Source organism: Gossypium raimondii, chromosome 7, assembly GCF_025698545.1.
Source record: "Gossypium raimondii isolate GPD5lz chromosome 7, ASM2569854v1, whole genome shotgun sequence".
Taxonomy (NCBI): Eukaryota; Viridiplantae; Streptophyta; class Magnoliopsida; order Malvales; family Malvaceae; genus Gossypium; species Gossypium raimondii.
The window spans coordinates 6,859,702-6,931,790 of record NC_068571.1 but is presented as its reverse complement, the minus strand read 5'-3'; the positions used below and the strand labels follow the sequence as shown (position 1 = coordinate 6,931,790).

The 72,089-nt window shown below is 31.9% G+C and overlaps 2 protein-coding genes and 1 pseudogene across 2 annotated transcripts; 2 read left to right on the top strand and 1 right to left on the bottom strand.

Moving 5' to 3' along the window:
• Positions 1-12,947: 12,947 nt before the first annotated feature.
• On the top strand, positions 12,948-14,572 carry LOC105803029 (fasciclin-like arabinogalactan protein 2). The gene is made up of 2 exons (XM_012634968.2): positions 12,948-13,493; positions 13,563-14,572. The coding sequence occupies exons 1-2, from the start codon at positions 12,993-12,995 to the stop codon at positions 14,256-14,258; spliced, it is 1,197 nt and encodes a 398-aa protein (XP_012490422.1). The 5' UTR covers positions 12,948-12,992; the 3' UTR covers positions 14,259-14,572.
• A 168-nt stretch (positions 14,573-14,740) lies between these two features.
• On the bottom strand, positions 14,741-17,491 carry LOC105803037 (nudix hydrolase 10). Its single transcript, XM_012634981.2, has 9 exons — positions 17,267-17,491; positions 16,600-16,829; positions 16,440-16,505; positions 16,209-16,346; positions 16,009-16,086; positions 15,885-15,935; positions 15,758-15,792; positions 15,526-15,634; positions 14,741-15,149 (listed from the first exon to the last, which is right to left on the bottom strand). The coding sequence occupies exons 1-9, from the start codon at positions 17,409-17,411 to the stop codon at positions 14,961-14,963; spliced, it is 1,041 nt and encodes a 346-aa protein (XP_012490435.1). The 5' UTR covers positions 17,412-17,491; the 3' UTR covers positions 14,741-14,960.
• Positions 17,492-37,976: 20,485 nt separating this feature from the next.
• Positions 37,977-39,764, top strand: LOC105803043 (phenylalanine N-monooxygenase CYP79D16-like; annotated as a pseudogene).
• The last annotated feature ends 32,325 nt before the right edge of the window (positions 39,765-72,089 follow it).

The following is a 72,089-nucleotide window of genomic DNA, read 5'->3' as shown; positions in this document are numbered from 1 at the left end:
TTAAAAAAATTCAATTTTTTTAAACCGAAAAAAATTTCTCTTAAATCCCTATTTTTTAAACCGAAAAAATTTGTACGATTTCAGTAATGGCCTGAGAATTGACTCGCCTTGATAATCACCACATATCCATGGAACAAATGAAGATGGTAAGTGTTAAATTTAATTTTTAAATATTATTTAAGATTTTTTTATTTATGCCTTTTTAGATAATTATTAATTTATTATTTGTTATAAAAGTCTGTAGATCGGGTATTGGAATGCAATATCCGGAATATGCATGCTCCTCTATCACCGTTGGTAGAGAACTACCTGCGGGAAGCGGGTTTTTGGCACTTGGCGACGGTAGGCCAGGGATGCAAGGTGGACCCGAAACTAATCAGTGCGTTGATCGAGAGGTGGAGACACACACATTCCATCTTCCATGTGGAGAGTGCACTGTCACTTTGGAAGACGTCAGCCTGCAATTGGGATTGCTGGTGGACAGGTACCCAGTGTAACACCCCTTACCTGTATTCAACTCCGGAATAGGGTTTGAGGCATTACTAGAACACTTACACATGTAAACGTATTAAACCGAGTTACAAAATTTCATTCAAATTTAAACTCTTCAAATTTTTAACATGCTTTTATAATTCTTTACAACATATCCCCAAAATATTATATTCATAACAAATTGGGCCTACGAGACCCGATACTTACTCATGTAATTCAATGCTTTATTTCCATTTTATTCAATTCACAATCTTTCATGTCCACAATTCAAATCAATTTCTCAATCCAATATATATATTTCAATGCCACAATAATTCTTTTAATTCAAATCATATCACTAGAAACTTCCATTTAATTCATGTACAATTCAATATTGTTAAGTTCAATACTAATACGTTTTCACCATTTAACTCAATGTTTATCGATTATACCATTCATTAACACATTTATAAATTTCTTAGTATTACAATGAAAACGTCACTTAAGCTTAAATAGCAACATCAAATCAACTCGTCATTCCCTTTTTCGTCATTTTATTCTTCAAGTGTAAACTTAGTATTTCATTTCCTTTCCACACCCATTTCCTACGAACATCCCACAAAAAAATAACATATCATTCAACCATAGTCACAAGCTAGTACATTTAAACATAATTCTTTTTTTGGAATTAACCACATGATAAATCATTCCAAGTAAGTTTACATAATTTAAACGTTACCACCCTTTCCATGATCATAAGCATATTCCCATCTAGGCACTTACCATTTAAATGCATAAATTATAAATTTAACGTGGCATAATTCAACCACCAATTGGCCAAAGCTTAAGCGTGTACACTACATGAATTAATCCATAAACCATATAGCATAAGCATTATAAGTATGGCTAAGTTCAACATTTATTCATGTATCAAGCTTACCAACATGAATTAATCCATAAACCATTCATGGCCTTACTTCATACCAACTCATATACCAAATAAACCACACTCACATACTATGAAACTTTATCTTCCCATATGAGCTTAAACCATGATCAATAATACGCAAATGTAAGTATCATTTCTATTTTAACGTTTATCGATTATAATCGAGCATATAAGCAATTATACACAAATCATTCATATATGTAATTAATTTTCCTCCTCCTCCTCTCTGTTCCACATCCTTTATGTATAAAACATGCTTAAATAGCATTATACATAATTTCACTATTCATTTATATTTAAATTCAAAGCTGTCTATTTGAGTCAGAGTCACTAAATCATTTTTATCCGAAGCTACAGAGCTCCAAATTAAGATCCGTAAAATTTCCCCGAAACTAGACTCACATGTATTCTTATCATAAAATTTTCAGAATTTTTGAATTGGCCAATTAGTACAGTTTATTCTTTAAATTCACCCTTGTTTCACTGCTCAACATCTCTGACTTCTCTTCACTAAAAATGAATTATCTCATTGTACAGAATTTGGATGATATTTACGTTTGTTTCCTTTGAAAATAGACTCATTAAGGATTCTAAGCATATAAATTATAACTCATAATTATTTTTTTACAATTTTTAATTATTTTCCAAAGTCAGAACAAGGGATTCCGAAATCAATCCCACCCTGCCTCACTAAAATTCAAATATCTCAAAATGTATAGCTTTTTTGCTTGATCTCTTTCTTTTATGTAAAAATAGACTCCTAAATCTTTCATTTCATATCTTATTCACTCTCTAATTCAATTTACACTATTTTTGGTGATTTTTCAAACTAACATCACTGTCACTGTCCAAATCTATTCTATTCCAACATCCCTCATTCACATAGCACTATAACCATTTATTTTATAACACAATACAAGACTTCATCACTTCGGTCACTCTTTCGCAACTTATCACGTTCCAATCACATACTCATATCTCATTGAACATGTCGGTATAACAACAAATATTTGAGAATTTTCACACAGTACTACCCATGTTACTTTAATCGTTCGATACACATAGTAGCCTTCACATAGTACTACACACGTGATCAAGTTTTACTGTTCACGTAGTAGCCTTCACATAGTACTACACACGTGATCAAAGCTTTTCGGTACACATAGTAGCCTTCACTTAGTACTACACATGTGGCCATCATTTATCGATACACGTAGTAGCCTTCACACAGTACTACACACATGACCAAAGCTTCTCGGTACACATAGTAGCCTTCACTTAGTACTACACATGTGACCATTATTTATCGATACACGTAGTAGCCTTCACACAGTACTACACACGTGACCATTATTTACCGATACACGTAGTAGCCTTCACACAGTACTACACACGTGTTCATCGATACCTTATTCAAATCTTTACTATTCCGACAGTTCCACAAATATTCTTACTTCCCAATAATTTACAACTTCTCCACGGCACATTATAATATCAATCTTTCCACTCAACTCCATAGCCAACTTAAAAATTCAATTTGAATCACTTCAACCATTACTTACAATTGGTATATCCATAAACCAAGCTGATTTTAAACGAATCAACTATCAATTTCAAATTTTCTAACTTTAATATAACTATTTCATATTCAACCCTTTCGTATATATTGTCATGAAATATAACAAAATAATTATAACAATGTATTAATTACATACAACTTACCATCATGCTTTCAAGGCCAATTCCTCATTTTCTTGGTTTATAATAATACATTTAACTTATTTAACACTCACATTATTCAATTTAGTCCTAAAATCACACTTTGGAAAAACTACATTTTTGCCCCTAAACTTTTGCATATTTACACTTTTTCCCCAAAGCTCGTAAATTAAACTTCATCCCTTATTCTTATGTATTATGACATGCTGAACATTTTTCCCTTCTATGGCAACATCAAATTCCCACTCTAACACTTACTTATGAACATTAGGTATTTTTATCGATTATGTCGTTTTACTCGTTTTCACTTAAAATCGCTTAGCAAAAGTTGTTTAGCATAATTTCAAGCTTCATATTCTACCATAAAACATCAAAATAAACACATTTCACATATGGATATTTTTCCAAATATAAACCCTAGATTAAATTATTGCTAGAATAAGCAAAATCAAGTTACCAGGACTCCAAAAACGTAAAAAAATTAAAAACGGGGTTAGAATGGACTTACAATCGAGCTTGGAAGCTTGAAAACCCTAACCATGGCTTCCCCCTTGCTAATTTCGGCCATGAGGTTGAAGATGAGCACAGTTTGCCATCTTTTTCCCTTTTAATTCATTTTAATTACTAGATTATCAAATTGCCCCTAACTTAAAAATTTCCTATTTCACTTATCTCATGCCCATTTTTGTCTACCAACTTAACCAATGGTCTAATTACCATATAAGGACCTCCAATTTAAAGTTTCATAACAATTGAACACCTCTAACATGTAGAACTCAACTTTTGCACTTTTTACAATTTACTCCTTTTGACTAAATTGAGTGCCCAAACGTCGAAATTTTCGAACGAAATTTTCACAAAATCATTCCGTGAAATCGTAGACCATAAAAATATAAGACAAATAAATTTTTCGTTGTCAGGTTTGTGGTCCCGAAACCACTGTTCTGACTAGGCCTAAAATCGAGCTGTTACACCCAGTCACCGGGTCTACCCAATCTAGTGATTGGCCAGCGGTGTGCTACGAGCTTCTGGGAGCTATTCCGGATAAAATAGACGGAGGTAATATCGAGGTGGGCTGGTTGCGAGACACATTCCCGGATCCGGATGAAGATTCAACCGAAATAGAAAGAATCCGATATGCTCGGACATACATTCTTCAGTTAATTGGAGGTAATCTGATGCCGGACTTCTCACGGAGCTGCGTACATCTAAGATGGCTGCTGAAACTCGTTGATTTTAAAGCAGCCGGTGAATTGAGTTGGGGTTCTGCCGTCTTGGCCACATTATATCGGGAGATGTGCGGGGCGACGCGACCGAGGAGAGAAAAAATCGGAGGTTGCCTGTCACTACTGCAGTCATGGGCACGGTTTCGCTTTCCATTTCTACGTCCTCGAGTGGACCACCCATATACAGTCCCACTCATAACGAGGTAAATTTTATATTATATTTTACAATTATTATGTGGATATTTAAAAATAAAAGTATGCTAAAAGTTTATTTAATTAGGTGGAACCATCCGGCAAGTCATGCTCGATTACCTACCGAACTTGAAGATATACGGCTTCTATTAGACCAACAATCGGAAGCACATGTAAGTATTAAATAAAATTGATATTTCCATCATTCGCTAGTCGATTGGTAAATAGTATTTAGTATTTAGTATTATGTATATAACTAATATTTCTATAATGTTCATATAGATTCAATGGACACCATACGAGGATCCGGAAATTCGGGCAGTAATTCCGAATGAGTTCTTACAAAATCGAAACGCTTGGCACGTGAAAGTCGTGTTGATCAACTACGCGACCGTGGAGCCGTACCAGTCAGACAAAGTGCTACGACAGTTTGGATGTAGACAACCGATTCCCGTGGAATCTGAGGTGTTTGACGATCAACACAAAGTCGACCTTCGGCAATTGAATACAAATTGGCTGAGATACTGGTCCGAGTACATGGAAATGTGAGAAGATCGGTATGAATATATACCTACTCTGGAACCAATCATCGTTCCAGAGTTAGCGTGCGTGCCGAAATACATGCCATGGTTTAGGATCCATGGCAAGCCGTATTTACTGACGCCAGAGGAGAGGCAGCGGCAAATACGTGTCCAAAGGGAAAGACGCAGGCCTATAAATCCAAGACGATAAGACGACGACGCTGGCCCTTCAACGAGGCCCAGACATTCACTCGGCCCATCATCAGTGACCATGCAATCACCAGGCCCAACGAGAGCACCGACACAGTCACCCAACCCAGCAGTTCAACTGATGATACCTACGCAACCGCCTTTTTAGATGATGCCAGGTGCGTTTCCTAGCCCTTTTATGTATCCTAACCCTTATATGTATCCTTTTCCGAGTCCTATGGCAGGTTGAAGCCAATGCCCCGGTTCAGCTCCATTTCCTGTTATGCCGAGTGGACCGCCGATGTATAGGCCAGCAGCGCACGAGGGATCGCAAGAGGGGCCGTCGGGGAGCTCTTCTTTTTACCAATCCCCACCACCGTATGGGTTTCAAACACCGTCGCCGTTGGTGATGCAAACACCTCCACATTCACTATTCTTTGAAGGTGGATCATCGTCCCAACTCCGACAACCAGATGCCCTACCGGAAGAACCAGAATCCCCACCGCAAGAACCACAACCCCCGCCGAAAGCTGGACAAAGGAGGAATTCAGCGCGTAACCGTCGACGGCCGCCATGTGGCACTTAATTCGGCGGGCACAAACATTGATTTTTGTATTTAAATTTATTTGTACAAATATTTTGAATATTTTAATATTATTTGATGTAATAAAATAGAACTTTTTTGAGTTATTACTTAAAAACCCTAAACTAATTTATTAAAAATTTATAAATATATAATTTATAATTAAATGCATAATTTAATTGACAAACCTTAAACTTCTAAACTAAAAACCCTGACCCTAATCTTAACCCTTAACTTAAAAACCCTAACCATTAAATTAAAAACCCTAAACCCTAAACCTAAAAACCATAAACCCTTAAGCTAAAAATCGCAACCCTAAACCCCAAACCTAAAAACCCTACACACTAAACTTAAAACCCTAAACCCTTAACCTAAAAACCCTAAACCATAAACCTAAAAATCCTAACCCTCAACCTAAAAATTGTACCCTAAACCTCAAACCTAAAAACCCTAACCCTTAACCTAAAAACCCTAAACCCCTAACCTAAAAACCCTAACCCTCAACCTAAAAACCCTAAACCCTTAACATAAAAACCCTAACCTAAAGGCTTAAAAACTATCATTGTCCCTTAACTTAAATATAATTTGATAATTTTACTAACCATTAATACAATTATCAGTTAATAATTTTACATTCACGTAATGTTAGATTTGGAAAAATGTTTTGACTGGTACTAACAATTAATAATTTGATATAACTTCATAATTTTACTAACAATTAATACAATTATAAATTAATAATTAAAAAAATATAATTAGCGACAATTACATTCAACTATTGCGATTAGGGCATGATCAACTTGTATGGCCTGCACTCCTACACCATCCGCACAATTTTTGTTGACTGGTTGTTTCTCGGATATCCATATTGTTGCGTATTCTAGTCGAGCAAGGTCGACCCTTAGGTTTGCGACGCAATTCTCTATCCAGTAACAGCTTAAAAGGAGTAAGAGATACGGGTGGCCACTTATGTTTATCTGAGACTGGTGGGAAAACGTGTCTCCAAACACTGTACATGTTTTCTAATTTGTACAGTTCGTCCACATAGCTCATCGGATCTAGACAGAGATTCTGACAAGCTACAATAACATGAGCGCATGGATAACGAAGTGCATCAAAACTCCCACAGTCGCAAGTCCTATTTCGCAAGTGTACACGATATTGTCCGCCAACAACACCTTGGTGCGGTCTGTCAAACTCTGTCACACGAAACCATAAGTTGTCTCGATCGTGACACACTGTGTGCATGATGTTCGCCCTCGCCTTGGCCTTGTTAATTTCTTGAACTACCTTATTGCACCATACATGGCCTCCCTGTATCTGGCCTGCATAACTTGCTATTTTCTTTGGAAATAGCGCCGCCAAACGAAAATATGTCTCTCGCACAACCGATGTTATTGGTAGATGGCGCGTTCTTTTAAGAATAGAATTTATGCACTCAGCCAGATTTGACGTCATATGGCCATATCGTAGGCCGTTGTCGTATGCTTGTGCCCACTGTTTGAAACGTATGTTACAAAGGTAGTCCGCCCTTCTCTGTTAATTGAACGTAAAATTGCCAACATTTGGTGAAAACGGTCTTTGTTTATTTCATTCCCTGCCAATATAAGTTCATAGCGAATATTATATACCACTTATACCAATAAAAGTAATTCAAATTGACAAACGAAATAACCATATAGCGAATATTACATGCCTCCTTAACCTAGAGAGAAAGAAATCCCAGTCATCAGATGACTCCTCCGGTGTTATTGCAAATGCAATTGGAAGAATTCTCCCACCGCCATCCTGTGCCACTGCAAGCAATAACCGATGAGTATACCTACCAAACATAAAGGTACTATCAATTTGTACCAATGGCTTGCAGTATGGAAATGCGTCTCGGTATTGCTTAAATGTCCAAAACAGGCGTTTGAACACTCAGCATCCACGTAGCAATCAACCGTTGTAGTACGCATGTTCCGTTTGAAGGTTTGTGATGGTACCTGGGACGTACCTCTCTAGCACTTGACACCACTGCCATATTTCATTATATGAGGCGTCCCACCCACTATACATCTTCTCCAACGCCTTTTGCTTAGCTATCCAAGCCTTGTAGTAAGAGGGCGTGTACCCTATTTGGCTATGGATATTGGCAATTAACACCGGCACTGAAGTCTTGAGATCTGCTTTTACCGTGGGCAGTATCAAGCTAGCTAACATAGCTGAATCCATCTTCGGATGATATTGTGAAACACCTATAAACGGAATACATTAAATAATGCAACATTACATAATAAAAGTATTATTCAGAAACCATCAATACTGTACCTGCAGCACATGTATATGGACATTTGTACTTTTTAATCTCCCACAACCCGGTCCTTTTCCTTAACGAAGCGTAGATTTTCTATTAACATGTGTCGTCTTGCACCGCACACTTTGCCTCAAACTTATCAGATTTCGATTTGATGACGTGGTAGTTTACGCCATTTTTGATGTTATGTTGTTTCAAAGCACCAATAAAACTATCCTTGTTGGTAAACTGATTGCCAACTTCAAATTCACCCGAATCTAGCCCTGAACTTGTACGATCACGCAACCGGTGTGGTAGATCTGGAAACTCTAACGCATCATCTGCAGACAGATCGACATTATACATGTGGGCTGGAGGTGAGTATACTCTGAATCGTGGATTTTCTTCTTTATCTGAACTCCTTTCAGCATTTTCAGGTTCTGTTGGAATAGGCTTCGGTTCAGAAAATAAGCCAGCTTTTGCACCATCGGGCCTGGGCTCTCGAGGTGGATCCTCATCAGAGTCATCTTCTAACCCATAATCATCTGCAGCGTACGAGGTCCCCTCATCGGTTGACGTCGTAGGGAGTACATCATCCCTTCTTTTGGGCATTTCATAACGTCCCCAATTGGATGTAGATTGCCACCCACTAGAACTTGATGCCGTTCCCCAGTACTTATTTCGAGCATCAAACATCGAGCCACCGACAGAGTGTCTTGCAGGGGATGTGCATTCGACACCGCTACCAAATATGGGCTGTTCCGTATTTTGTAACCCACTAACCGAGTGTCAGCCAAGGGTCGTGTATACATCTCGAACACCGGGCGCAAGTACATCATTTGGCGGTGTAAATTGTACATATAACTCAATATAAGGTGCTCCACTAGCAAAATGAGTCTGCACCATTGCCTCCAAGCTACGAGCACATTTTATGTTGAACGAGTCATATGTCACCGGATCAACAGAAGAACAAAACAGATACGTGATAGACAGAACTTTCATTGGCGTCGTTCCAAAAATTTTACTCCTAATTCTTTTACGAAGTTCTGTCAAATCTATGTTCTGGTTAAAAACCAATCGCACCGTATTCTCCAACAAAAAAACAACACCATTCTCGGTGTGACAAACCTCACCATCGTAGTAAATAACAGCACTAATACGTTCACTCATATTTGAAACTCTAACCTTCTTAGCCTCTTTAAATTATTTCTGCTGTGACTTATGCATTCTGAGAACATTTTTTGCCTCATTTATAGCCTCAGCCCAAACATGCTACTGTAGCAAAAGCGCGTCCACGTGGGCACGATTTCACAAATTCTTCTCATAAAGCATCCTGCTAGAAGCGATTTTATACTATTTGCTCAGAAACATCAACTCGAAATTATTTCTTTCAGGACCAACTGTAGCAGAAGCGCGTCCACGAGGGCGCGATTTCAGAAATTCTTCTCAGATCGCATCCTGCTTGAAGCGTTTTTTAAACTATTTACTCAGAAATGTCAACTCGAAATAATTTTTTCAGGACCTACTGTAGCAAAACCGCCTCCACGTGGGCGCGATTTCACAAATTCTTCTCATAAAGCATCCTAATAGAAGCAATTTTATACTATTTGCTCAGAAACATCAACTCGAAATAATTTTTTCAGGACCCGAAAAATCCAGAAAACCCTAAAAATCCTAACGTGGGAAAGACGGCGAAATGGCGTCCCTAGGGGCGCGCCACGTTGCAGCAAATCGTGTCCTCGTCAGCGCGCTATGCTGACGTGAACACAAATCGTGTTCTTAAGGCCGCACTTTGTTGCCACGTAAGCAAAGCGCGCTGACGTGGACGTGATTTGCTGACACATCCCCTAACTTCGTTCTGACGTGGACGCGATTTGGGGAAAAAGGGGCCCATTCTGGTAAATAATAAAATACCGGGCCCACTTCGGTAAGTTTAAAAAAATTAGGCTTGTTTTGGTAAATTGCCCGGGATTTTTAGTATTTAGGTCAAAATATTTTTAAAATGTTAAAAAATTTTGAAATAACTTTTAGGTTAATGAGATTTTAAAATGTTAGGATTTGCAATTGTTTTGTTTGGATAAACAACTGATTTAGAAAAAATAGGTTAATGAAATTTTACAAATTAAAAATAATTACAAAAGCAGAATAATTATATTAAAATAAATAATATAAAAATATTCTATCACTATATTTGTAAAAAATTATAAATAGTTTTAGGAAAATAAAATTTTAAAATATATATTATAATTAAATAAAAATAACTTTTGAAGCTTAAGTTTTTATCTTATAGTAGGATCGTGTGTATTAAATTAAATAAAAGTAAGAAAATTTTAAAAAGCCACCTATTTAGGTGGGATCTGAAAAATGAATTTAAGCTATTAAAATTTCTCTTGAAATTACCTAAAAATTTAAAATTCTCTAATATATATTTACCTAGACAAGTAAATTCAATTTTAAAATTTTAAAATTTTGATCTGAGTAAAATCCTTCTACAAATTCCTCACCGAAAACATCCTAAACAAATTATAAATTTCTAAAATAATTTTGAAAAATTCTAAAACTCTTTTAAAGTTTATAAAAATTATAAATGATATGAAAATAATAAAAATAAAAATTAATATTTTCAATAGTTTAATTTTTAAGCATGCTTGATAATCCATAATAAAAAGTAAACGATAGGATTTTTAAATGAAAAAGGAATGTGTAGAATGATAAGCGGATAAAGAGCTACTTAACATTGAAGGTAGAATTTTTCAATTATTTTTATTTTTTTCTTTTAGCATTATTTTTAAAAACTTTACCTTTAAATTTTCATAAATTACATTTATCAAAAATTTAATTATATTCTATACTTAATTCTTTTAAGAAATATACCAAATATATTTTATAACTTATATTCAATAATTAAATTTTAATACTTAATTTTCAGTAATTGAGTTTCTAGTTTATCAAACAATACCTATAAGGCTCCGTTTGTTTCATTGAAAATGGCTTCCAGAAAATGATTTCTGAAAAATGACTTACTTTTCTGGTAAAGCTAATATTTTCCGGTGTTTGGATGAATCTGTGTAAAATATTTTCTTTTATTTGGCAGGTTCTTTAAAAATATTTCATAAAAGTCGTTCTCAATTAAACAAATATTTCATAAAAGTCGTTGTCAATTAAACAAACATGCATTTGAGATTTTTTAATTTTTCATTGTTTAATTGAGTTTATTTTATATCTATAATTTTATATTTTACATTGCTTTTACATATATTAAAAATAATTTGTTAAATTTAGGTTCATTGCAATGATCATTTTTAGTTACATGACTACTAACTGAGTATTTTTATTTAAAATGTAACATTAACAAAATTGACAAAAATTCAACAATGTCGTGAGTTGGACTTGATTTTTGAATCTAGAAAATAGAGGACTAAATTCTTGAAAATAAAAGTACGAAACTAAATTGCAAATTTGTGAATACTATATAGACTTATGACATATTTTAACATTTATCTTGCAAAACATTTATTATTAATATATTTAGAATTGTAATAAATATTTAATATTAAAATATTAATATTGATATTTTCAATAATATGTGAATAATATTATTTAAAATTATTATTTTTAAAATTTACTATTAAAATAAAATTTAAATATTAAATAATTTATTAAAATAATAAATTATGTTAATTATATTAATACTTTATTATATGACTAAATATAAATAATTAAATACGTATGTTTAATAATATTAAAAATATAATATTTTATATTAATATTTTAAATATTTTAAAAATAAAATAAATTTTATTATCAATATAATAATAGTAAACTTGATTTAAGTTAATTTTTATATAAAATAAAATCATTTACAAGGAAAAAACTTATTTTCCGTTGACCAAGCTACTTTCTGTGAAACAAACACAGGAAAATACAGAAAATATTTTCCATAAAACCTTTTACATATAAACAAACGGACCCTAAATCTCATATAAAAATCTTAATCTATCGTAACAAAAGTCACGATCCTAATTTTCTAGAGATTAATTAATAAAACATGAAAAAAAGAGTTGTTATCAAATTATAGAGACCAATATGAAAGTATTGAAAGATTGAATAGGTATCTTATAAAAATTCCGAAAGAGTGAGACTAAGGGTGGGTGTGGATGGGCGATTGCGTGCGGTGTGGTGCGTTTAGCTTACTTTTTGTCTCACGCTACAGTATCGCTACAGTAGCTGTTTTTACACTAATCGCAGGTAAACACACCGCCCATCCAAACTCACCCTAAAAGAAATTTGATAGTAAAGTGACTAGTCTTGAAGGAAAATGAAAGGGTTAATGATTTATAGGTTTTAGTAGGTGCAGAGAGGTCCATTTATTTTTATATAAAATAATTCTTTTTCAAAAATTTTGACAGATTCTTCTAATTTTTTTATGGGTAAGTTTTAATATTTTTTTAATTAAAACTCAATTATATAAATTATTTAAAAAGTTATAAATAATCATTTTAAAATTTTCTCTGTGTCTATAATAACTTAAATTAATTATGTAAAATTTTAAAAATTTTAAAAAGTAATTCTATTTTAAAATATAAAAAATGAAAATGCATTTACGGATCTGACTTGTATCAACTTGCTTGTAGGTTCTTTGGTTGAAGTAAGGGGTTTCCTAATATTGACTTTTGGAGTGAAGCAAGAAAGGAATGGGTAGCCGTTAAAGGGAGGAGAAGGGACCCACTTTTATATGTGGGTCCAATCCCAGCCATTGATTAGCTGGCAGTCATGAGGCAACCCCCTCACTCTCTACTTATACACGAACACCATCATATCTTCCCTAGATCCAACCCTCTCCTATCTTCTCCATTCCCAACCCACCATGTCACCTGCAACCACCGCCCTCTTCCTCCTCCTCCTCCTCCTCTTCTCCACCTCAAATGCACACAACATCACACGCATACTCGCCAAACACCCTGAGTTCTCCACCTTCAACCACTACCTCACCCTCACTCATTTGGCTTCCGAGATCAACCGACGCGAAACCATTACTGTTCTGGCCCTCAACAATGCTGCCATGTCATCTCTCTTGTCTAAACAACTCTCCCTCTACACCCTCAAGAACGTCCTCTCTCTCCATGTCCTCGTCGACTACTTCGGTTCCAAGAAGCTTCACCAGATTACCAATGGAACTGCTTTGACGTCCACCATGTTCCAGGCTAGTGGCGCCGCTCCTGGTTCCTCTGGCTACATCAACATCACTGATCTCAAAGGCGGAAAAGTCGGCTTCGGGGCTGAAAACAACGATGGAAATCTCGATGCTGTTTACGTTAAGTCCGTTGCAGAGATTCCTTACAACATCTCTGTCTTACAAATCAGTCAGGTATATTATATTTATCAATTGCTCTTAGTTCTTACATTGGTGATTAGCTAATGTTCACTTTTGATTCAGGTTTTGAATTCAGCTGAAGCTGAAGCCCCAACCGCGGAGCCAAGCAAGCTTAATCTAACAGAGATAATGTCAAAGCAAGGATGCAAATCTTTTGCAGATTTGCTGATCTCTTCAGGAGCTGATGCAACATTTAACGAAAACATCGATGGGGGTTTAACAGTGTTTTGCCCCACCGACCCTGTTATTAAGGATTTCATGCCCAAATACAAGAACTTGACAGCATCCAAGAAAGCGTCCCTGCTGTTGTACCACGGCGTTCCCGTGTATCAGTCCATGCAAATGCTGAAATCCAACAACGGGATTATGAACACATTGGCCACTGATGGAGCAAACAAGTATGATTTCACCATTCAAAACGACGGCGAGGTGGTGACATTGGAGACTAAAGTTATGACTGCAAAGATTACAGGGACTTTGAAGGATGAAGAGCCTTTGATTGTTTACAAAATTAACAAGGTATTATTGCCCAGGGAGTTGTACAAGCCAGTGGAAGCGCCGGCTGAGTCACCCAAGCCATCAAAATCCAAATCCAAATCCAAACACAAGGTAGCCGATGCACCGGAATCCGATGCACCAGCGGAGAGTGATCCAGCTGATGATCAGACGGCAGATAATGACAGTGGGGTTGCAGGACTGGACGGTAGGAGATTGGTGATGGTGATGCTGAGCCTGTGCATTGGGGTATTGCTGATGTGAATACACTGATATAGAAATATTTATCAGATTGATACAAATTGTATGGGAGACAATACTTTTTAGGCCATTGGATAACGAGAAATGGGTCCTTATTTCATGTGAGAGATTTGAAATTTTCTTTTTCTTTTAATTTCTTTGGTGGTTTGTGAGCAAAAGAGCAATAAGTGATGAATCCCACTTGCATGGGGTCATTTTCTTTATTCTTTTTTATTTATTTCTGTTTGTCATTATTAGACTGTAATGTATAGAATAGATTACATTGCATCTTGTTTGAGCTGTAAATGCAATATTCTTTTTTGTTTCTTTTTTCTAAATCTCTTATATAATTATGATTCTCATCTTTTAGATCTGGAAACAAAATCTGATAGTTGCTATGCTGGAACTTCGTTCTTCCCATGTTCTAATGTCCTGTTGTTTTCAATTTTAATATACTACTAGCCTCATGTTATATATATTTATATATATAACAACCTGATTCAGCATTTCACAGTACTGCAAGTACTTCTGCATTCAATTAACCTTGAAATTAAATAATACGAATGGAATATATAATATCTTAATCACAATCATAACATGACAATGACAAGATATACATAGGTAGCTTTATTAAACTATACTACCAAGCTTGAGTTTCTATTGTATCAGCTTGTGCATGAAAACAATTTGAATTTTATTCATTATCAGTAACCTTGACACTGCTGCTTACAGCTTGCTCAGATCTCTGCTGTTGAAGTATACGTAACTAGTTTTCCCAGAAGCTGTGGTTGTCGGAATCCGGGAAAATCCGGCGTAGTCCTTCTCTAACTTTGCTAAGCATACGTTGGCAACACTACTAAAGCCATCATATTTCTGGATAAAAGGTTGTGCTGCATATTCGTTGATCGACATCCACTGGAAAAGAAAACAAAAGAGGGAAAGATTAATTCTGGTTTGTTATCTCAGCATTGCAATGTTAAAGTGGGGCCATCTTTCTTGGCAACTTAAACAATCCAAGCCAGCAAGATCGGTGTAATGGGTCAGGCCTTCACCTTGGGTACCAAGATTTCAGGGACATTCATCTATAAGTTGTGCCATAATCAAATTATGTTTTTTTGCATTAAAAGAACCATTTCCATCGACAAATAAGCTCCTAGAATTAGCACAGGGACATTCATCTATAAGTTGTGCCATAATCAAATTATGTTTTTTTGCATTAAAAGAACCATTTCCATAGACAAATAAGCTCCTAGAATTAGCAGTCTTTTCATGCATGTTTATGACAATGTACCTGAGCAGCTTCAATCTCTGTATCTTGCTTCTGGATGTCGAACGAGAGTGGACGTAACATGCAAACAAAAAACAAATCCGATTTCGTGAAGAACGACTTGTGGCTTTGCCTGTTTAGAGGGAAAGATCAGAGAGACCTAGGTTAGAAAACCAACACTCTCCCAGTATGTAAATCACCTGAAGAACTACATATTCATTTCAAGAAACAATCAATATAAAGGGAAAAGCCATACCTAAATGCTAAAATTTCCACAAATTCAGTGTCGATCTGAAAGAAAATAAACACTATGGTTAGACTCATGTAGCAAGAGAGAACCTTAAGAATTATTCATATAGGAAAAATCCATTTGCTTGACTTACCCCTGTCTCTTCTTTAACTTCCCTGATTGCTGCCATGCAAATATCCTCACCCTGTGAACAGAAAATTTCAGTTAAAGGCAAAAAGATTAAAGTACAAAAACACCATGTTACTAGCTTGACTCACCTCGTTAACGACTCCAGTAGGGAATTTCCACACACCTTTGCCTTTGAACGTGCCATTATTCTCTTGAACTACAAGCACCTAAAAATTAGAATGTCAGGGTCAATGTTAGATTTTTCTGTTCTTTTCAATTTTTTCACAAAGAATACCCAAACATGGCGACATAGAGAAAAGGTCTATCTTCCATTAATAAAAGGGATTACCTCTCTTTGGTCATTGATGACAAAAGCACCAATCCCCACACGGTGTGATGCATTTTCAGGTATGGTATTGGTAAAGTTACTGATCCAATTCACAAGCATTATATAATCTGGTTCCGCATGGTGGTACCTAAACCCTTCCTGACAAATTCCAAAACAATGAATTACACCACCATTGCAATACTCAAACCAGAAAACCCCAATCTTGAACTATCGAAATTCCAATGCATTTACCTTAACCGACGGTTCAACCAGATTAACAAGTTGAATAGGCAATTTAATCCAGACGCCCCTCTTCCCCTGCAAAATGGTTTGTGGTTTGCGGATTTAAAAATCACTTAAATTCTTTATCAAAGCTATTAAGATGAAGAGACAGACAGATGGGATCACTGACCTGTTGCTTCCATTGTGATATTGAAGCTCTGAGTGAATAGACGAATGCCTCAGATTCCATAGGTTCCTCCATGTTTAGGATGATCCCACCATATGAATCCTCCACCCCATTAAGTAATTCAACCTGTTGAACCCCATTTTCAAGGACCATTTGCTTTTCAATTGCTAATGCAATTGTTGAAGTCGACATATTTCTCGCAGAGGAGCTTATCGAGTTACTCTTATATTGACCTGAAGGAATTAAAAGAAAAAAAAAAGGAACAGGTTTTGATTAAGTTTTCAATGAGACCAGTTCCAAGTTCCAAGTTCTAACCAAGACACGACCCGTTAAATATTGAAGACCAGAATCTCTACTCTGTCTTATATTCTTCTTATATATATATATTTTTTCAGAAAACAGAGCTGGCTGAAATGGACCCATTCTAAAACCAAACTTTAAAAATGGTAAAATCCCAGTTTTGAATAAGTGCATATACATGCATATATATATATATATATATATATATATATTTACCGGGTAAAACAACACTTTTAAAAAGATTGGGATTTTAAATAGGACAAGAATTTATGATTATTGTTTTTGGGGGGTCAAAATAATGCAACTGGCTGCGCCTCTGCTTTCGAATTGGATAATCCGCACAGACACTGTGTAAAAAAAAGGTGCATACCTTTAGGGAGAAAAATCCAAGAAACAGGGTGAAGAGTTGGGAGGCAAAGATATTTGGGAATCAAAGAAAGCAGTGCAGAGGAAGACGATAGAAAGGACTTCCTTGTAATAAAGCAACATTGGTAAAGTTGCCTCAGATTCTGCATTTAAATTAGCAAACCTTATAGAGAGGAAATGAAATGGTTGGCAGAAGTACATATATTTATAGTGTTTTCAGCTTTGTCTTCCGGTGACTTTCTGAAGATAGGAAATCACCACGCAAGATACTGCTAAAGGAAGGAACATAGGAGACGACTCGGGTCGGTCATATTAAACCATCAGACGAGGGAGGAAAATGTTCAGAAAGATAGGAGAGGAAATATAAAATTTTTTTGGGTATAATTTCACATTTAGTCCTTGATATTTACATCTTTTATCAATTTAATTTTTATTTTTTTAAGCAAATTGCTTGCTTTTAACCGTAAAGCTAACTAAAAAGATAATTTTATTAACGATATTGGTGTATCAACATGTATGACAATCAACATATATTTTATGTTAATGTGACATTATTTATCATATATACTATATCAATAAATAATTTAAAAATTATAAAAATATTAAAATATATAAAAAGTTCATGAAAATTCAAAAAAATATGAAAGTTATGACAATGCTTAAAAACTAACCTTTTAGTCCCTATTTTCATCATAAAAATAATTTTTAAAAGATTGATGATTAAGGGTGTAGCTAGGAGGTAGGTAGGGCTTGCCCTAAAATGAAATTTTTTCATTTAGGTCCTTTAATTTTTAAAAATTTAAATTAGTAAAGATAAAATTGTATTTTGGCCTCCTAAAAATGATAAAATTTTAATTTAATCATTTAAAGATTATAAAATGTAAAATAGTAAAATAGTAAAATTACATTTTTACTATCATAAATGTTACAATTTAATTTAGACCCTTAATTTCTGATCAAATTCAAATTAAGAAAAGAAAATAAAAGGTAAATTGATAAGATAGATTTTCAATTTTTAAAACACGATGTTGAAATCCACGTATGACCAAAAAGAAGTCTACGTATAGAGTAACGTAGATATGAATTTAAGCAGAATTTGTGGTAAGTTTCGTACGTAATTATGATTCCATGACTATGTAATTTCCATCCAACATTTTATAAGTTTTGAACAACATTTTGTTAAGATATATATCTCTAATTTATCCATCTATAATCTATGTAAAAATATTTTAGAAAAGTTTTTGAACCTATAATAATACCTTTTATAATCTTTAACTCTTAGTGTTTAATATCTGAATTTTATATAACTCACGATCCTTCCATTCAATTTTAATTTCGACTCCAATAAGCTCAAGCAATCCAAAAACATGATTAAGCATCTAGTTTTATTTTTATTTTTTTTCAATTTTCTCATAAGCTCTCCAAGCATCCAACAATGGTGTCATGAGCATCCTTTATCTAAATCTTAGTCTAACTTCATCCCTAGTTTATTTACACCACTTTAAACTCATTTTTACCAAAAACCAAGTCTAAAAACCATTAAACATATGTAATAGGTCCAATTAGCCCGGACTCGCACCAAATGAACCAAATCAAACAAAAAATAATAAAAACAGTCCATTACAACAAAATAGCCCAAATTATAGCAGGCCTATGTGGCCCAAACCCAAAACAAAACAACAAGCCCAAAGTCCTAACCCAAATCAAACCCTAGCCCAACAAAGTTCAGTGAACAGAAAATAAGGAAACCTAGGGCGCCGCATGGTCAGCCAAGGCCCCACAAGACACTGCACACGCCGCCACGAGTCTCCACTGATTGACCTGCAAACAACACAAAAAAGGAAACAACAGCAGCGCAAGAAAAGGAAAAGAAATAGAACAGAAATAGTAACAAAAATGAAGCGAAATAGTAGCCAGAGAAGTGTAAAATCGGCTATAAAAGCCACAAACAATGTAATTTTCAGGGGACAGACGAAATCAATAGAAAAAGAAATAAAAAATTAGAGAAGGCGATTTGCTTCTTTTTTTTCTTTTTGCCTTTTTTTTCTTTTGTTTTTTTTATTTATTTCATTAATCGCACATATATATATATAAATGGTGAAGAGAGGAAAGGTTTACCTGGTGGCTGTGCCTCCGCTCACTCCGTCGCAATCGGAGTCCGACGAAAGGTGGAAGGTCTCCTTTCTGAGCCTTGCGGCTATGGTGTTAAAAATGGCTGAAAACTGTTTAGTTTAGGGGTTTTTTTTGCCTTAATATTGAGTCAGAAACGACGTCGTTTGAGGCCTTTCTCAGTGGTCTCAAAACGGCGTCGTATTGGTCATAAAACCCATACCGGCGCGTCCAACCCGACCCGAACCAAGCCAGGTCCGCGTGTTGGCCTCTGGCGGGTTATTTGCGCACTTAGTCCCTTGCCTTTTATAGCGCATCAAAATTGATTTTTTTATTCTTTTAGATTCAGCTAGATATTTTATTTTTGTGTCATTTTGATCCATACTCTAAGCACTGCGTTTTGGGGATTGGGAATATTTCCCTTTCGATCCCTCATGATATCCGCGCGCTGCACATTAGCCTTTTCTTTAAATTCTATTTTTTCCCCTTTTAATTTTGTTTTAGTTTCAATTCGATCTTTGACCTATTATTTTACTTTATTTTATTTTCACACTTTTTAATTGTGTTTCAATTATAATTTAATTTTTATTAGTTTAATTTAAATCTAATTAGTTCATATTTTCGATATATATTTTTTAAATCTAGTATTATTTATTATTTAAGCTTAACATTGTTTTAAATCACTACACCAAAACAGGTCTTTAGTGGCGTTTTTTTAGGCCTTTAGCGGCGCTTTTTAACGCCACTAAAGGAATTTACGGCGCTTCCAGAAGTGCCGCAAAAAAGGCCGTTAATGAAAACGTCGCAAACATTTGCATGGTTTACAAACAAAAACGCCGCTAAAGACCATGTTCTTTAGCGGCGCTTAGAAAAAAACGCCGCTAAAGACAATGTTCTTTAGCGGCGCTTAGAAAAAAAACGCTCTAAAGACCATGTTCTTTAGCGGCGCTTAGAGAAAAACGCTAAAGACCATGTTCTTTAGCGCTTAGAAAAAACGCCGCTAAAGATCATGTTCTTTAGTGGCGTTATTATTAATCATCGCTAATGAACATGAAAATGAATTCTTTAGTGGCGCTTTTATACAAAACGCCACTATATTTGGGATTTTTATATTAAAATTTTCATTTTTCACCCTCCCGTAGCAACAAATCAAAAGCAACAGATTTAAACCACCAAAAGCAATAAATTTATATAATATTTCAAATTAAACGAATAAAATAATATTAATATCTATAAATAAAAGTGAATTCATAGTATTTTTGCAAAAATGTTAAATGTTAAAATGATAAAAATATTTATGTCATACACTATGAAGGCGGAAGTTGCGATTGAAACATCTTCATCACAGCCTGAAGCTGTTGCTGGAGTTCGTCGTACTTTTTAGCCTGCTCTGCTTTTCTCGCTGCAGCTTCTACTTCCCTCGCTGTCGCCTCTGCTTTAAGTTGTAGCTGGAGTTCTTCATATTTCCTTTGAACCTCAACTGTGGTCGCTTGCATTTCAGCCGTCTGGTCTTTCAACCTCTGAACTTCAGCTTGAGCCTGACTCCCCGAAGCGATGTATTGGTGGGAGCTGGATCCAAAATATTGGGTTGGGCTAACAAAAGATCCTTGAAATCGAACCCGACCATACCTTTCAGGACCCAAAACTTCAGTAATAATCCGGTTATCAATGTCTTCAAGATGAACAGAACTATCACTAGAAGCGTACGCCCAGACTCCACCTTTTATCCTTTAGTTTTTCCTAATAAATAAATCACATAGTTAGGAACGCAATATTATATATTAAAAACATATGCAACATAACAATAGTCGCATTACAAGCAATGAATTAAACCATTAGAAAATAAACACTAAAATAACTAAAATAAGTCAAATCTTATTAAGTAAACGTACCATTATTTCACCAAATTTTGTGAGTCATGGGAGATCCATCTTTCTTCCTACGTGTAATTTCAAAAGTTGAAGGCGCCCAACTTTTGACCGGATTTACAGCATTCTACCCATATTTTTTTTCATGATCTTTTCATCACAAAATTCACATCAAATATTTTCATTTTTTTGACATCTTATTAAACATGAGTTCATGAATTTCTTTCAATAATTCTTTCTGACACTTTTCACATCGATTCTTTCGATATCGATAAGACTTTAATTTGGATAGAACCTAAACACAATATACATCTCCGCATCGAAGCAAATTCTTGCGACCTGCTTTTCTATCGATGGATGTATCCCATAGAAAGGTGTTAATTAAAATTTTAAAATTTTCCTTCATTCACCTCTATGTCTTTAGTTTCAATAATTAAGAAATGTTGTATATTGTGTTTAGGTTCCTATCCAAATTAAAGTTCATCGCCGCAATGTTTATATCCGTATGATCGATTGTCGAAGGCTACTTAAGTGAGGAATGTATGACCTTCGCTTCAAGATATTTAGAAGATGTTGAAACAAGGTTAAATGCATCAAATAGGAATGTCGGATCATTTTGACCATAACTTAGCCGATACTTATTTGTTCCAAAGTTTTGGAGAACCAATCGCAAAGTTGAAATTGCGTAATTAGATCATTTATCGTGGGTTCAAGCACATCGATATATTCTGCTTCACCACGTAATCATTGGAACCTTTACTAAGTAAGTTCTACAAATTTGATAAATATTTATCAAACTAATAACTATTTATCTTCTAACAAGGTGAACATTTTTTAACATAGTGAGTATAAACAAATATTGAGATCTCGTCAGGCCCCAAGAACACAACATCGAGATATCAATAAGATGTTTACAAAATCTTTTTATGAATGGTTAAGCCAAACGGTATGCGCTTGAGCTCCGCCACAAATAATAATGTTTTCATAACATTTTTAACTACTCGCCATTTTTCCGCTCAATAGGTTTGGAGGGAAGAACATTAACGACGGGTTAAATGGCTCTCCCAAGGTCCAAATCGAGTGGTTAAAAGATATAGTGCGTTCCTCATCAATGGATTCAGATTTCATACAAAATATCGTGAGAGGTTGAGGAGAACGCAAAATTGTGGAATAGTTGTCAATTCTACAATTACAAGTTATGCTAGTGCTAGGGACAATAATCCTGTCGAGGGAAATGTGGAATATTTCGGACATCTTACTGACATAATTGAGTTGGATTACTACGACAAATGGAAAGTTGTCTTATTTCGAGGTGATTGGGCCGATGTTAATATAGCTCGTGGAATTAAGCAAGATCAATTTGGTTTTACAATGGTGAATTTTGATCGATTGATTCACACAGGACAACAACTGATAGATGAGTCGTATGTATTCTCATATCAAGTCAAACAAGTTTTTTACTCAAAAGTTCCAATCGATGAGGGTTGGTACGTTGTACCGTGAACATCCCTAGAGACTTTTGACATGGGCAAAGGGAAGTAGACATAACATCGATTTACGATCGTAAACTTTGCCCTTTCCGTAACAAAACTTAAACGACAATATCCCTAGTACTAGTGCACAATTTCAATGGGTTCGTCAGATACCGATGAAGATATTTACTTAATAATGATGTAGTAAGATTTTACAATTGTTTATTTATGTGTAATATATTATAATTTAAATCTTGGTCTTATTACATATTTCAACCTGCTTTTATATGTGCCGATATTGTTGTAATTAGTTATTGTTGTCAACAATTTTATGTGTATTGCGATAAAATGCCTAGAAGAAAATTCTAAGGGAAGCATTACGAGGAATGATCCTAACTCGACAGAGACAAATAGTATCAACAAAGCATACAAGAATTGGATATTCGAATGTTCCGATTACAAATGAGGATCCCATGTAAGTTCAAAGTAATTTTACGCTTAATTTACATGCGTGTGTTTCGTTATAGTTGATTTATTTTTCAAATTCTTATATTATAATATACCATTTGTAGCTGAAAATTGTGGGACGACAGAGGTCGAGGACGACGCTACTTAGAGAGTTATACGAGTTAGATCCAATGAGCGTGTCAAAGTTGGACTAAACAGCTTTTGGTCACTGTTGGATCGTAAGTTCGACTTTTAAAGGTGATACATGGGCATTTTAGCATGAAATCCAAATATGTTGCCTATCAACTACGAAGTCATGGCATGAAATGCCCGAAAGTAACAAAAACCAAGCCCTCGATAATATTAAGGTAACAAAATGTTAATGCCATCTCAGAAAGTGCTTGGGAAATAGTTTCATTTATATTTACTTTATTAACTTGTGTTTTTGTTTTTGTAGGCTAGGTTTGCTTTAGAGGTCTCTTGATGCTTACGTAAAGAAGGCATTGAGAAAAGATGGAGAGACAATAAAAGTACTTTGAAGAAAAATTATTATAAAACAAAACAACCCTAGATGAGAAATTACAAAATGTCCCACGGTATGTTGAGGTACCAATGGGAAGATGCGTTAGATTTTGGCATTCAAGAAAGGGAGGTATGACCTACTTCCAAACTATTGTAATTATTTTGGTTTATAGTATTTTCTATTTACGCATTAAAAATTTCATAACGTAGGATCGTGAAAAGTTGGAAAAAAAAGATGCGTAAAACAAAATTCACCCACACAAATGTGTCGAGAAGTTTTGCATGTGTAGCTCAGACGGAGGTATTTTTAATTTTTTTAATATTGTCGAATATGTATAACTTTCTGTTAAATAATATTTATACTTATTTGTTCCAAAGTTTTGGAGAACCAATCGGCAAAGTTGAAATTGTAGAATTAGATCATTTATCGTGGGTTCAAGCACATCGATATATTCTGTTTCACCACGAATCATTGGAACCTTTACGGAAGTAAGTTCTACAAATTTGATAAATATTTATCAAACTAGTAACTATTTATCTTCTAACAAGGTGAACAGTTTTTTAACATAGTGTGTACAAACAAATATTGAGATCTCGTTCGCGCTCCCGAAGAACACAACATCGAGATATCAATAAGATGTTTACAGAATCTTTTTATGAATGGTTAAGCCAAACGGTATGCAGTTGGAGCTTCCGCTTACAAATAATAATGTTTTCTCATAACATTTTTAATTACTCAGTTTACTTTCCGTTCAATAGGTTTGGAGTGGGAAGAACGTTAACGACGAAGTTAAATGGCTCTCCCAAGGTCCAAATCGAGTGGTTAAAAGATATAGTGCGTTCCTCATCAATGGATTCAGATTTCATACAAAATATCACGAGAGGTTGAGGAGAACGCAAAATTGTGGAATAGTTGTCAATTTTGCAATTACAAGTTATGCTAGTGCTAGGGACAATAATCTTGTCGAGGGAAATGTGGAATATTTCAGACATCTTACTGACATAATTGAGTTGGATTACTACGGCAAATGGAAAGTTGTCTTATTTCGAGGTGATTGGGCCGATGTTAATACAGCTCGTGGAATTAAGTAAGATCAATTTGGTTTTACAATGGTGAATTTTGACCGATTGATTCACACAGGACAACAACTGATAGATGAGCCGTATGTATTCTCATCTCAAGTCAAACAAGTTTTTTACTCAAAAGATCCAACTGATAAGGGTTGGTACGTTGTACTCCGTAACATCCCTAGAGACTTTTTGACATGGGCAGTGGAAGTAGACATAACATCGACGACAGATCAGAAACTTTGCCCTTTCTAGAACAAAACTTAAACGACAATATCCCTAGTACTAGTGCACAATTTCAATGGGTTCGTCAGGATACCGATGAAGATATTTACGAATAATGATGTAGTAAGATTTTACGATTGTTTATTTATATGTAATATATTATAATTTAAATCTTAGTCTTATTACATATTTCAACTATTTTATATGTGCCGATATTGTTGTAATTAGTTATTGTTGTCAACAATTTTATGTGTATTGCGATAAAATGCCTAGAAGAAAAATTCTAAGGGAAGCATTACGAGGAATGATCCTAACTTGACAGAGACAAATAGTATCTTGAACAATGACAAGAATTGGATCTTGAATGTTCCGATTACGGTGAGGATCCCTGAAGTTCAAAGTAATTTTACGTTTAATTTACATGCGTGTGTTTCTGTTATAGTTGATTTATTTTTCAAATTCTTATATTATAATATACCATTTGTAGCTAAAAATTGTGGGACGCGCAGAGGTCGAGGACGTACGCTACTTAGAGAGTTATACGAGTTAGATCCAGTCGAGCGTGTCAAAGTTGGACGAAACAGTTTTGGTCAGCCTGTTGGATCAGAAGCTCGACTTTTAGCAGGATACATGGGCATTTTATCATGAAATCCAAATATGTTGCCTATCAACTACGAGTCATGGCATGAAATGCCCGAAAGCAACAAAAACCAAGCCCTCGATAATATTAAGGTAACAAAATGTTAATGCCATCTGTAATGCTTGGGAAATAATTTCATTTATATTTAATTTATTAACTTGTGTTTTTTGTTTTTTGTAGGCGAGGTTTGCTTTAGAGGTCTCGGATGCTTACGTAAAAAAGGCATTGGGAAAAAGATGGAGAGACAATAAAAGTACTTTGAAGAAAAATTATTATAAAACAAAAACAACCCTAGATGAGAAATTGCAAAATGTCCCGCCGGGTATGTTGAGGTACCAATGGGAAGATGCAGTTAGATTTTGGCATTCGAAGAAAGGCGAGGTATGACCTACTTCCAAACTATTGTAATTATTTTGGTTTATAGTATTTTCTATTTATGTACTAAAAATTTCATAACGTAGGATCGTGAACAAGTTGGAAAAAGCAGCAGGCAGAAACAAAAATTCACCCACACAGCCGGGTCGAGAAGTTTTGCATGTGTAGCTCAGGCGGAGGTATTTTTAATTTTTTTAATATTGTCGAATATGTATAACTTTCTGTTAAATAATATTTATACTACCATATTGTAGGAACTGTCGTCCGGTCAAAAAGTTGGACGCCTTCAACTTTTTGAAATTACACATAGGAAGAAAGATGGATCTCCCATGACTCCTGAAGCTGGTGAAATAATGGTACGTTTACTTAATAAGATTTGACTTATTTTAGTTATTTTTAGTGTTTATTTTCTAATGGTTTAATTCATTGCTTGTAATGCGACTATTGTTATGTTGCATATGTTTTTTAATATATAATATTATGCTCCTAACTATGTGATTTATTTATTAGGAAAACTAAAGGATAAAAATGAGTACTGGGCGATTGCTTCTAGTGATAGTTCTGTTCATCTTGAAGACATTGATAACCGGATTATTACTGAAGTTTTGGGTCCTGAAAGGTATGGTCGGGTTCGATTTCAAGGATCTTTTGTTAGCCCAACCCAATATTTTGGATCCAGCTCCCACCAATACATGGCTTCGGGGAGTCAGCTCAAGTCAAGTTCAGAGGTTGAAAGACCAGATGGCTGAAATGCAAGCGACCACAGTTGAGGTTCAAAGGAAATATGAAGAACTCCAGCTACAACTTAAAGCAGAGGCGGCAGCAAGGGAAGTAGAAGCTGCAGCGAGAGAAGCAGAGTAGGCCAAAAAGTACGACGAACTCCAGCAACAGCTTCAGGCTGTGATGAAGATGTTTCAATCGCAACTTCCGCCTTCATAGTGTATGACATAAATATTGTTATCATTTTAACATTTAACATTTTTGCAAAAATACTATGAATTCACTTTTATTTATTGATATTAATATTATTTTATTCGTTTAATTTGAAATATTATATAAATTTATTGCTTTTGGCTGGTTTAAATCTGGTTGCTTTTGATTTGTTGCTACAGGAGGGCTGAAAAAATGAAAATTTAATATAAAAAATCCCAAATATAGTGGCGTTTTTGTATAAAAGCGCCACTAAAGAATTCATTTTTCATGTTCATTAGCAGCGCTTAATAATAAACGCCGCTAAAGAACATGATCTTTAGCGGCGTTTTTTTCTAAACGCCGCTAAAGAACATGGTCTTTAGCGGCGTTTTTCTCCTAAGCGCCGCTAAAGAACATGGTCTTTGAAGGCGTTTTTTTTCTAAGCGCCTGTAAAGAACATTGTCTTTAGCGGCGTTTTTTTCTAAGCGCCGCTAAAGAACATGGTCTTTAGCGGCGTTTTTGTTTGTAAACGCTGCAGACGTTTGCGACATTTTCATTAGCGGCCTTTTTTGCGGCGCTTCTGGAAGCGCCGCAAATTCCTTTAGTGGCGTTAAAAAGTGCCGCTAAAGGCCTAAAACAACGCCGCTAAAGACCTGTTTTGGTGTAGTGAATTAAAGTGTAAAGATTTCAAACCTAAGCTTATCTCGGGAATTCGAAATGTTATATCCTAACTCACTGGATATGACATTTTGTTATCTCGAGACGAGGTTTTTAATAAAAACAAATTCATGTGTTGTCATCGGAACTTCAAAGAATCGTACCCTAACTTACTGTGTTTTGATTTCTTCATTGAAGCAAGATGACCAAACTTTATAGTTTTCAAAATCATAAATTTCAATAAAAAGTTTGAAAAGGGGAATTGCTTTCTAATCTTTTTATCATTCGACCTTAAGACATTAAATGATCAATTAGGTACCAATTTTGGCGTTACGAGGGTGCTAACCCTTCCTCGTACGTAACTGACTCCCGAACTCATTTTTCTGACACTCATAGACCAAAATCATTTTCAAGGTGATCCGATCACACCTTGATAGAAGATCGGTGACGACTCCAATTTTCGTTTTTAAGTCGAAACTAAATTTTTGTTTTAAAAATTGGTTTCGACAATATACTTGATCAAGCTTTATATCTCTAGATTTTCTAAGTGTTAAACCATGTTCATCCTTGCATTTTCCTTTTAAATTCAATAATCAAGTGAATGGGTTCATACTTAACTATCACTTCACCCTGTCAATTAAACCAAAATTCAAAGAAAAATTGCTTCCCACTTGAGTTGAGCTCACGGATTGGAGAAGAACTTGGAATTTTCTTTCTTTTCTTCCTTCTTGTTTAATAGCCGTGGGAAAAGATGAGAATCCCACTTCCATTCTTTCTTTTTTATGTTCGGTGGGAGAGAGAAAGAATTAAGCTAATTTTAATTAAATTTAATTCTTAATTTTCCTTTCATCTTATGGTGACAAGTAGCTTTACATCAAATTAGTGGCCATTAATGGCCATGATTAAGTTACCCACTAACATGTAATTTGAGTTTTGGTCTAATTACATGCTAGGGTCTTAGCAAGTCACATCTTTAGTCACTTTAAATTTACATTTTGTTCATTACCTTCACCATAGCTGTGACACACCGATTTGCTATCCCTATAATTAAGTCCTTCTCCACTATTTCATCATTTTCTTCCCCCTTAAATTGAATATGTCAATTCTCTTTCTCTTTCAATTTAGTCCATAAGTTATTTTTACCATGTGTATATGAATTTAATTTTCGATGTGTTTCCCAATGTCGTATTTAATTAATAAATGGTCCACATTTAACCAACACTCAAAATTTTTATTTACTTGATCATTGGTATGATACGAGTTCCAGCATAAAATTTTTGGGATGTTATATATAGACTTATGACACCAACTCAGTTACACACTTAAATAATAGTAAATATAAAAGAATAGACATACAAACAATGTGGGTGAAAAATTTGTGTAATAACATGAAATGTATAAAAAATTAAATAAAGTTTTAATTGTAGTGGTAAAGAAAATATTTATACATTCTGGTTGTATGAGTTCAAATTTCTATATTAACAAATTTCTTATTGTTTTAAATAAGAAAAGATAAAAGTGTCCTTGTAATAATATAATTTATTTAAAATAAGTAAGATTATTTTAATAATTTCATTAACTGAATTGATATCGAATTGACTTGTGGCACCAACTCAATCACATACTTAAATAATAATTTTAGGCCTTGAGTTTGATTAGATATTATTGAGGGAGGACCAACTTCTTTTAGAGAAGTCTTTGAAGTGGTCAATTCGGACCCTCGACAATCGAAGAGATTGTCCCCATGTCGAGGTTTTGTACCCAGCCTCCATGGAGAGCCGTGTACAATTCACCTTAGGGGAAGTTTCGATTAGCGGAGATAATTACCTGCAAGACTCGAGAAAGGAGTTAGTATAGGTTGTGTGAATAATAATGGGGTACCTGGGTGTCTCATGACTCAAACCACCAACCAAGGTTTAAAGGTGGTTTGAGTTGTGGGACACCCTAGTACCCCCATTATTATTCACAAGCCCCGTATTGACACATTTTCCAAGTCTTGCAAGCATTTGTCTCTACCAATTGAGATGTCCGTTCCGTGAATTGTACATGACTCTCCGTAAGAGTTGTGGACAAAACTTTGATGCAAGGACAATACCTTCGATTGTTAAAGGTCTTGGTCGGTTGGCCTGAGGATGACACGTTAAAGACTTCTCCAAAAGAAGTCAGTCCTCTTCAATAGGTATAAAATTAAAGTTGAACTTTTAAAAGAAAAATTGAAGCGAAATTAAAATTAAAATTTAATAAGGTTATCTATAATTTATTTCTCCCCTAATGTCATCAATGACATGGCCATTGATGGTTGATGTGTCGTTGATTGTTATGTTTTATTTATTTATTTATATATATTTGTTATTGAAAAATATATTTTTAATTTTTGACTTTTTTATATTCTAAAAGTTTAACTAACTATTTTAATTTTTAATATGCATTTTAACTTTTTAGATTTTTTGTTTTCATATAATGTTTTATAATTATTTTATTTTATATAATTGATAAATTATAAAAATTAAAGAAATAAATTTTATAGATTTTTTAATATATATTTGAATTTTATATTTGATATATTTGATATATTATGAAATATTGAATTGTTTTGAATTTAATAAAATTTTATAATTTTTATATATAATTTTGAATTTTATATTTTTAGATATTATATGTGTTTTTTTATTTCGATATTTTTTAAATGGATGTGGGGTGTTCTTATTAGTGGGATGTGTCGCTTGTTTTATAATACTATTAATTGTTTTTGGAATAAAATACATATTAGAAGAATAGTTTAGATATTAAAATAGAATAAAAAATTAAATACTAAAATAAAAAACGGGTGACCAAATTGTCACCTAACCTTCATATTTATACATATAAAATTTATGCCTTTTAAAATATTTTATTATTGCTAAATTTTAAATACTAAAATTCCTTATTAATTACTATATTATTAATTAAAATTTAAATAGACAAATTTATTGATTATTTTAACATCAAAAAGTAAATACAATTCAATAAATTTATATTTGAGTAAATAAAGTCTAATGAACATTGAATTGCACTTTATATTAACCTTGAATTATACTTTTATTGCAATTTAGGCTTTTCAATTTATAAGTAAGCAATACATTATTGTTTTAAATTATATAATAATTAATAAACAAATTGATTAGATAAAATTTGATAAAATATTAAATTACATTTTATATTCATTTTGAATTTCACTTAATTATTTTTATTGTTACCTTGAAATCAAATACAAAATAAATAAATAAATAAAATGGGCAAAATACCAAAAAAAGCCCTATTTTTTTAAAATTTACCGAAAAGGGCCCGGTATTTTATTATTTACCGGAATGAGCCATTTTCCTCAAAATCGCGTCCACGTCAGCGCGATGTCAGGGGACGTGTCAGCAAATCATGTCCACGTCAGCGCGCTTTGCTTATGTGGACACAAATCGCGCCTACGGGGACGCGATTTGATGACACGTCCCCTGACATCGCACTGACGTGGACGCGATTTTGGGGAAAATGACCCATTCCGGTAAATAATAAATACTGGGCATATTTCGGTAAATTTTAAAAAAATAGAACTTTTATGTGTAATTTGCCCATTTTTTTGGTATTTTGCCCTAATAATACATATTAATGTATAATATGTAGCTCAAATTATGTATTGTAGTTAATATTCATAATATTGTAGCTCAAATTGTCAATCCGTCTATACTATTGTACTAATAATATATATTAATGTAATATTGAAGAGTTAATTGATTAAAAAATAAATGCAACAAGTACAAAAAGATTCAAAATTATTACCAACAAGATTTGAACCAAGGTACTAAGGAAAAGAGCAAGCATCTTAATCAACTAAGCTAAACTAATTAATTGACATATTATAAAATACTGTTATTATCTTAATTATATTACTTACGTTCTAACGATTTATCGGACCTATTCCATACACGTGTCAAATCGAAAAAATAATACAACAATTACAGAAAAAAATCCGTGTTTACTTCAAATAAATAAGGAAAATAATGATTTGAATGTTTCAAAATTCAATTTTAAACTGAAAAATCAAAATTTAGAGGTAAAAGGATCTTTTTCGACGAATTACTGACAAACCGCCTTCGGCGGTTTGTCGTCACAATAGATCTCGAAAAGTTATTCAAATAAAAAAAATCGTCTCAATCGGCAACCGAGTGAAAAGTTATGGCCTTTCAAAGTTTTCCAAGCTAAAAAACATAAACTGTTCATGAATTATTGCTTCCACGTCAGCAAAGCGCGCTAACGTGGATGCGATTTGCTGACACATTCCCTGACATCGCGCTGACGTGGACGCGATTTCGGGAAAAATGTCCCATTTCGGTAAATAATAAAATATAAGGCCCATTTCGGTAAATTTTAAAAAAATAGGGCTTTTATGTGTAATTTGCCCAAATAAAATCCGATGAATATATTCATCTTGAATTAATTTTTATTATCACTTCCACTATTCAAATTTATAAATAAGTAATCTCATATTATTTTAAGTTATTTCTTACTTAAACATAATAAAATATTATTATATTAAAATTAATAAAAAAATTGACTAAATAAAATCTGTTCAAATTTTGAATTACACTTTCACTATAGTTTAAACTATTTAAGTTTATGGACCCCATGTGTCGGCTTGATAGTTAAGGTGTTTACTATCTTAAGTGTGGCTTGGATTCAAGTCGCGTTGTTGTTAGTGTTTTGCCCTCTTCTTGTAATTCAGTAAAAAACAAAAACTATTCAAGTTTATAAATATTTTATTGATGTAATGATTTATTTGACCCTCCAACTTTACAAAAAAAAAAATTTAGCTCTTCATTTAAATTTGTCAAACCAGCCCAAAATAGATGAAAAAATTATTGTTTGTTAACTTTGCTAACATGACGTATATATGGATTGTCACGTGAATGTCACATAAGCAATTAATTATGTTTTAGACATAAAAATTAAAATTATTTAAAAAGTATAAAAATATGAAAAAATATTTTAAAATTTTTAAAATTTAATTAATTGCTAATGTGGATACACATGGCAATCCACATATACGCTTATGTCGAAAAGTTAGCAAACATTAACTTTTATCTATTTTAGGTGATTTGACAAATAATGCAAATTTAATGACTAAAAAAGACAAAAAATTAAATGAAAGACTTAATTTTTTTTTGTAAAATTAGAGGACCAAAAATCATTATGCCTATCTTATTATTTAAATTACTTTTAACTAAAAAGATAAAAAGAAAAATTATTATACTAATAGGATTACACTTTATATTCAAATTTATATATAAACATCTTATTATTTTAATTTATCTAGAAAATCAAGCCATAAATTCTATTTATGACAATAACATGACTTTAACAAATAATCTAACACACTATAACACAATATTCTTGCTTCATCCAAAACTCATGTCATTTTCAGATTATTAACAACATTAAGCCTCATCATCACTGTTTCACAATTTCACAGAAAAACATTATCATTAATTAATTATACCTAATTTCTTACTTAGCTAATTAATTGTTTAAAGCATTTTTAATAGAAATATCCATTTTAAGGTAAAGAGATCTCCATAAGAATTTACCTCTAAAATGAACAAAATGGAAGAAAACTTTTCACTTTCTTTTTTACTCAACTATTTTCTCTTTCCCTTTGTTTGAACCATCCTTCTCCAACTCTTTCTCTTTAACTTCACATTGAATACACATATTTAATACTCACCTATCTGATAAACATAAATATCTTTAATGAATATGATGAAATGAAGAGTACCAACTTTCTTACCTTCCATTCACTTTTCTCTCATTATCCAAGTGAAACCCGAGGTTTTAATGGGGAAGATGATGTTGGAAATAAGTTCAAGAGAGGGTTTTTAAGTAGGTTTTAGTGAAAGGATCAAATCGAAAGGGTGAAATTTTAGTTGGATTGAAGAGAAAGGATCAAGTTAGCAAGCAGAAAGATTCTCTTCTTGGGTGGCCAAATGATACAAGGAAATTTCTTTTCATGAATTCCTATTTTATAAAATTCTAAATATAAACTCTTGTGAAAAGTTTAAAATACCGTTTTTGATATTAATAATATTCACATTCATTTTATCTCATTTTATTTGGAAAAATAATTTTTTAATCCTTTTCTTCTTATTGTTTTTCAATTTAATTCATACATTTCTTTTGAGAAAACTCATTGTATTCCACTTTAACTAATTAAATGAAATTCCATTTCTCGTGAATTTTTCATACACTTTCTAGAAAGGTGCCAAATTATGGCACCAGAAATTTGGAGTTGTTACAACTCTCTCATCCTTAAGAAAATTTTGTTCTCAAAACTTTACTTGAATAAAAAAACTGTGAGTGTTGTTGTCTCATTATCCTCTTGCTTTCCCAAGATACGTCTTCAACTTTGTGGTTCTTCCATAATACTTTCTCCAAAAATGTTATCTTATTTTGGAGTTCCTTAATCTCCTGAGCAGAATCTTGACTGGTTTCTCTTTATAAGTCAAATCTGGTTGAATTTTCACTTTCTCATGAGTTATGATGCGAGACGAGTCAGACCTATATTTTTTTAACATGGAGACATGAAAAACATTGTGAATTCTATCTAACTCTAGCAATAAGGTCTCATGAATCTCGAACTCAATTTGTCTTTTCTTTCAAATTAAAGAACTTTCTTCCAAGGAGATACTTTTAAAATTCCTTGTTGCCCATATTAAATTCAATGTCTTTTCTTTTCAAATCAGCATAAGACTTTTGTTGATTAAACGTGACTTTCAATCGATCTTGGAATATCTTCACATTGTCTTCAGTCTCTTGTATCAAATCTGGGTCCACTGACATATTTTCACTCAACTTTGTTTGGCAAAAATGTGTTCTACATCTTCTACTATACAATCCTTCATAAGGCTCCATCTTACTTGACTAATAAATGTTGTTGTAAGTGACTTTAACTAAATGAAGGTACTTTCAAACTCTCCTCAAACTTGATAAAACAACTCCTCAACATATATTCTATAATTTGGATCACTCATTTTGATTGTTCATCTGTTTGAGGGTGAAATGTTATACTAAAGTTCAATTGAGTACCCAAGCTTCATGTAAATTCCCCCAAAATCTTGACATAAATCGTGGTTCTCTATTGAATGAAAGTAGGCATACCATGTAACCTCACTATCTCTGAAATGTGTAGCCCGACATATTTATCCAAAGAACAATCCGTTTTAATAGGATCAAAGTGCGTCGAATTAGTCAATATATCCACAATTACCTAAACACCATCTTTTTTTTCTTAGGGTGAGAGGCAATCTAATTACAAAATCCATGACAATTCACTCCCATTTCCACTTAGGAGTTGAAATAGGTTGCAACAATCTGAGAGAACTTGGCGTGTCGCCTTCACTTGCTAGGAAGTTAAACACTTTGTTACAAATTTAGTTTTTCCATGCCCAACCACTAATAATAAGGCTTCAAATCAATTTACATCATAGTTCTTTCGAGATGCATGACTTATGAGTTGCTATGCGCTTCTTTAAGAATATCTTATCTCAACTCTATTGGATCTAGTGTCTTGAGTGTAGTATATTCGTTTGTATACTTGTAATTTTTTCGAACAGATTGGTTTAATAAAATTATTTATGAATTACATGAATACCCTTTGTATATTGACCTTAATGATTTTTGCATGCAAAGCAAAATGTAAGCAAATATTAGCCCACTGGTTATCTAATGTTTAACTAATATTAAGCGGTATTACGTAGGGGTGAGAAAAATTCGATTCGATTCAAAAAATTGAAAAAAAAATCGAATTTCAAGTTAATAAAATAGAGTTATTTGAGTAAACTCGAATGATTAATTCAAGTTTCGAGTTCAAGTTGAGTTGAATTTTAAAATTTGAATATTAAAATTTGGATAACTCAAATAATTTCAATAACATATTGGTGTAAATACCTTTTAGTCCCTTTCAAGTATATATGTTCAAGTTTATGTGCTCTAACAAGAAATTAGTTATACCATAACAAGAATTTAATTTGACATGTTTAATTTTTAATTTAACTCGAATAATTTTACTCAATTTGACTCGACTCAAATTTCATTTCACTCAAATTAATTCGAAAAAAATTCAAATTGAGTTAGGATGATAAAGTAGGACTCATCAACTCAATTAACGCAAAAAACTTTCACTCGGTTCGACTTGATTCGGCCGAGCGCTCACTCCTAGTATTACGTGACTGAATTGTAATACAGAAAGACAACTTAAATTAGTATATGAACCTAAACATGTCCTTAGTCTAATCGAAAATGAGCAAACTGATCGAAAGACTAAGATGTTGTCTATCAAGTCCAATTGGGGAGATGCTTTGTCTTGGGCATCGAAGTAAATGACTTCCAAAGATAGAGACATAGACGTAATGGTCAACATGAGATAAAATAAGATAATATTGGGAGAACGAATTTATCCCAAATAAATTAAGGATATCCTATGAAGGTAACACACTTATGACAAGTTTATTGGACGAGCACTGATCGAGTAGCTTTCATAATGGTCTGTAATTGGGGAGAGCTCAATCACAATACTATAGTGGAACGACTTCGTGACTAAATGAGTTTATAATTAATAGGTGAAAAGCTGAAACTTAATTATAAATCATTTGAGCTCTAATTACATATGTCCAATCGATCCCTCCCCTAGCTCACTGAAACCATAAATGAATTGCATGTTGAATCAAATGAATAAAAATAGATAGAAATGATAAAGTTAGAGAAATGAGTTACGTTCGGAAATGAATGTGGTTTCTAACTAAGTATGAAAATAACTTAAGAATTAATTTAAATTTTTGAATTATTATTTATTTAAATAATTGAAGTTCGAAAATGGAATTAAATTAATTGGTTATTGTGAATCCGTTGAATATAGAAACTAAATATATTTTCTCATAAATTCTTTTTCGGTAAAGTTGCCATAATTTGAAAGGAATTAAAATTGGGTTGAGAAAATTATTTAATTGAAAAATTAATTTAATAAATAATATTTATTTTAGAAAATAGGTTGGATTAAATTATAAAGTGCTGAGTTAGAAGTACTTACATTAATTAAATGAAATAGAAACAAATAATTAATAAAAATAATCAAACATGTAATTACATGTGCAACACAAGTGACTTAAAAAACTAGTATATATAAAAACATGAGTTTAGAAATTTTTTGAACTAACCAGTATACCCTTTATTGTTTATTATAGTGTTGGTTTACATGATAACACATAAAATGTTAAAATTATATTGAATTATTTTATATTTAAAGTATTACCTTTTTCTCTAATCAGTAAAGTAAAAAAACATTATTTTAATTTTAAATATTAAATTTCAATTATTTATATAATAGCTTTATATAAACTAATATATTATACAGTCTTTATATAAAATAAATAATATATATGAATTATTATGGTAATTTATTGATTATTAAGAAAGAAATAAAAATTGAAGAGCAGAAAGTATTAATTTACAATATATCTTTTTATTATACAAATGCTTTATTAGTGATTAATCATTATATTATTATAATATTTAAATTATCAAAATAATCGTATATTTTAAGTATACTTGTTATTTTAAATAATATTATTTTGAATTACTTACTTAAAATAAAATTATATTATCAATAACTTATTTAAACATAGTAGCAATAACATTTTCACATCCTAAAAGTTATATTAATAACACAATCAAAGTATAAACACAAATATTAATTTCGACTAGTAGAATTAAGTTATTATAATAAAATCAGATAAAATATACATATATCCGAATAAATAAAACTAAATTATTACGACACAAATAAATTAAGAAATAGAAAACACTCAACTAAAATTAAAATTTAGGCAAATATATAATAAGTAGAAAGGTTTAATATATGCCATATTGCCGAACTAACCCACTATGGTATGATGATCTCATATTAAAATTAATTTTATGTCAAATGCTTAAGTCTTTTCTTGAAGGGAGATGCTTAGTGTTATACAAGGGTTTAATTTTATCGTGCTAACTACCGTTTATAGAATAAAACAACTTTCATGCTTATATGCCTGTTTCTCATCACTTATTCGTTCAAGTGACGCTAAAGAACTTTCATTAAAAAGCTTTAAATTAAGACCAGGTTGACTCAAAGTCTTTAATTTTTATATTTTTATAATTTTTAATAATTTTTATAAGTTTATATCAACTCTCATTTTTTATAATAAAAAATATTTTTATATTTTATGGTTATTTTTTTTATTTGTCTGATTTTTAATATTTTTTAATCATGAAAACGGTTATGAGAGTAGCTTAATTGGATGTGAATCTTTTAAGTACGTATTAAACTTTTATATATAGCGAAAGAAATCTGATATTGCCATGGAAATCTATTACTTCATGTTCATCGCTCCTTCTACAATGCTAAGCTTCTCCATCCTACTTGTTTTCATCACTTTTGCTTTGCCGTACCTCTTCAAGCTCCAAGGGCAAGGCAAGGTCCAAAAGCCTAAGCAACCTACTCTTCCGCCAGGCCCTAACCTTGGCCTATTGTGGGAAACCTCCCTGAATTCATCATAAACAAGAAGAAAACATCGGTATCTCATTGGATACACTCGTTCATGGAAGAAATGAACACCGAAATTGCTTGTATTCGTCTAGGAAATGTTCATGTGATTCCCGTCACTAGTCCTGAAATCAGTCGCGAATTCTTTAAAAAACAAGATGCTGTTTTTGCTTCTAGACCCCTTACCATGGCCACTGATGTCCTAACAAAAGGCTACTTAGGCACAGGTTTTGGACCCTTGGGAGATCGTGGAAGAAAATGAAGAGAGTTATGGCTAACGAAGTGCTTTCAAAGGCAACACATCGATGGCTTCATGAGAAAAGAGGTGAAGAAGCTGATAACCTCGTGCGTTACGTGCTTAACCAATGCAAAAATGGTGATGAAGGCGGCCTTGTGAACTTAAGATTGGCTACCCGACACTATTGTGGCAATGTAATAAGGAAGATGATGTTTAATAGGAGATACTTGGGAAAAGGGAAAGCAGATGGTGGACCTTGTTTTGAGGAAGAAGAGTACGTCGACGCCATTTTCACCATTCTTGCTCATATTTATTCCTTTTGTATATCCGATTACTTACCGTTCTTGAGAGGCCTCGACCTGGAGGGGCATGGGAAAGTTATGGAAGAGGCAACTAAAGTTTTGGAGAAGTATCATGATCCCATAATTGAAGAGAGGATTCAACAATGGAGAGATGGCAGAAAACATGAACCCCAAGACTTGCTTGATGTTTTGGTTTCTTTGACTGATGAAAATGGTAACATCCCGCTACTTTCAACGGACGAGATCAAAGCTCAAATTAACGTACGCTTCTCCTTCTCTCTTAACTGTTTTTAAGTCCACATGATCTACAAATATAGGATGTGTAAAATTATAATAAAACTATATTATGAGGTGTTAAAAATTACAAAATTATATACTTTAAACCCAATCAAAACATATAAATATACGGATTATCGTCTTAATTGAGAATCATATCTCGACCCTAGCAAATCATCAAGTATTTTATTAATTTTCAGGAAATTATGATTGCAACATTGGATAATCCATCAAACGCCCTAGAATGGGCACTTGCGGAGATGTTAAACAAACCAGAGATGCTACAAAAGGCAGTAGATGAGTTGGATGATGTGGTTGGAAAAGATAGGTTAGTACAAGAGTATGATCTCCCACGACTCAACTACATCAAATCATGCGCAAGAGAAGCCTTTAGACTCCATCCCATCGCCCCATTTAACGTTCCTCACATGTCCTTGACCGATACAACAGTGGCCGACTACTTCATCCCTAAGGGTAGCCATGTCATCCTTAGCCGGGTAGGACTCGGTCGGAACCCTAAAGTTTGGGACGAGCCATGCAAGTTCAAGCCAGAACGTCACCTTCAGGATTGTACTTCAGGAAGAAGAGGATGCCCCGGGGTGGTCCTTGGAAGTTCAATGACTACCATGTTGTTTGCAAGGCTTTTGCAAGGTTTCGATTGGAGTATCCCGGCAAATCAGGGAACTATTGATCTTTGTCAAGGAAAGAAAGATTCCTTTCTGGCAAAACCACTGCTTGCTGTTGCAAAGCCACGGTTGCCACTCCATGTCTACTCTGTTTCAAGGTAAATGAAGAGAAAGAAAGAGAACTTCAATGATAAACTAGAGGTAAAGGGAAAAGGGAATAAAATGATGGTTTAGTTTGGAATTTGTAACATGGTATGTCTTCCTTATAATTATATTTATAATTAATATCGTAACTAAATCAACAAAGTGTAGCTTTAAATTGAACAGAGTTGTCTTTTGTTGGCATGGATATGTATTTAGAATTTTAAAGTACTTCGATATACAATGAGGAAGGTGAGAAAGTTATAATTAATTTTAGTCATATTTAAATAAAGTTTTTACTACATATTTAAGTCTTTCATTATTTTTTATTTTACACAATGATGAGGTGTCTTAATATTATTAATTGATTGTGCATGAAACTCATATACTAATATACTAACAGTGCATCAAATATTATCCCTAAATATTTCATCTTGGAACTTGGTCATTTGTATTTAACTGGTACTTAAACTTTAATTCCATCACACTTTGGTACCTCTATAGTAATGACATTAAAATGTGTTGATGTGGTATTAGCAATCAATAACATGACAATAGATGATAGTGTAACACCCCATACTCGATCTGATCATTGGGTCCTAAATACGAGATGTCACATTTATTACCGGAGCAATTATGATCTTATTTCCAATTCAATAAAATAGTCTACACATGTTATTATTCTAAATATATAATTACAGTACGTTATATAATCAAATCCGAGATCTAAATGAGCTTAAGAAAGCTCTTTCGAAAAATCGAGTTTGGTTGAGGACTAAAATATAAAATTTTACAAAGTATTGAGTTGGCATTGTGGCCATGAAGAATCATGTCACGACATTGAAGATAGAAGCTTGATGTCGCGGTTTTGATATAGTGGTGCCGTGACGTTGAGGGCGAGGGACTACGGTGTCACAATTTAAACAGATGAGAGAGTCATGACTTTGAGAACATGAGCTTGGTGTCATGACATCAAAGGGTGGTGTCGCGACTCTGAAGGTAGAATCACTTGTACTTTTACATCATTTAACTCAAACCTTCCAAGTACACAATTCAATCGGTTTACATGGCTCAAAAGTAATTCAATTCGTTTTAATATATCCAATACATTCTAAATCATAACTTCATACATGTATAAGTATACTTTCAATCATTTGCTCACATTCAAGATAACATTTCCCATTCAAGTACCAAAATGACAATTCGTATTATAAAATCGACTTAACCTTAGGTACATGTCATATATTGAAAACATAAAGAACTATACAAAAATAGTTGAGTCGAGAACTGCAAATTGAATGTTGAATCACTCCTTGAGACACGAAAATAAGTAAAATCGTATGCTGAGCGATAAAGCTTAATGGTACTTTAATAATTCAAGACAATAGTACTTTCAACATCATCAACCAATATGTATGTCTCATGTATCAATTTTTATACCAATCTCATGTAACATACCACATTCATATATATATATATATATTATATACATTCTATCATCATATCATATTCTCATATGTGACACAAGTTCGTTTCTTTTCTGAATCCGTTGATTCGTTTCATTACCATATCGAACCTCAGAGCTCATTTTAATCGGTTTGCATGATCTTTCACATGTTGGCATTTGTTACCTTTCATATATATATATATATATATATACACATGTTATACCATTTCTCAACATCGTTTCATTTCAAATATCATTTATCAAGTTCATGTTTTATAATCCCCATTAATCAGACACAAACTTAAGATGGATACACGGATCATCCAACCATCAGACTGATCTAGTACCTACTGCCTCATCGGAATGTCCAAAGTAAAAATTGCGCTCTGCACCTCATTGATCTAACCGAAGTAAAATGTGCTCCACACATCTTCGGACATCCGAAGTATAATATGTGCTCCATGTCTCATCGATATAAATTGAAGTATAATCCCGTACCTAAATCTAATCTTATGACATACCAACTATATCCGACTCTGCTTGAACAGTTAATAGGGTAATCAATGTTCCAGTTTTACATCATTTACATGTTCACATATCATAGTTTCATACCATTTTCATCATCATTTCATATCACATATCATTGAGCAAGTTCATATCATACTCATTTTTATTATGCTCTGTTAGGATTGTCCCGATTAAGCAACAAGTAAGAAAAATAGTGGAATAAATTGAGAAATTGAACACACAAATTTAACGTGAAAAAACTCCTCCAAAGAGGATAAAAAACCACGGGCAAAGGTAATTTTATTATAATGGCAAAAGAACGAAGAGTACAAAAGATGAAGATAAAAACTAAACCCCGAAAACTCAAAAATAAAGAACTCTCAAAACGTAAACACAAAATTCTCTAAATGTGTTATGAGTTCTTATCTCTAATGGGTTTTTTTACTAAGGTTGTAAAAGAGCCTATTTATAGGCTAAATTGATATGTCAAATAATAAACAAATAATCTAAACTAATCAGTGTTTGACTGAAACAAATAAACAAAGTTTAACTAAAAGATTATTTCTCAAATTTGACTGAAAATAGGAGTCATACTTAACAAATCTCCACCTTGACTCATATTTCCATAACGCCATCTTTGCCAAAGCCCGCCACGAGCCTATCTTGAACTATGCAGGGAATTAACTAAGTCGAATTTGTGCTTAGAAACTGGAAGACTTGTAGCCTTCGACTTGTACACTGCCAAATCAAAACTAACCCGGGTCTAATTTTCACGAACACAGTGTCCTAACTTTTCAAAACTTGCATCCAAAAGAGAACCTCTCTTCAACGAAACAGTCATACATTTTTCCCTCCTATGACCAAGTTGCCTCCGCTCCAAACGAGTTGACTTCGACTCTGTAACGGATGAGGGACATCCGATTTCACCGGTCACTATAGAACCTTCTAGAATATAAAGACTGTCAGTTCTTTTACCTTTTAACAAAATGAGAGCTCCACGAGATACTTTAATACCGCTCGACTCGATGTTGATTCTGCATCCTTTCAAGTCTAAAATGCTCAAGGAGATGAGATTCTTTCGTAAATCAAGTACATACCTGACATCTGAGAGTGTCCTAATTGTCCCATTGTGTTTCCTGATTTTAACAGTTCCAATACCAACTACCTTACTAGATGAATCGTTTCCCATGCACACAACTCCACCTTCAACTGAACTGTATGTAGAGAACCATTTTCTATTGGGACACATGTGGAAAGAACATCCCGAATCTAGGATCCACTTGGACGTGAGCTTGGAGTTATCGCTCGTTGACATTAACAAGAAATCATCACCGCTTTCATCGACCAAATTAGCACCAGCTACATCTTCCTCGTTACTCTTAGCAGCTCTTTTATTTCGTAGTTTATAACAATCTGCTTTGACGTGACCTAACTTTTTACAATAGCGACACCTTTTGTCTCGTTTCTTTGATGCTACCAAAACGGAAGCTTGCCTATCTGCCTTGCTATCCAAATGAAGCTCATTGTTGCGTTTGTCTCTACTCAACAAATGACCCTTCACATCTTCGAACGAGATTTTGTCTTTTCCATAAATCAGGGTGTCCCTAAAAGACTTGTATAAAGGTGGTAAAGAGCACAATAATAGCATAGCTTGATCTTTATTATCAATATGAACCTCAACGTTCTTTAAATCATTTAAGAGAGTAATGAATTGATTGATGTGATCTCTAAGAAGCTCACCTTCGTTCATACGAAACGTAAATAGACGTTGTTTCAACACTAAACGTTTAGCCAAAGACTTAGTCCCATAAAAAGTTTCTAACCTTTTCCACAAGGCAGATGAGGTCTTCTCCATCAATACCTCCTGCAATACCGTATTCGTGAGGCACAACTGGATTATAGACAAAGCCTTTTCATCAAGCTCTTCCTATTCTGTTTTATTTAGATTCTCAGGCTTTTTTCCCGTAACAACCTTTTTCAAACTGGATTGAACTAGAATTGCCATCATCCGGACTTGCCACAGATTGAAATTTGTCTCACCATCGAACTTCTCAATTTCAAACCTTGTTGTTGCCATATCTGAATGGGCTGATCTTTGAACTAGGTCTGATACCACTTGTTAGGATCGTCTGATTAAGCAACAAGTAACAAAAATAGCGGAATAAATTGAGAAATTGAACACACAAATTTAACGTGGAAAAACTCCTCCAAAGAGGATAAAAAACCACGGGCAAAGCTAATTTTATTATAAAGGCAAAAGAACGAAGAGTACAAAAGATGGAGATAAAAAATAAACCCCGAAAACCCAAAAATAAAGAAATCTCAAAACGTAAACACAAAATTCTCTATATGTGTTATGAGTTCTATTCTCTAATGAGTTTTTTACTAAGGTTATAAAAGAGCCTATTTATAGGCTAAATTCATATGTTAAATAATAATAAAATAATCTAAACTAATCGGTGTTTGACTGAAACAAATAAACAAATTTTAACTAAAAGATTATTTCTCAAATTTGATGAAAATAGGAGTCATACTTAACATGCTCAAATCAATTCAAGTATTTACATTCAATATTTTCATATACAAACCAAGTCACGGGACAAGTAATAAGCTTACCTCTGTAACCAATTTTGAAACAATCATATATGTATAACAACAAATACATATGTATATATATTGAACTCGGATCATTAAAGTACAAATCTAATTTTTGTCACTCGACTACCACTCTTGTCTTTCCCTTCTCTCAAGATGGCCTGACGTCATCTTTAGCTACGCTCAATAATACAATTATAAAAACAATATCAGTTCACACTCAACCACATTAAAACACAATATCAACAAATTTTTTCATTTTAGTCCCCATATCCGCAATACTCATATTTTTTCGTATCTAACATCGGATTGAAATCTGATTTCACATTCTTTCATTAGGGACCTTATACTTCTATCTCGTAGCATAATTTCATGACAATTTTTAATTTATTCAATTTATTCCCTAATGTCACAAAGCTATCTAATAAATTTTAATTTAATTTTTAATTTAGTCATTATCATGATCTAAGCTTACTAACTAACAATTTCTTCAAATCAAGCCCAAAACCATCAATTAGGCTTTAATGGTAACTTGCTAGTTATCTAATAATTGGAGAAATTTATATATGGTCTAAATCAAGTTTCCATGAATCAAATTCTATAAAAAGATTGAAGATTTAGATTAAATACCTTAATTGGTGCCGAATGCTAGATAAGAAACTTGAAGTTTTTCTTTTCTTTAATGACTTGGATGACATAAACGAATGAAAACGATGATGTTTCTCTTACCTTCCACTTATATATATATATATATATATATATATATATATATATATATATATATACTGTTTTAATTAATTAATTAATTAATTAATTAATGACATATACACACTGTTAATTATAAATTCAGTTAAGGGAAACCATCTTCATCTTCACTGTTAATATGAACATCAATGGTTTAATAATGATTTAGGTCTTTTCAATAATTACTAACAAGGTGTTTAAGTATTTTCTAAATCAAAACTCAATAGCGATAACATATTAAGTTTTTGTATTATTATTTTGAAATTAAAATATATAAATAGTTTTACAATTTACCTTTTATATATTTTTCTAACAATTTTCCAGTTAAATTGCTTAACCGATTTTTAATATATTTTCATACTAACTCAGATATTTTCTTATTTCATCCTTACGGACTTGACTTACGAAATAGGTTTTTAAAAGCACATTTTCTACATTAATAAAAGCTGAGTCGTTACAAACAACCTCTCATTATGGAACATGAAAATAATTATTTTAAAAATATAAAAAATATATAAAATTGATGAAAAGTGTCTGAATGAATCCAGACAAATAGTTTCCCAAATTCATTTAAATTTAGACAATAACTTGCCCAAGTTCATTTCATCGTAAAATGCTATTTATAATTTTTATATAAATTTATAAAATTTTATATTTATATATTTTTAATTTCAAAATAATAATATAAAAACCTAATACGTTATAAAAGTATTAGAAAAATATGTTTAGAATGAACTTGAACAAATGGTTGTCCTAGTTTAATCTGGACATGCTATAAGTTCATTCCTGCAAAAATTGTTATAATTTTTTTAATAAATTTTAAATATAAATATTTTTTATTTTAGCCATGTGTCATACCGAGAGCTTTCACATGTCTTAATGTTATTGTTTGTTATTAGTGCCATGCTAACATATTTTTACGATGTTTTTGTAGGGGTGCCAAAGTTCGTGGTAGAATTGAAGTTTAAGTGTCAATTAGGTCCAAAAAAATTAGGTATCAATTAGGTACATTTTCCATGTTTGCAGGGTAAATTATATATTAATCCTTTTGTAATATATATTACTTTTTACCCACCCAATGAACTAAATAGTTGTAATTTTCTTAAACTTTTTAAAATTTATAACATTTCAAAAATATTGTAGAATTATCTCATATGTTGTTTTCATTAATGAAATAATTAAAATTATTTCTATTTTTAAGTTAAACGTTATATTAATAATAATGAGAAATAAATGTGGACGTAGAAATAGATGTATTAAGAAATTAAAATCAAATAAATGACCGATGAATAAGATATTGATTTTTTTCATAAAAATGAGATTGAATTTTTATTTTAAAATTATGGAATTATATTATTTTTATTTTAAATATATTTAATGGTTTTATGTATTTAAAATTTTAATAATTAATAAATGATGGTAAAATATTTCAGAAAGTTATAAAATTTATGTGATAATAATTTAACTATCGGTTCATCACTTATAGTTTTTGATAAAATACAATTACTATTTTATCCAAGAGATTTTTATTGTTTTAATTTATTTAATTATATTTAATGAATTAATTGTTAATTAATAATACTTTTCTTATTATCATATTTTAATTAGTAATATATTAACCAATTATTAGTTTAATGCCAATTTAATAACATAATTAACAATAATAAATATTTAAAATTTATTCAAACTCATACTTATATATAGATAGATAAATATAGATAATATAGTAATAGATATATAACTAAAGTGAATGGGCCATAAATCTAAATATCAAAAGCCCCAAAACAATCCATTAAATAAGCTTTTCAAAATTTGAAAGCCTAGCATGTTTTAAATTTATAAAAGGCTTAATGATAAATTTGGCCACTAATGTTTACATGTTTTATCAAAATGGCTCTAATTGTATTTTAGAGTTTTTCCGCCATCAACCTTTATTCTTTTTTAACCCGCTTTTTCTAACAAATTTAATGAATAAATTTAAGGTTTTAAATTTTCTTTTCCTTCAAAAGGTTTTAATCTTTCATACGCTTGTTTATCGAGAAGTTTTTCTACTAAGTTAATTTTGTTAGATAATTACGTTTATTTTCTTTAAATTAAGAGTTATTTTTAATTTAATGTATTATTTATTTATTTTATTATTTTCCACATGTAATTATCTTATTGGGTTATCTAAGTAATAAATTATATCTCATTAAAAATATTCCACATATGAAATTCCACACCATCTCTGTTAACTTTTTTGATGGTGCTTTCATCAAATCTGTTAAAAAAAGAAATTTGAAAAAAAAGAACAAAGGCTTATGGCCAAAAAAAATTAAAAAATACAATTAAGACCACTTTGACAAAACGTGTAAACGTTAGTGGCCAAAATTGTCATTAAGCCTTTATAAAATAGGCTTAACAAATAAGTGGGCCTAAATCACATAGTAGCCCAATAATTCAATTCAATTCAGTCAACGAACAATTTCATGGGCCTTGAAGCCCACTAAATTGAGTTAAATGGACCTTGGACTTCGTCGATTAAAATCAAATCATGTTCCTATTGCATTCAAATTAGTGATTTATACTAAGACGAAATTAGGGATCCGTTTATTTCACTGAAATGGTTTTCGAAAAATAATTTTTAGAAAATGACTTATTTTTTTGGAAAAACTAATATTTTTGATGTTTGAATAAATCTATGTAAATTTTTTTTATTTGGTAGATTTCTTAAAAATATTTCATAAAAGTTGTTTTCAATGAAACAAACATACATTTGATATTTATGATAAAGAGTTTAAATGAAGTAGTGAATTGATTACAAAGTGATGTTAAGGTGAAATTATAGTAAATAATAAATCTTCTCAATGTTAAAGATTAAATTGTAAACTTTTGAAATTTATAATTGAAACAAGAGAAGTGATATGCATAAAAAATTATTATGTGAAATAAGATATTATAAAGAATTATTTGACTAAAGTGTTTATATATTAAAAATAAATTTTAATTTTAATTGAAAACATATTATATTTTAAATTGAAAAAATTAAAATATCTTAATCAAAAACTTAGAGCTCTACCCATTTTTCTAAAATAGATTCGATTCTAAAGTGAAAAATGAAAAACACCTCATCAACAATCCTACTTAGAAAATGGAACAAAAAGGTCTTAGCAACAATCTTGGGCACAACTTATTTTTAGAAAAAAAATTGATTTTCTAATAGAAAAGTGGAATGACCTTGGGAGGCTCGACATTTTTTCTAGAAAACATATTCAATTCTAATTGGAAAACGAAAAAAGCAAATTGGCATATCTTATAGAAATTGTAGAGATTGATCCATTTTTAGAAAACTAATTTAATTTTAAACTAGACTTGGACGATAATCATAAAACTTGACTTAATTTTTGAAAAGAAATTTGATTTTAATTGCGCAAAGTTCGACTTATCATATTTGATGTTGACAATTTATCGAAACAAAATCTTTAGTCTATGCTAATATTTCGGAATGATTCAAGCCCATCAATGAAGATCAATCCATTTGGAAGGAGATCTATTAAGGATTGAATCGAATCATATTAATCGTATCGAATCCCTTGGATCAATGATGTTGGATCAAGATAAAATCTGGAGACTTATCTTCCAACCTTCCATATTACTTTCGTTGTTATTATGATATTGTGTTTAGCTATTTTAGTTGTTATTTAGAAGGAAAACTGAGGATTCTATATTTGGTAGTGATAGAACTAAGGTCACTTATTGTATTGAGTCGAAGATAGTGGATTCATGTATTTGAGGTAGGCTTTGCAAACATAAAGAAGCCGAACCACGCAAACAATTTTTTGTCCCCTTTTTGTTGTTTCTCACAATGTCATCAAAAGTGCCCACGCCCACTCTCACTTCAACTAATACTCGATTTCTTAGCATATTAACTATTGGTTCAAGTTAATAATAGGTGTAAGAGCTTCGCACTTAATATAACTAGTGGTGATTCTTGGTATTGCTAATTGCTAAGATATAGAAGGATCTTTAACCACTTATCGACCAATGCTCGATTGTGGAAACTGTGCATATTGGAAGGCTAGAATAAAGGCCTACATCAAGTTTATTGATGAAAAGGCTTAGAGATCTATACTTACAGAACTAAAACCTACCATGGTTGAAACTGAAGTTGGTAAAGTTCCATAATCTGAGTTAGTATAGACCATTGATAAAGATTGTCTTGCTAATGCCAACTTCAAAACATTGCATGCCATTTTCTGTGAAGCTGAATAGTATGAGTTAAGAGGGTCTCAGAATGCACTGTTGTGAAGGAGGCTTGAGATATTCTATAGACAACACATGAAGGAACTAATACTACCAAGTAATCCAAGATGTAAATGTTGATAACTAGATTTAAGACTCTAAGAATGCAAGACTCAGACACCATGGGTGAATTTTATGCTAAACTCTATGATATATCGAATTAGGCATTTAATTTTGGAGCGAAATATTCCAACATTAAACTGGTTAGAAAAGTTCTAAGGTCTTTTCTTGAGAGATTTTCCATCAAATTCATAGCCGTTGAGGAGGCAAAAGATCTTGAAAGCCTAAAAATTAAAGAACTCTGAAGGTCTCTCCAAACTTTTGAAATGAATTTGGATGAAGTTACACAAAGCAGAATCAAAGGTGAGAAAAATATTGCTCTTCAAATGGAAAATGAAGTGCCAACTTCCAACTCCACTATAATTGAGAAGCTTCAAGAACAAATCAGATTTCTTACTTAGAAATTCAACAAATCTTTTAAGAAGCAGTCTAGGAGGTTTAAGAAGTTTGAGGCCACCATAAATATTCCCAAGAAAAAATCTAAGGGAGTGGTTAATAAAGAAGAGACTAAGAGATAAGAAGAAAAGGGATTAAGTGACATGAGTGTCCTGGTTATGGACATATCCAACATTAGTATTCTAATGCATTGAAGAATAAGTTATTATGTATGATGACTATGTTACTTTTACAACAAGTGTCTTCTTAGAATTTGAAGTAGACACTATTGAAGAGTCTGATGGAGGATCTGAAATGAGAGCAAGTGTGTGATGTGAATGCCCAATTGTTGGATCTGGTACCCTAAATGTAATATATTCGCTCGAAAACTGACCGCTGCCAGACTGGCAAAAGTCTGGACTAGAAATACTACAACAAAAAGATCCAAAATTAAGTAGCGGTATGTGCAAGTATACGGGTCAAATTGTAATATAGTAAAGTGTTACAACAAAATATTCTAGGAAGTATTCTAAGGATCGTACCCAAGGGAGGTTGAATTAAACTAAAATTAGTTTTCTACACTAACAGGGCTAAACAGTAATAACCTAAAACTATAGTATGAAAAAGCAAATTAAAATTAAACAACCTAAATAACATAAATTAAACAAAATTAAAGAAAACAAATTAATAATCGAAGTTAATCCAATTAAACAAGCAGAAGATTAACTTCGAAATTCAGGTTTTATCGAATTAGCTACTAACTAACCAATTATTACCTTTTGGCTTCTAACTAATTAACTAATAGACCAATACTCACTTATATTTTGACCTTACTTTCTTGACCGGGATAAATCATGATTTACTCGGTAAACTTATCTTTTGATCTCACTTATCCTAAATTACTTCCTCAGGTCGTCAATCCTAGGGTTTAATCACACATAATTTAAACCAACTAACTCGAAAACAAACCCTAATTCCTCTAATAATTACTCCCTTATCCGATCATTAATCTCCCTAAGGAAATTAGCCACTCATGGATCTAGATGCAATTTTTTCTAATTTCATATTCAACATGCAAGGAAAATAATTAAATAGAAAAGGGAATAAAGAAATTGATTCGTTTCGATATTGATTTGCACGCGAAAGCCAAAATTCTTTTGATAGTTTCAAAGATAATCTCAATTGCAATTGGAAACCACAAAGAATTTAATATAAACTAAGTAAATGAAACCTTGAATCCAAATTGAATCGAAGTTAGAACAAAGGAAAATTTCTATTTAGTAAAATAAATGACTAAATTGAAAGAAAAGTAAAACTAAAGTAAAATCCTAAAACTAATCTAAACGACTCACTCGACCAAGCTCCCTAAACTGAAGCTAAACATTCATATTTATAGCCAAAATGTTCTGCCCTAACTAGGTCAATTAGCAGCCCTAAAACTGAATAATATGTGTTATGCAGACGAAAACACCCTTGACTTGAAATTTCTTTTCGTCACGACACTACCTTTCGAGGGTGACTTATTTCGCTTCGAAGTATTGGCCCGTTAGGTTATCACATGGCTAAAAGTTGTGTAAAAATGCTTATTTGAGTAAAATTAAACATAAGCTAATAAAACAGAAAACATAATAAAATTATATAAAACAACTAGAAAATAAGCTGGCTAACTGTTGAAAAGTCTTTAATTTTCCACAACAAATTATGGCAGATCAAACTCCCCTACACTTAACTCGTTGCTTATCCTCAAGCAACAAAACAAAAACACACAAAAATACGAAAATAAAACAACTAAATGGTGTTTGAGCAAGCTTGATACATGAGATTGATTTGGAACATTGTAAATAAGACAATGTGACTAAACATTTAATAATATGCTTAGCATATTATTCCATCTAAACAAATACACAAGTACACATTTATGTTTGAAGAATACAAGTGGTCAGAAATGTTAACATTCAGTCTAATTTTCATCTATGAGTCATATCACTTAGGTCACATAGGACATTTCGGCTTGTAACGTTCTGCGACTTAGGTTGGTTCAAAATTGAAGAACTGACTTTACAAAACGAGTTAAGTATGAATATAGTTTGACACATTATATTGACCTCAATGTTACCCCAATTATATCCCTTAACTCACCACCTTATATTCACTTCTCTCGCCTTCCTTTTCTCTCCATTTCGTAAGGTACAATATAGTATTCATGAGTACAATCCTCTTAGCGTGTCTTTTGTGCAAAGATTGGATTTTATTCATGATAATTAATTTATGGTTTTCTAACTAAGTATGGAAATGACCTGAAAATTAATTTATGGTTTTTTGAATTATTATTTAATTAATTAAATAATTGAAGTCTGAAAAATGGATTTAAATTAATTGGTCATTATGAATCCATTAAATGTAAAAGAAAATTAAATATATTTTCTCATAGATTCTTTTATAGTAAAGTTGTCATGATTTTAACGAAATTAGATTTGAGTTGAAACAATTGTTTTAATTGAGAAATTAATTTAGAAAATGATATTTATTTATAGAAATAGAAACAAAAACATGTAGTGAGTAGGTTTAAATTATAAAATGTTGGTTAAAAGTTTAGTAAGCATATAACGACCCGCTTTCAATGAAATCGAGCAGTGGTTTTGGGACCACAAATATGAAGTAGAAATATTTATTTTAATATTAATATCATGATAATATGATAGTATAAAAATTTTGTTAAGAAATTTTAACGTCAATTTGTGAAAAAGGACTAAATCGCGTAAAGTGCGAAAGTTGTATTCTAGTAGCTAAAGGTATTAAATAGCTATAGAACTTTAAATTGGATGTCCTTATATGGTAATTAGACCATTAAATGAGTTAGTGGATGTGCATGGCTTGGTAAATATGAAATTATTAAAGTTAGGTAAGGGTAATTTGGTAAAAAGGCAGATAAAGATAAAAAAAATTAAAGCTACCATCTTTATTCATCTTCCCCAACCGAAATTTAAAGCAACAAGGAAGGATTTGGGAGATTGAAACTTTTGGTTAATAAATCTCTTGCATACAAGTGATTTTTAATCCTGTTTTTGATGATTTTAATGTTTTCAGAATTGTTGTAGCTTAATCTAGCTAAATAGGGGACTAATTTGCGATATGATTGAAAGTTTAGGGTTTTTTCATGAGATCATATTAGTTGTTCTTGAAGTTTAATGGAAGAAAATGAACCCTTGTTGTTAAATAAACAACTTTTGTTAAGTGAGTTTTGATGAAATTGTTAATTAGGGGTTTAATTGAGAAATATTAGAATTATGTGTTAAATGTGTGAATTTGTGGAATATATGGGCTACTATAAGCACATATAAAATTTGACTAGGCTTGGTTGTAGTGAAATTGCATGAATTTCATTTACGAGCCTAGGGACTAAATTGTAAAGAAGTCAAATATTTAGGGGCAAAATGATAATGTTTCCATAACACTAATTTTGGATTAAATTGAATAGATTAAGAATTAAATTAGTTAAATTTGATTATATAGATCAAGAAAAGTAGCCTTCAGAGTTAAATCGGGGAAAAGATAAAGTAGTGGACTAATCGATCGATTTTCTTGGTATTAATTCGAGGTAAGTTCGTATATTAATAAGCACTAAATTATATGTGTTGTAAATGCTTTATTATTATAATTGTGAAGATACAACTCCACAGAAATGTTCGACGACGTAGATATCCCAGTTGAACCTTAGGAATAGATAGGATACAAATGACATGTTATTAGGGGTTACTGTGTTTTGGGTGCTGGTCTCGTACATCCTACCGATGGCTGAGTTTTCGGCATGTGTTGCAATTACTTTACAGCTTGTGTGAGCAGCACCGTGTAGCTATGTCTTGACTGACAGTTTGTGTGAGCAGACCTTGTGATGGCTCGAGAGTGAGCATCTATATGAGATATGAGATAGAGGTGGTTTTGACCACGTATTGGCACTTAGTGTGCAAGATATCCGAGTATCCAATAGTATTCCAATTGGTTCAATGTGCACAAATGATGATACGAGGTTATAAGAGTTGATACGAACCAGTACAGTTATTCATGTGAAGTACGAAAAGTAATTCATAGTTGATGTATTCATACATGACTAACATGATTGTGATTATGTGTTAGACTTTGGGCCAATTGAAATTTACCTATTTTTTAGTTATGCTTATCTAAATTGTGGATGAATGGTAAGTTGTGTTTATTAGCCATACAAACTTACTAAGCTTAATTGCTTACTCTGTTTTAATTTTCGAGTTTTATAGTGATTCGGAAGCTCGCTCAGTTTGAAAGTTGTCGGATATTGCATCACACTATCAAACTCTCATTTTGGTATTTTGGACTTTGTATATTTTGGTTAAATGGCATGTATAGGTGTTTTAGCTAATGTGGACCATATGTCTTGTTGTGTTTTGGCCATTTGAGATTGCTTGTAAGGTAGTCACATATTTTGATATGTATATATGTTCAAATAGCCCTTTGATATGTAGTGTATGGTTGCTATATGAATGCCTTGCTTGAGAAATTGTGTTTGGCATTATTTGGTTGAAATGGAGATGATTATGTATGCTAAGTTTTAGGCACAATGTCTCATATATGTAATTGACCATTTAGGTAACCTTTGAAGTCTGTTTGGTATGTTTAAAGTGGTCAAATGAATGTGTTTATGGATATGATGTTATGGTGTGAATGTACATGTTATAAACTTGATATTGGTTGGACTTGAATGCTTATTTATGCCATGGTTGTATGTGCATTGTTGAGCTTAGGTTGGTACCACATTGGATGAGATATATGGCTTGGAAAATAACCTATTTTTGTCCACACGGGCAGAGACACGGACGTGTGTCTTAGCCGTGTGTGACACACGGCCAGGTGACATGGTCGTGTGTCCTCTGATACATCTATAGAAATCAAGTCAGTAGCTTCACACGGCCTAGCACACGGGTGTGTGGCTTGGCTGTGTGACACAAGTCAGTATACCCTCTAGTTTTCACACAGCCTAGCACACGGCCTGGCACATGTGTATGTGAAGGTACACGGCCTGGCACACGGGCATGTGGTCTAGCCGTGTGACCCAAGTCATTGAGTTACACAGGGTAGGACACGGGTTGGGACATGACCGTGTGTCCCCATTCGAATGCCCATATGGCTCGAGACACGGGCGTGTCACTTCTCACACGGCCTGGCCACACGAGCGTGTGTCCCTTGCACTTTGAAAAATTTCCATGTTTTTCTAAAAATTCTTTAAGTACTCGATTTAGTCCCGAACCACTTTTAATGACTATTTAGGGCATCGAGGGCTTTTATAGGGACTATATGAATGAATTTGAATGAATTTTGTTTGGAATGAGAAATGAATATGAAATGTATAATTGTTTGAGTTATAAGTCTGGCAATGCTCTGTAACCTTGTTCCGGCGTTGGATACGGGTTAGGGGTGTTACCAAGCACATATAATTGAAACTAGTACGGGAGAGGTCCAATTCCCTCTTGATGAAAACAATGAGACAACAAACCCTAGTATTTTTACCTAGGGTTGTTGCCCCTCTCTCCTAAATATTAGGGACTTAGGTTTTTCTATTAAATAAATATTATTTGATTTCTACCAGTTCTGCCAGGATTCTCCCAACTCTCACTATAAATAGATGGCACTGGTAGGCTTCAAAATATACCTTAGATAAGAGAGAAACATAAGTCTCTCATAAGTTTTCAATATTGCTATTCTGACAAAAAGTAGTGGAAATTTATTTTTTAGAATAAATTCTATTTTCTGAAAATAACAATTCTATTGGTTTCTATTTGAGAGAAAGTTTTACTTTTCCACTGAAAGTAAAGAGAATAATTTGTGGTTTTGTGTTTAATCTGATAGTTTTCGAGCCCACACTCAAAGTGATTTGTGGTATGAGGATGGTGGAGAGGGCTGTTGGTTGAAAGTCAAGAACGTCTAGGATCCGTCTAGCCCAAAACACATGTGCGATTTCAAGAAAAAATTTATTACTATAAATATCACAAACTGACTCAATTTTGAAAAATTTTATTTTTCCACTATGCAAGAAAACCGTTTTCGAACCAGATTTTTTCAAACACAAATTGTTACAAAAAAAGAATTTGAAAAAGGAATGTTTAAGTTGATCAAATAGGTAGAAGCAAAAGAATCCTTGCTTGCTAAAAAGCTAGACAACCTGGTCAAAACTCAGAAGCAACTGGTTGCAAAGCTCGAAAACTTCTATATATTTAAGAGGCTTGTATTGGTTTTAGGACCGATTATTGAGAGCAATTATTAGTTTATTATGGAACGTTTTTGTGAGTGTACGTTTGAGAGAGTAAAATCTTTAGTTGTTTGGTTTTAATGCCTATGTTTTCAAGGAGGGAGAATTTAGAGGTGAGAAGTCTAGTCTTTAAGTACAAAAGTGATGATTCTGCAATGGAGAGTGATAAAACTAATAGTCTGTTTCGTTGAATGGAATGAGCCATTCAATCAGGCCTGATTCAATAGGCCCACTACAATACAATGTTTGGTTCATTGTAATAGGCTATTACAACTGAATCTGGTTAACTTTTTATTCCCAAAAATGTCGAATATCATTTCTTTCTTCACCGAATTGCAATTAAAGCCACTGGAAAATAAATAAAAAAAACCATACCTGCCATTACAACCCTTTACCACTCTCCCTCACCAAGCACCTCAAGCCACCACATCCCAGTCCTGTATCCTCATTCTCGCTCGATTTCAGGTATTTTTTTATTCTTCTTTTTTTCCCTTTTTATATCTTCCATTTTTCTTCTTTATTTTTCCCTATTAGATTTGATCTTTTCCATTTTTTTCATTTTTATATCTTCTCGTTCAATTTTTTTCCTGTTTTCTTTGTAACAACTCAGTTTTAGTTAAATAGGAATAGTATTTTTGAAACCACAAATTCGAGGTTAGAAAATTATTTTAAATTATTTTTGGTATTTACAGCATGTGATTATATATGTGTGAAAGTTTCGTAAAGAAATTTTACTGTTGAATGCTTAATTCGGTAAAAAGGACTAAATCGCGTAAAGCGTAAAAGTTGTGTTCTATAAACTAAAGGTGTCTAATAGCTATAGAACATTAAAGTAAAGATCCTTAAGTGGTAAATAGGCCATTTGTGAGTTAGTGAATGATAGTGGAGTTGCATTTTGTGTAATTATTAAAGTTTATAAAGGTTAATTAAGTAAAATAGTAATTAATGTTAAAAATAAACAAAACAAAATTATCATCATCTTCCATTACCATCTTCCATAGATATTTAGAAGGGAAAGAAGCCATTTTTGTGCAAAACATTCGACCAAGCTTGTAAACACAATTAGGTATGCGTTTTTGTCCAGTTTTTAATGATTTCTATGTTTTTAAGATCGTTGCTTCGTGTTCTAGCTAGCCCATGCCTTAATTTTTGAATTGGTTGATGGATTTGTGAGTTTCCATTGATGATAGCTTGATGTTTTTGAATGTTGATGATGGAAAATGAATAATTGTTGATAGATTAATATGTTTTGTAAAGTGATTTTTGACAAAAATGTCAAATAGGAATTAAATTGTGAAATATGCAAATTGAGTGGTTGAAATGTGAAATAAATGAAATTTTTGGGCTCTTAGGGGCACTATAGTAATTTGGCTAAGCTTGGGTTATATTGAATTGTGTAAATTTTGTGTATTTGTGAAATAGGGACTAAATTGAATAAATGTGAAACTTTAGGGGCTAATGTGGAAAAATGTCCAAATAGGTATTTTTTGATGAAATTGAATGAATAGGTGATTTAATGAGTTAAATTTGAATTTATATAGATCGAGAAAGAAAGAAATCAGATTTAGATCGGGGAAATCGAAAGTTGACGAGTAGTTGATCCAATCTGCTCATTTTCGTACGAGGTAAGTTCATAAGTAAATAAATATTTTTTTAATTCAAATGCATATGTTTTATACATTACCGAATTGATTCATATTTGGATATACATTGTTGAATTGATTCGTATTTGGATATACATTGCCGAATTGATTCGTATTTGGATATACATTGTTGAATTGATTCGTATTTGGATATACATTGCCGAATTGATTTGTATATAGATATACATTGCCGAATTGATTCGTATTTGTATATACATTGCCGAATTGATTTGTATATAGATATACATTGCCGAATTGATTCGTATTTGTATATACATTTGAATTGATTTGTATATAGATATACATTGTCAATTTATTTGTATTTGGATATACATTGCGAATTGATTTGTATATAGATATACATTGCGAATTTATTTGTATTTAGATATACATTGTCAAATTGATTCGTATATGGATGTACATTGCGAACTAATTTGTATATGGAAATACATTACCGAATTGATTCGTATATGGATATACATTACTAAATTGATTTGTATATAGATATACATTGTCGAATTGATTTGTATATGGATATACATTGCCGAATTTATTTGTATTTGGATATACATTGCCAAATTGATTTGTATATGTATACATATATATTGCCAAATTGATTTGAGCATTGGATGATTGGTTTCGTGCATGAATTGATTTAATTACGAAGTCGAAAGCTCTGAATGAACCTTAAGAAATGTATTGGTTATTGATGTCATGATATTAGGACTTCCAAGGTGTGATTTCGCGTAAGACCATGTCTGGGACATTGGCATTGAAGTGAGAAAACGTGTAAGACCATGTTTGGGACATTGGCATTGTATATGATTCGTATAAGACCCTGTCTGGGATAGTGGCATCGATATGCGTTAATATGTAAGACCATATCCAGGATATGGCATTGTATAAGCTTTATATGAAGTCCGTGTGTTCTTAACAATTTTGAATGTAAATATGAGCTAAATGGTTCAGGTATGTGTGAAGTTATATGTTCATGAAATATTAAGGTAAGATTAGTACTTAATGTGATAATATGAATTTATATGAGTTAGTTAAATGAATATGTGTTTGAGATTCATTTGAATTCGACCTAGTTGAATTGAATTATAAATATCATTGAGATGATTTATTTGCTTATGGCTTACTAAGCTTCCAAAGCTTACTTTGTGCATCCTTCCATTGTTTATAGATACATAAAGCTAGCTCGAGCTCGAGGATCGTCAAGGATTATCATCACACTATCAATCGCCATTTCGGTATTTTGAAAGTTTGATATTGTGACATATGGCATGTATAGACTATGGCTAATTTTGAATTGTATATAAGTTGCCATGCAAAATGACTTGTTAGAGATACTAATTATTATGTATATTCGGTAATGTTATAAGCTCTTTTGGAAAGTATGTTTCGAAGTATATATGTATGATTTAGTTGATGGATGTGTTTCGTTATAATTTAATATGAATCGGTGTATGTTAGTTGGTTCAAAATGTGAGTAGTAGAATGATTATGACTTAGTTAAATTTTCGTGTATGAATTGTATTGTGAAATTGGTTTGCACGAAAAAGAATTATGGTTTGTGTATGAGATATGATTAGTAGACTGTGTTGTGTTAGGTAATGCCTTGTAGCCCTAATCCAGCGACGGATACGGGTTAGGGGTGTTACATTCTCATTCCCATTCGATTCGATTTTAAGTATTTTTTAATTTGTGATTTAGGGTTTGATTTTCACTTTCTTTTGATTCTGGGTATCTTTCTTTTTCCATCTTCCGGTTCAATTATTTTTTTATGTTTCTTCATTCCCATTCGATTTCAAGTATGCATTTGATTTTCACGTTATTTTGATTCTGGGTATTGTTTTGTAGTCATTTTTATTGTATTTGAATTTGTTTTGAAGAAAAAAATGTAGTTTTTGAGTGACTTCAAGTTGAATGGAATTTTTATCCATTTCAGATATCTCCAACTATTATTACCCATGTAGTTGGTACTGGAATTTTTATCTACACATTTAACAAAACAAAACAACTTAGGAAATAACTAAAGCTAAACAACAAATAACAAGTTCCCAAAAAATATGGATGTAGAAGCATATACCAAAATACACGTATCTCAACAAGGTATGGATATAGATGAAATTACCTTTTTTTGTTTGGTTTTAAGAGAAAATAACTAGCAATAGCATCCAACAGAGGTCTTGAAAAAAGACCTCTGAGGGAGTGTTTTTGCTTGTATTGAGATTAGTGAAGTGAAGAAGGTGGGTTTACAGGAGGGGAAATGAGTGTGGATCGATGTTTGATGGTGGGAATGGGAGGGGGTATTTGTAGGAGGGTACAAAGGCTTGGGAATCATGTCCAATGGACCCCTCTCCCACACTACCCATCAATAGACTTCTCCTCTCCTTTCCAAGTTTTTCCTTTTGTAGGAGTTTCTTTTTTCTCAGATGTAGGAGTGTTTTTTTCTTAGTTGATTGTGGAGATTTATGGAGTGTTTTAGGTGTTTGTTTTCAGGTTTAGGCCTTGTGTTAATTTTCATTTTCTGTTATTAAGAAACACTTATTTTGGAGTGCTGGTATTAGTGGTGCTTATAGAGTTACATGACGTTGATGTTTTGCGATTCAAGGAGTGATTCAGATACTGTTACTGATGCTCTTTTAAATGAATTTTCTTTGAAAATGAATTTTGGTGACTTTGAAAGTTCATTGTTGCAATTTTGAATCGATGGCTAGTATGTTATGAGTGCTTGGTTGGTGTTTCTTTTATTATTCTTATTGTAAGTTCAGGTGTGTGTCTTTGCTGCAAGTTGTTAGCTATTTTGATCAAGGTGCGTGATTGTATTTTTGTAGTAGTACTGTTGTTGATGTTTTCAAAGGTGTTTGTTCTCTGTTACTCATCTTGTTTTTCCTTTTATCACAAAAGTTGATGATTAAAGAAACAAAATCAAAAGTTTGAAGTGGTGGTATCCTCTATTAAATTCTCAACTATTATTTGGATAACATAGTCAAAGTTTTTTATTTTTGAGTTTATCATGTCATAAAAATACATGTTCAGTATTTCACATCATTATTTCACAAAAATACACACTTTTCTAAAGTTTTTCATATATTTAGAGGAATCTTAGAGGTCATATCCTCATATTCATATCCATTTACTGGATACAAGTAATTCGAGGAGTGTGAGTAGCATAGCTAGTATCTATATATATGTGTTCTTTCCATACTTTTTTTTCTTCGTTAACTATGATTTGTTTTCATCCATTTAGGATGATGCAATAGACGAGATCAAAGAAGCTCCCAAACGTGAGGAAGAGAAACAAGAGTGAAATTACCAATCTTTATAGTACAATTTTACTTCTTTAATTATTTTTGTATAGAGAATTCACTCGGTTCCACTATCCCCTTAATTCCCTCCAGTTACTTGTTCTTAGATCATGTCTCTCGGTTTATGAACCGTCGAAGCATTGCTAAAAGCTTCTTAAGTATTTCACCAGTTATTGCTTTCTTAAGTTTCTTGTATGATTATCTCAAGAAATTGGTTACGATAGATTAGGTTTATATTTGATAAATTGATTATACAAATCAGATGATGACACATCATCAAAAGTTTTTAAAAATAAACATGAGTGGCTTTATTTTTAATTATTTGATGACTCACGGTAGTTATACACTATGAGTACATCATGTTAGATTTCAACACTAAAAATATTAAGTTTTATATTAAGTCAAAATTTAATAAATAATAATTGAATAAAAAATCATATAAAAAAACAAAAAAGACCTAACTAAGTCATATTAAATGTACAATGACTTGGTATGCAATTATCTTAATGCTTATAATAACTAAAAATCTCTTCAATAAACAAAGGCAAAATCATGATAATCACAACGAAATTATTACCATTAAACTACTTGATTCTATAAGTTTTAAATGCACTTTTGTTGATATTTTTAAAACTATTTTTATTTTTGATATGTTTCATTTATGTTATATTTAATTTTAGTCTTTAAAAATGTTTTATATTATTTATATTGTTTGATTACAAATTATAATTACCACTATGAACATAATTTATTTCAAAAAATGAACATATTTGTTATTTCATAATTTGCAAATCATTCTACAATATATATACAAATCATTTTATCCATTTTATCCACTTTTGGATTGCATCCTTCAAGTTACTAAGTCAATGAAATCCTATACTTCTTGATTAATGTAAATTCTAGAAGAAAAGTTTTATCTACAATTGTTTAGATGTTCATCATTAAATTTTCTTTTAAAACAACTATAATTTTATTCAAGACATTATTATTTGCTAAACAAGGAGCCAGCTTTTGTTGAATGAAATTTGATAAAGAAATTAATTTCAAGTTTTTTTACTTGCAAAGATAGTTGTAATTTCTATTTATGCTTTGTAAAGATTCTTAATATGTATTATTCATTTTTCTTTGAAAGTGTGTTATTACTTCCGATTTTTCTTTGGCTTGCTTGATTGCTTCCTCCACCCACAATTGAGCCTCTTGTATTCACTGAATAACTATAAGTTCTTTGACAATTAAATTCTTTGATTTTGTTTTACTGTTATGGAAATTAGTATTGAGGAAATGTGACCCTTTTATTATGATTTGAAGATATGTAACACTTTAATAACTTGCAGTAATGGCTCGTCTGCCTTTAATAATACAAAGTGAGAGGCGTAAAATAATTAAGCTTGCATTGACAGTATGGTTGCAAATGTGTACAGTTGCGAGTTGGTTCTTAGTTATATTAGGTGTCATCCATAACCTACGTACTTATGGACCAAGGATTAGATCATATATTTTAGATTTTTATACAAAACGAGATTATATGAAAAGACTTGTATATGCTAGTGTCGAGACTTGTATTTAACAAGTTAGGATGAATAAAATTACCTTTTTAAAACTATGTGAGATTTTACAAACTTTAGGAGGATTGAAGTCGTCAAAGAACATGCTTATTGATGAGCAAGTGGCAATGTTTTTACATATCATTTCTCATCATCTTAAAAACTGAGTTATCAAACATCACTTTAATATGTCTAGGGAAACCATTTGTAGATCATTTCACAATGTTTTAAATGTTGTCATACGCTTACAACATTTTTTATTTAAAAAGGCAGAGCTAATTACAGCTAATTCTACAGACCCAAAGTGTAAATGGTTCAAGGTATTGGAGTGAGTTCTATATATAGCTCATACATAATTTACTTGATTTAGATTTAAATATAGTAATCTAACTCGATGTTTTACATGTGATGTAGAATTGCTTAGATGCTTTAGATGGAACCCACATGAAGATTAGGGTTCCAACAATTGATAAACCTAGATATCGAACGCGAAAATGTGACATAACAACAAATATGTTAAGTGTTTGTACACCTGATATGCATTTTGTTTATGTTCTTCCTAGTTGGGAAGGTTTTGTTGCTAATGGACAGGTTCTTCGAGATGCTATTAGTAGGAGATATGGACTAAAAGTTCCTCATGGTAAAATGCAGAATTGGAGAAATTTGAATTAATTTTTAAGATCAAACTTTTTTAGGAAAGTTAACCATGATAAATAGTTTTTTCTTTCTTTTTTATAGGTTGCTATTATCTAGTTGATACTGATTACACAAACTGTGAGGGATTTCTCGCTCATTTTAGAGGACAAAAATATCATTTTAATGAGTGGCGTTAGGGTTACTAACCAAGTACTCTAGAAGAATTTTTCAATATGAAACATGCTTCAACATGCAATGTTATTGAAAGATGCTTTGGATTATTAAAACTTAGTTGGGGAATACTTAAGAGTTCATCATTCTATCTTGCGAGGGTGCATAGTAGAATCATTATTGCATGTTGTTTACTCCATAATTTTATTCAAACCTATAAGAGTCTTGATCCTATTGAAGCGAAGTTGGAGAAGGATTAGCTAGTAATGTGATAGATGACGATGAACCGAGTATTGTAAATATTCATCCATTAGATACATGGGCTACTTGGAGGATGGAACTAGCCAATCAAATGTTCTATGAATGGAAAATATTTAGAAATTAGTTAGGTTTATTAAAACATAGTAGAAGGTTGATTTGTTTATGTTATTTCATGTATCTAGTTTACGAAACTTTGGCGTTGTTTGAATTCTCTTTATGTATTGTACTGAACTTGTTGAATTGCAACTTTAATTTATTTTATTTTGATTCGTCATGTGTTATAATTTTATAAAGTGTCAACCTTCTAATTAATAATATCGAACCTAATTTTAATTTGCATTTTTTCTTAAGATAGTTATGTCAGGTTTTTCACAATTAAGTATTTCTTCCCAAAATTCTCGAGGAACTAAAAGCAAATGGATTCTAGAAGAAGATGTTGTGTTTGTGAGCAGTATGGTTGACTTGTACAATATTGGAACCTATAATGCAGATATGAGATTCAAGGCTGGTTATTTAAATGAGTTGGAAAGAATTTTAGAAAAAGTTTTACCTCATGCTATGTTGAAGGCTAAACCTAATCTTGAATAGATGATTAGGACATTGAAAAGGGATTGGGCAATCGTTTACAACATGTTCAATAAAAAAGACAATAAAGGCTTTGGTTGGGATGAGCATAGGCAAATGGTTGTTATTGAAGATGCTGTGTGGAACTCATATATAAGTGTAAGAATTATTTCCTATCTTTATTATCTTATTTTGACCAAACTTATATCTAATGTGGATTCTTTTTTTTATAGAGTTATAAAGCAGCCGATAAATTCAGACATTGCAGTTTCCCTTATTATGACCAACTTAATTCCATATATGCAAAAGATTAAGCCACTAGGAAAGATGCTCAAACAGCTGCAGATATTGTTGAAGAAATAGATGCCGAGGATGTAATTACTGAAAATAATCTTGAAGAAAAAAATTACTGTGGATGCGAAGATGATGTTTTCCTTGGATGATATGGATGTCTTAGCTACACAATTGCAACCGCCGACGCCAAACCAAGATGGTACCACATCTTCAAAGAAGAAAAAAAATAGATAATGGAATTGAAGAAATTTTTACTTCAATTACTCATGCTGCTATGTTATTGGGGGAAAATATACGAACTGTTGGCCTTGAATTAAGTAGGAGTATTGCCTCCGAGAAAGTGATCCAAGAAAGTGCTAAAACAATTATATCTGGCCTTATGCGAAGTAGAAGGATTAACTAAGGATGAGCGTTATCGTGCGTTGAGCAAAGTTCCTGACCATCCAATGCAAATGCTCATTTTTTTCAGTCTACCTTCTTCAGTTCGATTGGAATGGGTGAGAAGATTTCTTTCTGACCATTAAAAATCATGGTTGTGTTGGTGATGTTTTTATAACTTTCTGTATATGTAATATTTGGATGGTAAGATGCCATTAGTAGAATGCCACAAACTGTTGTAACTTTTTGGTGTTTTAAAATTTAACATTTAGATTATGGCATATAAGCTAATGACATCATGTAACTTTTTGCTAATGTATGAATATTATGTTTGGATAATATAATTCTCAAGCTATTTATCAATTCCAATATTTTGCTTTTAGTTTAGAAGATAATTAAATTACTTATTTCACTAATGATATTTTAGCACATTAAATATGCATTATAGTTTAAAAATAATAAAATAGGTTATATGTTATTTTATAATATTATATATTATAATTTTTATTACTTCATATTTTAATAATAATTATATTTTATTAAATTATATATTAATTTTTTAATTTGTATTTAATAAAAAAATATGTTAAAATATGACTAAATTATATTTAATAATAATCTTACAGTGTGTTTGGTTCACTGTAATGGGTATACGGTTACCCATCTATTCCGCGAGCCCCACCTAATCCTGTGTTTGGTTCGCTATAATGCCTATTACGCGCCTATTACATTACCGACCTATTCCCCAAATTCTCTGCTTTTGTATTCCCTTCCCAAAATGACGATCCCTATTACGGACGTCTTCCCAAATCGGTCTCTGTTTTACCCTCCTTCCCTACCCAAAATCGACCTCCACCCTCTCCCTCCCAACATCAAACAGAAGCCGTTTAAGAGCCGCTGTACTTCGCCACATTCGGTTGCCTGTTCAAACCCTAACGCCAACTGCTTCAAGAGCTCCGTCGCAATGGAGTCTCCTCCGACTATTCTTATCGCACGACGATCACCTTACTAAAGAAGAAGTAATCGACAGAGTCCTCGACATTGTCAAAAGCTTCCCCAAAGTCGATCCTTCCAAGGTCACCCCTTTTTCTCACATCCATTTCACGATTTATTATTTGATTTTATATTTCAGTGCTTGGGTGCTTAGGAAGAAATGATTTTGAAGTTATTCTTTTCTGGAACTACTTAATATTTCACCCGATTTATAGTTTGCGAATCGGATTTAATTTTATTTCCCTTAATCGAATATTTGGGATCGATTAGGTACCCTTTTGATTGGTTGATCTGGTGTCTTTGTCTGGGTTTCTAGAAAAAAATGTGGGTACTGAAAATAGCCTTAAAATTCTAAGTTGTGGGCATTTTATGTTTATTGGTTATCTATTTGTGAAAGTGAAAAGTTTAGGTCGATTGTCTCAATAGGAAGCAATTTCAAGAGTAGTATTAGCATGTCAAGCTTGCATTTGCATTGCGATTGATTCGCATTCTAGATTCCATTGAAATTACTCTCCTAGAGTTGTGCTAAATTTGAGGTTGTTTATATTGTTATGCATGTTTAAAAGAACAATGGACTGGTCTCAAAACCTATTTTGATGGATCATTTGCTTTGTATGCTGGCATAACTTCGAGATAAGTTATTCACTGGAGGTGTCAATTATTTTACTTGTTTTCTGATTTTATAAATGACAATGTAGATGCCACATCCTTGAATGTCAATACACTGATTACTGCTGAATGGGTTCCCAGCTTTGAAGCTAAAGGTATGAAAAATTGAAAATTAGTGCTTTTGAATATAATTTGAAATTTAAAGTTGAAGAATAGCCATGAAGTTTGAGATAGGTGTCGGCACTGAAAATCTCAAACATTATATATGCAAATCCGGTCTATTCGTGTCAGTCAACGGAATCGATTGTTGAAGGTCAATTAGATGAGAAGGTACTTCCAAGTTCGGTTAAGTCTGATGGTACAAATATGCATCTTTGAACCAGCCTGATTCATCGTCTTTTGCAGGTTAGTTCAGACATGGAAATCGATAAGCACGGTACTGAGTCTAATTTATGTATGCTTTTGTAGCTACCTAATTATGATTTCGAGAATTTCCCTTTAGAACTAGCAATATTAGAGATGAAATGATTTTGTAGCTATCTAATTATGATCTCGAGAGTTTCCCTTTAGAACTAGCAATATTAGAGATGAAATGATACATCATATTCATACACAGATAAATAACTCAAACATGACAAGAAGATGTGTTATTCAAAATCTGTAAAATATGAATTATTAATTATGAATTATTATACGATGATGACATGACTGTTAGCAGAACATGGCATAGATACACAAATTACTAGGTAACATTTAGTCTTTTCTAGGAAATTGACTCCTGATTTGCATGATTTGGCCATTTGAGCGAGATGAAATATTTGTTCTAGTGTTCCCCATTTCATATGTTTTGCCAAGATCAATTGATTGACATAGAATAGTTAAGAAAGTGATAAGATATATGCTTTAAGGATCTTTCAGTCTTGTGTTTCTATGCTATATTTGCTAGATTAATTGCTTGTGTGATGCTTTCTCCATTTTTGCAAGAGCTGGTGGAAATTGTTATGATTGGTGTTTGTTCTGTTAACATATTTAAGCAATCTTTAGTGTGTTCAATGTTGGTAAGATGTTCAAAATGTTAAAAAAGTGTCTGAAGACTGCTAATGGTTATGGCTGGTAAGACTCTTTGATAATTTAATTCCATTTTCATTTGGTTGTCCTTACATGTTTCTGTTTCCTATGTTTCCTAGATTGAGTCAGCCTTTTATGCTTGTGATTTCAATTTTGAGTTTTGACTTATTTTTAGTCATACTTAAATGCACTGAGTTTTGACTTGTGGCTTTAATAGCTACTGTTGCATTGGGTGAAGAAGTTTACTTGGGAGGGTAAGCCTTAAGTTTTAACTCATACATTGTTGCCTACAATCATACTTTGCAGGGTTGGAGTGACCTTGAATATAGCTTGCAAAATATGTGAAACTTGCAGGGTTGTAGGAGCAGCATTGATAATGGTGGATTGTATCCGTTATCCTAGGAAAAGTGAAGAGAGAAAGTATCTGTCGAAAATGAACCAATCTATTCAATTGTCTGAAAATAATGACATGGAATCCACCTTCATTCGGCCGTTGTTGGGAAATAAATTGCAGAGCTGAGGCAAATGGATGAATTTTCATATCAGCTCCATGGCAAAGTCAGTCATCCAATCCACACTAATGTCATTTGAAGCAGCTTGCTGCTATTGAAATTGAAGGACAACAAACGTGAATGATGGAGTTTCCAACAATTGAAATGGGAAAAAGAAAAGTTGAATTGTTTTGATCAACATGCATCATGGATGGTATATGAAATATTTTTTATGATTAATTCTGAATGGAACACAGAGGGTGCCTTCTCTGAGCTCTAATAGCCATGCTTATGTATTTATTTATGTTTATTTGACCCTGTTGGTTTGGATCATCAATTTGTGAATAAATTCAATGGTAATGTTGTAACTTTTTGATGTTGTAAAATTTTATAACATATAAATTAATAAAATCATGTAACCTTTTGTTAATATTTGAATATTCTATTTATGCAAAATATAATTCTCAAGTTATTTATTACTTCTAATATTTTTTGTAGAATAATTAAATTATTTGATTCACTAATGATATTTTAGCACATTAAATTTGTATTATGGTTTAAAAATAATAAATGAGATTATATATTATTTTTATATTATTATATATTATGATTTAAGTAAATTATTATAAGAAAAATATATTAAGAATTTTATTAAATTCTATATTTTTATTAAATTATATTTAATAATAATTATATTAAAATATGATTAAATTATTTATTATTTATATTAATAATCTTATTAAAATTTAATAACAATAACAATAATCTTATTAAAAATTCTGCTAAGGGTATTTTAGTCATTTTAGTTTTTTTTTTCCTTATGCTATTACAACTCTATTCCATTCAACCAAACACAAGAATACCATCACGCCTCTATTCCATTCCATTCAACCAAACAAAAGAATTACTTATTACGCCTCTATTCCATTACGCATCTATTCCATTACACCTCTATTCCATTACAGCGAACCAAACGTGCCCTTATTAAAATTTAATAACAATAACAATAATCATCTACATAAATTTTTTTGTTAAGGGTATTTTGGTCATTTAAACCTTTTCCCTTATGATATTATAACATCTATTGCATTCAACTAAACACAAGAATACTATTACAGCTCTATTCCATTCCATTCAACCAAACAACCAAACAACTGAATTACTGATTACAACCCTATTTCATTCCCCCGAAACCAAACGTGCTGTTAAGAATATAATTTTATTTCGTTAATTTTAGAAATTATAACTAATTAAAACTGAATTACTATTAAACTTGACACAGGTTGTTTGGTTGTTGTTTATAAAATTTAATTGACTAGTTTCAAACATTTTACGAAATTACAATTATCAATTTGTTTGCAAGTTAAGAAGACATAGTCCAAAAGTAGATGTTACAGATATTAATATTTGAATTTTTCTTTTTTAGAGAATGTGAAAAGAACAATTATTAGTAACTTCTTTAAATGTGAAATTATTATTAAAATTTCAAGTTAAGAATAAATTATTATATTGGTAAAATTATCAATTAGAACTTCATTTAACAATAAATATTACTAATTGGGTTGATAGTTGTATTGGAATTGTCCAGTTTTAGGTATGGTTATTTATCTTATTTGTATTGTTGATTATGATTATTTAATATGTGTTTAATTGAGTTAGTATCATTTATTAATAAGATTTCAATTCAATTGTAAAATTACTAAAATTTTATCTTTTATAAAGTAACAAATATTATTTTGGGTATTAATATTTTTATATTTTAATAAATCTAAAAAATACATATACATATGATGAAAATCATAAGATTTGAATCCAAAATATCATAAATTTCACTATCTCAATTTTACAATTTCAACTAAAACCACATTTAGTTTTCATATCAATTTTTTTTTTACATTTAGTTTTCATATCAATTTTTTTTATTTATAAATTTATTACATAATTGTTTTTCACTAATATTGTAAACAAGGGCGACACTAGAGGGGGCAGAGAAGGGCCCTGACCCTTGGAAAAAAAATTGTGTTTTAACTCCTCTAAATTTCAAAAAATTATAAATTAATACATGTTAACAGCTAAAATAATAAAATTGTGATTTAGTCTTTCTAAATTTATAAAGTTCTAAACTTACAATGAAAAGGTTGCATTTTGACGAGAGGTATGTGCCGGGTCGGGTCGGGCCTATGCAAAGTATCTAGACCAATTTTCTAAGCCCGGACTCGGCATAACCCGAAAATGGATTTACTTTTTGTCCAAGCCTGTCCCAATTTAAGAAAAATAAATCTGGGCCCGACCCGGTCCCTCCAAATTTGATTTTTTAATTAATTTTTATTTAAAAATAATTTTTTTAAAATATATAATACACTAAATGTACTAAAAAAGTTAAAATAAAAGTTTTTTAACTGATTAAAAATACATTAAAAATATAAATATAATAAATGTTTTTTATTAAAAAACAAATATATATACTAAATATTTTATTATATTAAATATACTTTTAGGTAATGGTTTAATTGTTATTGAGTTAATGATTTAATATAAATATATATAATTATTATTTAATATATATAACCAATATAATATTATTTTATAACATAATATTTTCGGGCCGAGCTCGGGTAAAAAATCTCATCCAAGAGCCGACCTATATAGAAAACAAGTCTCAAATTTTACTCAAGTCTATTTTTCGGGTCTCGTATTTTGTTTAAACCCTTTCACTTTCTGAGCGGATCTTCAAAATTGGGTGAAAGACCTATCCTAGAACAAAATGTAATTTGACTCTAATAAAAAAATTAATTTAATTTTAGTCCGTCCTAATCATAAATGTAGTAATGTACCATCATCTAATTAAAAACCAAAAATATTACCAAAAGTTCCGTGACGTAAATCAAGTTACGGTTATAAAATTATAATAAATTTTAAAAGAGGAAGAATACTACTCACATAAATTAAGATATAAGTTTCCATATTCTCCACAGTCGTCATGTCTTACATAAACATACAATTATTTTTCCTCAAATAATGGATAGTTCTTTCATTAGTTAATTTATTGGTATATGTTACTATTTTATAAATAGTAAGGAATTATGCTGTTTTTTTATATTTACTAGTATAGATCGTTTTTTGAGAGTTTTTGGAGAGAGAAAGTGAAAACGCATCTTACATAATGTTTTCACTATGCGTTTTCACTAAAAATGCATAATACAAGACGCGTTTTTATTGTTGTGTCAGTGAAAACATGCCTTATAAGATGCATTTTTACTAAAAATTAATAACTTAACTTTTTTTGTCAGATGGTTAAATGTTAATACTTTTGTTCTTGAGTTCGGATTCGACTCTCTCTTACTCACATTTGTATTTTTATTTCAAATTTTTTAATTAATATTTTAACATATTAGCTCTTTTAGTTAAAATAATTATGATTTTATCTTTGAGTCTCGTGTCTAATTTCTCTCATAAGCATTTTAATATGTATTTATTTTATTTTATGTTGTTTCAAGCTTTTTATTTTTAATTAATGTTTATAATTAATAAAAATATTTTTCAATTTTTTATTTTGAATTCATCATTTTAATTAATAACTCTTTTATTAGTTATAAAACCCAATAATTATTGCAAATATCATTATTTTTAGTAAATATAATTTTATGTGTAATATTTATTTTTCAATCCATAATAGAAATCATCATAACCACCATATAGGTGGAGAAAATAATAAATATTATATATAAAGAAAAATATATCAAAAGAATTAGTTGGTGTTTTTAAAAATAATTACATATTTATTAATATTTGGTTTTATAAATAAAAGAGTTATTATTTTTTTAAAAAATTTAAAGCAATATATTTATTAATTATAAACATTAATTAAAAATAAAAAAGTTTGAAATAATATGAAATAAAAGATACATATTAAAATAGATTTAAGAAAGTTAAGAGTGGTCTCTCTAGGTCTTTCAAAGAAACAGGACGACTGGGGCTGGAGTTTTAGGGTGAGCGGTGGCTTTGATGGCAGAAGAGATGGCGAAGGACGAGATTTCGTTATTAGAGGAGGAGATGGTTCAATTTTCAGTGAAGAATTCGATGGTTTCTCC

Coding starts and splice junctions, on each gene's coding strand:
- LOC105803029 (XM_012634968.2), top strand. CDS start 12,993: ATGTCACCTGCAACCACCGCCCTCTTCCTCCTCCTCCTCCTCCTCTTC. Junction 13,494..13,562: donor CTGTCTTACAAATCAGTCAG/GTATATTATATT, acceptor CTTTTGATTCAG/GTTTTGAATTCAGCTGAAGC.
- LOC105803037 (XM_012634981.2), bottom strand. CDS start 17,411: ATGCAGAATCTGAGGCAACTTTACCAATGTTGCTTTATTACAAGGAAG. Junction 16,506..16,599: donor TATCACAATGGAAGCAACAG/GTCAGTGATCCC, acceptor ACCATTTTGCAG/GGGAAGAGGGGCGTCTGGAT. Junction 15,936..16,008: donor CTACTGGAGTCGTTAACGAG/GTGAGTCAAGCT, acceptor TTCTGTTCACAG/GGTGAGGATATTTGCATGGC.